General features: G+C 45.6%; 1 protein-coding gene across 1 annotated transcript; it reads left to right on the top strand.

Annotated features, from left to right (window-relative positions):
- The first annotated feature begins 14,569 nt into the window (after window positions 1-14,569).
- LOC137094797 (beta-1,3-N-acetylglucosaminyltransferase lunatic fringe-like) lies at window positions 14,570-64,505 on the top strand. The gene is made up of 8 exons (XM_067460555.1): window positions 14,570-14,993; window positions 50,864-50,912; window positions 53,381-53,480; window positions 55,117-55,270; window positions 57,041-57,126; window positions 59,279-59,444; window positions 59,702-59,787; window positions 62,394-64,505. Exons 1-8 carry the CDS (start codon window positions 14,640-14,642, stop codon window positions 62,458-62,460), a joined length of 1,062 nt encoding a protein of 353 aa, XP_067316656.1. The 5' UTR covers window positions 14,570-14,639; the 3' UTR covers window positions 62,461-64,505.
- Window positions 64,506-72,089: the final 7,584 nt, after the last annotated feature.

Here is a 72,089-nt window from a genome sequence, read left to right as displayed (position 1 = left end):
GGTGGCTAACATGAGGCCAAGCCCAAAGATACAACACAACAAAATAAAATACAGAATGCAACAACAAAAGTTTACATCAGAATAAAATACATACAGTAGCAAAATAAAATAAATAAAGCAGATTAACACAATATAAAATCGAACAAAATTGGTAGGCCAAATGGACGAGGTAAAATGATAAAACCCTGGAAGAGGTAGGAATAGAAAACATGCAATTGAGGGGAGCCCAAAAAGAATAAACAGTGGGGTAGACTTTCTTTCGGTTTAGGATGGGGGGAAGTGCATCATAGGGGCAACACTATAGATGGTTGCCTTTATGGGCACATTGCAGTAATCTATTTGAGATGTAACAAGTATGGACCATTATGGCCAAGTCCGGCTTCTCAAAGTACGGGCGCAACTGGTGCAACAGTTTCATTGTGCAAAGGCTGCCCTGGCCACCGCTGAACCCTGGGTGTCAGGCTTAGGGATGAGTCTAAGATCACTCCCAAGCTGTGAACCTGTGCCTTCAGAGGGAGTGTAACCCCATCCGGCACAGGCTGTAACCCTGTTCCCTGTTCAGCCTTTTGACTGACCAGGAGGACCTCTGTCTTGTCTGGATTCAATTTCAATTTGTTTGCCCTCATCCAGACCGTCACAGCTGCCAAGCACCAATTCAGGACCTGGACAGCCTCCTTAGTAACATGTGGGAAGAAGTGACAGAGTTGGACGTCATCTGCATACAGATGACAATGGACTCAAAAGCTCCGGATGATCTCTCCCAATGGCTTCATGTAAATGTTAAACAACATGGGAGGGGGGGCAATACCGAGCCCTGTGGGACCCCACAAGACAATGGCTGCATGGCCAATCAGGTGTCCTCATTCTGGGAATGATCATCCAGGAAGAACCAGAGCCACTGTAATACAGTACCTCCAAGACCCATTCCCGTAAGGCGTCCCAGAAGGATACTGTGGTCAACAGTATCAAAGGCCACTGTGAGGTCCAGGAGAACCAGCAGGGACATACACCTTTGACCAGTTCTTGGTGTAGATCATCTCCTAAGGCGACTAAGGCTGTTTCGGTTTCTTGTCCTGGTCTTAAACCAGACTGTGCCAGATGCAGATATTCCGTTTCCTCCAAAAACACAGGTTCACAGTTGTGAGGCCACTACACGTTCCAAGACTTTGCCCAAAAAGGGAAGCTTGGAAATGGATCTGGAATAGGACATGACTCTCCATGGAAGCTTGTTAGATGCCCTTGGGAAAGTCATCAGTAAAAGCAAACCTTCTGTGGGCAAATCCAGCCAAGTTAAGCTCTTAGAGTTGCATCGGTCAGAAAGGACTTTAAGGTGCAGAACAACCCAACACATCTCTTGATATTTCTCTTTTCCCATTGTGTTTTTATGGGCAAGCAGAAGCCACTAACAAGAGAAATACACGGGATACTGAATATCAAGAATGGAGAAAGAATGCCCCAGAGCAATTTTGCAGGTCCCAGCCTCCCCAACATTGAGTTCCCCCAATTGAAGAGCTGTTCAGCAGTGAAATATGCTGCCCAAAAGGGGTTGGATTGGATGGAGCTTATGATCTCTTCCAACGCTACAATTCTATAATTCTTGGCAGTCTAGCAGAATTGCATAAAATCTCCACCAATTTGACCTGAAAATATGTTGAGGAAGGATTTCCTAGAATCATAGAATCAAAGAGTTGGAAGAGATCTCATGGGCCATCCAGTCCAACCATTCTGCCAAGAAGCAGGAATAATGCATTCAAATCACCCCTGACAGATGGCCATCCAGCCTCTGCTTAAAAGCTTCCAAAGAAGGAGCCTCCACCACACTCCGGGGCAGAGAGTCCCACTGCTGAACGGCTCTCACAGTCAGAAAGTTCTTCCTCATGTTCAGATGGAATCTCCTTTCTTGTAGTTTGAAGCCATTGTTTCGTGTCCTAGTCTCCAGGGAAGCAGAAAACAAGCTTGCTCCCTCCTCCCTGTGGCTTCCTCTCACATATTTATACATGGCTATCATATCTCCTCTCAGCCTTCTCTTCTTCAGGCTAAACATGCCCAGCTCCTTAAGCCGCTCCTCATAGGACTTGTTCTCCAGACGCTTGATCATTTTAGTCGCCCTCCTCTGGACACATTCCAGCTTGTCAATATCTCTCTTGAATTGTGGTGCCCAGAATTGGACACAATATTCCAGGTGTGGTCTAACCAAAGTGGAATAGAGGGGTAGCATGACTTTCCTAGATCTAGACACTATGCTCCTATTGACGCTATTGATCCACTCTGCTGCCATGCAGGAATGCACAATGCAAGCATTCCCAAATGATGGCCACCCAGACTCAACTTGAAGACCTGCAAAGAAGGAGCCTCCACCATTCTCCAAGGGTGTCCATTAGCTATGTGATGGCATGCCCAAGCCTTTAGAAAAACTATATTGTCTGGCTTTACTCTGGGGCTATCTGTATACCTTCTGTTAAGGTTAAGACCCTTAGCGGACAGAGGCACTTTGAGGCAAGGTGAAAGGATAACCAAATGACTTTACTGAAACAAGATGAATAAAGGGTTAACTCCACCCGGGACTATCCTAAGATAACTTCAAACAATACATTACAAAACGAGATTTTGCTGGTTGCAATAATCTTTCTGGAATCTTTGAAAGTCCTTTGCCTCTGGTATAAAGTAATGAATTATAAGTTGTTCCTTACAAACTGTCTTAATCTTCTCTCCTGTGAAGCTTAGGCAGGACAAAAGCTTCTGTTGTACTTTGGACTTTTGGTATAATAATAGTGCTAAATGCAGGTGCTTATATATTTGTCGTGTCAGGGCAACCAGTCAATTGTATTACATTTCTAACAGAACAAAACAAACAGACAGACAAAATACAAAATTTGCGAGTTTGGTGGTTGATTAAATGTCCTTTGACCAGTATCTGGCTACTTGGAGTGCCTCTGGTGTTGCTGCAAGAACGTCCTCCATTGTGCATGTGGCAGGGCTCAGGGTGCATTGCAGCAGGTGGTCAGTGGTTTGCTCTTCTCCAGACTCGCATGTTGTGGATTCCACTTTGTGGCCCCATTTCTTGAGGTTGGCTCTGCATCTCGTGGTGCCAGAGCGGAGTCTGTTCAGCGCCTTCCAAGTCGCCCAGGGGGGAGTCTCTCATTGGGTATCAGCCATTGGTTGAGGTTCTGGGTTTGAGCCTGCCACTTTTGGACTCTCCCTTGCTGAGGTGTTCCAGCGAGTGTCTCTGTAGATCTTAGAAAACTATTTCTAGATTTAAGTCGTTGATGTGCTGGCCTTGGTCCTTTCACTATTGGCTGCTACTTCCCGGCGGATGTCAGGTGGTGCAATACCGGCTAAGCAGTGTAATTTCTCCAGTGGTGTAGGGCGCAGATACCCTGGGATAATGCGGCATGTCTCATTCAGAGCCACATCCACTGTTTTAGTGTGGTGAGATGTGTTCCACACTGGGCGTGCGTACTCAGCAGCAGAGTAGCATAGCGCAAGGGCAGATGTCTTCACTGTGTCTGGTTGTGATCCCCAGGTTGTGCCAGTCAGCTTTCGTATGATATTGTTTCTAGCACCCACTTTTTGCTTGATGTTCAGGCAGTGCTTCTTGTAGGTCAGAGCACGGTCCAGAGTGACTCCCAGGTATTTGGGTGTGCTGCAATGCAATGCAGGTGCTAAGAATGGCTGTTTGGATTGATTTGGCCTAGGATACCAGACAATCTCTGTAGCTCTGCTGCAGAAAAGAGGAAGGAGTCCAGCAAAGAGCTCAATACAGGGAAAAGGAATAGACCAACTAAGACTGGCCTCTGGGGAGATTTTAAGCTCCACCCAAAAACTAATACAAAGGAAGGTGTCTACACTATTGGGAAGGCCTATAAACAGGAGAAACTAAAGCAGAGGAGAGGAGAAGGCAGAGCCAAGACTTCACAAGCTGGAACCTCTTTTCTTGAATGTAGAATAGTAGAGACACTTTACCTGCTTGGTTTTATATTCATGGAGACATAGTTAACTCATTGTTCCTGAATACAACGGACATGGAAAGTGTAGTTTCTCCGGCTTGTTGGGAGATGCGACCTGATTTCCTGTCCCAAATCTCCTGCTGGGGAGGGGGGATTTCTATATCAATTCATCTGTCCTGGGACACCTAGGGTGGGGAGGGGATGCTGGGCTTGGAGTCCACCTGAGTCTCTCTGGGGAGCTGCCTTATGAAGACACAGGATGAGGAGGAAAGGGCCTCTGCTTTGCATGGCACCCCTTTCTTTGCCTTCCCGCTGTCTTTCAGCCCAAAGCTCTTGCAGTCAATCCCTAGAGGACTTAAAACATTACAATCTCCGGCTGCCTTTCACCCGCGGCCGAATGGAAAAAGTGGGAGGAGGCTGGTGTTAATTGGTTTTTAGTGGGTCCTCGAAGACTGGAGTCTTTGTGAGGGTGACACTCCGCAGGCCTCGGGGATGGCGAGCCGGACAGACGGGGCATTGTTGCCAGCAGTGTGCAAAGAGCAGGTTGGCAAAGCAGAAGCAGCAACAGCTGGCCCAACATCTGTCTGATGCACCGCCAGCCCTCTGGGAAGTATCCAGAGCTGGAGAGGCAACTGGGACAGAGTATGTCCTTGTGTCGACATGTCCTTTGGAAATAGCCTTCGAGTTGCAGATGGGTTTCTATTTTAGTCCTTTGGCCAATCAAGCCCATCACATGGATTTTATCAGAGCTTGAATGTATCACTTTGGAGTTTGGACACGACACATTGGATGTAGTGCGTCGCAATATATAAGCAACTTACTAGAAGTCATGAAGATACCTGTAAATGATTTTCCGGTGAGTTGCTGTGAGTTTTCCCGGCCATTTTTCCAGAAGCATTCTCTCCTGAAAAATCTGGCTACCAGTATTAAAAAACACTAAAATTATAACTGTAAATAAAGAACAACACTCAAACATAGGGGAACTCCAGGCAAGAAATAATTAAGGACAGCTAATCACCTCTCAACAAAGGATTTCCCCATGCAGTAACAAGCCACACCTAAAAACTTTGCGGCCATCAAATGCTAATCAAGTTGGCCAGTTGAAACATTCACAGCGACCTCCATCAGACAAAAGTTCTTTCTCCCACCCTGGACTTTCCATAAATATCTAAACCCCATTTTCCTAGTTTCCAACAGACCTCACAACCTCTGAAGATGCCTGCCATAAATGTAGGTGAAACATCAGGAGAGAATGCTTCTAGAAAATGGCCATACAGCCCAACACCTACAAAAACCCATTCTCTACAGACTTTTTGCCTGCCATAGATGTGGGTGAAATGTCAGGAGAGAATGCTTTTGGAACATGGCCATGCAGCCTGGAAAACTCGCAACCCAGTAATTCCAGCCATTGATGCAGGATTTTGGCCTGCATCAATAGGAGCATAGTGTCTAGGTCCAGGGAAGTAATGCTACCCCTCTATTCCGCTTTGGTTAGACCACACCTGGAATAAATCCCAGTAACTACTATTCCCAATTGTTAAGGTCTATTTTCCCCAAACTCCATGTATGTTCATATTTGTCAACTCCCAAATGACAAAATCAATCTCCGCCTCCCAACCCTACAAGAATTCAAATTTGGGCGTATCAAGTGTTTGTGCCAAATTTGAGCCAGTGAATGAATATACATCCTGCATGTCGGATATTTACAGTACAATTCATAACAGTAGCAAAACTACAGTTATGGAGTAGCAACGAAAATGTTATGGTTGGGGGTCACCACAACATGAGGAACTGTATTAAAGGGAAGGTTGAGAACCACTGCTTTAGAGACTTTGCAAGGCAGCGCTCTCACCCTGAGATTCCTCCCCTTGGCCCTCAGGATCAGAGGAGGAAGACCAGGACCAGAGATCGAGGAATTGGACTCACAACCTCACCTTAAACAAAGAACAAAGCCTCACTTCCTTCCTCCCATTTCAAGAAGACAATGCCTTGCTCATGTGTTTGCAATTCCCGATTCCCGGTTGCCTTTGGCTTCACTTCCCCAGTCCTAACAATAAGGCTTAGCATCCACCTGTTCTTTTTAATCTGGGGGGGGGGGGGGGGGGTGGTCTTTTGAAGTTAAGGTCTGGTGCCATGTAGTAAGGGGAAGGCTTCTTTCTTTGTCTCATAATGTGCTGCGACGGCTTCCTACAAAGAGAATGGAGCAGATAAACAATCAACCGAAATAATAATCAACTTCAAGGAATGTGGGAAGCAGGTGGTCTCCAATGTGACCTTTTTGCCAACACAGAGACACTTAGGACCCTTCCACAAAGCCATATAACCCAGAATATCAAAGCAAACAAAATCCCACTGGTTAGCTGAGTCCACACTGCCATATATTCCAGTTCAAAGCAGGTACTGTGAAATTGTATTAAGCTATGTGGAAGGGGCCCCAGTCTTGGCCACTGGGAGGGGAGGAGGTTGCACATGTCCATGCACAAAACACAGAATTAGATGGGGTGTTATTCCACCCCATGGTCCAAACAACAGCCAGGTCAGTATCAGTAAATTTAAAAAGCCCAGTTTCAGGGAGTTGTAGTTGCTGGGATTTATAGTTCACTTACAACAGTGGTTCTCAACCTTTCTAATGCCACAACCCCTTAATACAGTTCCTTAGCCCCTGGTGGCGCAGTGGGTTAAAGCACTGAGCTGCTGAGCTTGTTGATCGAAAGGTCGCAGTTTCGATTCCGGGGAGCGGCGTGAGCTTCTGCTGTCAGCCCTAGCTTCTGCCAACCTAGCAGTTCGAAAACATGCAAATGTGAGTAGATCAATAGGTACCGCTCAGGTGGGAAGGTAACGGCGCTCCATGCAGTCATGCCGGCCACATGACCTTGGAGGTGTCTACGGACAACGCTGGCTCTTCGGCTTAGAAATGGAGGTGAGCACCACACCCCAGAGTCAGACATGACTGGACTTAATGTCAGGGGACTCCCTTTACCTTTACCTATGTTGTGGTGACCCCCAACCATAACCCTAACATTATGAATCGCCATGTAAATAATGATCTGCAGGATGTATTTTCATTAACTTGAGCAAATTTGGCACAAATACCCGGTGTGCTCAAATTTGAATACTGTTGGGGTTGGTGGGGGGATTGATTTTGTCATTTGGGAGTTGTAGTTGCTGGGATTTACAGTTAACCTGCAAACAAAGAGCATTCTGAACTCTACCAACAATTGAATTGAACCAAACTTGGCACACAGAACTCCCATGACCAACAGAAAATACTGGAAGGCTTTGGTTGGCATTGACCTTGAGTTTGGGAGTTGTAGTAAGTTTATCTATGTCCAGAGAGCACTGTGGGCTCAAACCATGATGGATCTGGACCAAACTTGGCACGGATAATCAATATGCCCAAATGTGAACACTGGTGGAGCTTGAGGAAATAGACTTTGACATTTGGGAGTTCTACTTGCTGGGATGTATAGTTCACCTACAATCAAGGAGTGTTCTGAAACCCAACAATGATAGAATTGGGCCAAACTTCCCACACAGAACCCCCATGACCAACAGAAAATACTGTGTTTTCTGATGGTCTTTGGCAACCCCTCTGATACCCCTTCGTGACCCCCCCCCCCAGGGGTCCCGACCCCCAGGTTGAGCAACACTGACCTACAATCAAAGAATGTTTTGAACCTCACCAATGATAGATTTAGGCCAAGCTTCCCGCACAGAACCCCCATGATCAACAGAAAATACTGTGTTTTCTGATGGTCTTTGGCAACCCCTCTGACACCCCCTCATGACCCCCCCCCAGGGGTCCCGACCCCCAGGTTGAGAAACGCTGCTCTAAGGCTTGGGTGGAAAGGCTCCACCTGAAAACTAGACTAGCTCGAGTCGCAAAGGGAGGTAGTGCAAATGATACCTTTTTGGGAAATATGAAGCTTGTTTATATCCTAAATTTTGGGACTGAATATTGGATCGATTTGCACCATTGACATGCAGGACCTTTTTGGGCAGGATTATAAAACAAACAAAACAATTATAAGGAGTATCATAAAGAAAGACAGTAGTTATGCAATTTGCTGTGAATACAAATGGTAGTTTTTAAAGTTGAATAAATTGCAAAAAGTTGTATGGCTCTATTATTATTATTATTTATTATGTTATTATTTACAGTATTTATAATCCACAATAGTTTTTAAAGTTGAATAAACTAAATTGCAAAAAGTTGTATAGCTCTATTATTATTAATTATTATTTTATTATTTACAGTATTTATATTCCACAATAGTTTTTAAAGTTGAATAACCTAAATTGCAAAAACGTGTATGGCTCTATTATTGTTGTTGTTGTTATTATTATTATTTACAGTATTTATATTCCGTAATCGTTTTTAAAGTTGAATAAACTAAATTGCAAAAATTTGAATGGCTCTATTATTTATTTATTTATTTTATTTTATTTACAGTATTTATATTCTGCAAAAGTTTTTAAAGTTGAATAAACTAAATTGAAAAAAGTTGTATGGCTCTATTATTATTTATTATTTTATTATTTACAGTATTTATATTCTGTAATAGTTTTTAAAGTTGAATAAACTAAATTGGAAAAAGTTGTATGGCTCTATTATTTATTAATCATTATTATTATTATTATTATTATTATTATTATTATTATTTACAGTATTTATATTCCACAATAGTTTTTAAAGTTGAATAAACTAAATTGAAAAAAGTTGTATGGCCCTATTATTATTATTATTATTATTATTATTATTATTATTTTATTATTTACAGTATTTATATTCCGCCCTCTCACCCCATAGGGGACTCAGGGCAGATTACACTGCACATGTATATGGCAAACATTCAATGCCATTAGACAGACAACATATATAGACAGACACAGAGGCAGTCTAACATCCCAGCTTTCCGGCTTCATGAGGGTATGCTCGATTCCGCCCACAGGGGGGAGCTGCTGCTTCTCCGTCCACTTGTGACACCGAGTCCTTGATGGAGTACTTCCTCATTCTTATGCACACTGCTGGAAGGTTTTATGCTGTCGTAAATTAATTCAGTTAGCCTCCCCACATAAAGCGGTACCTAAATTTCCTACTTGACAGATGCAACTATCTTTCGGACTGCATAGGTCGACAGTAAGCTAGACTATTAATGGTCGGGAGCTCACTCCAACCCAGGCTGGCTTCAAACTCATGACCTCATGAATTCATCTCAATCAGTAGTGATTTAATGCAGCTGGCTACTAACCAACTGTGCAACAGCCTGGTCTATATATATATATATCTTTCAGGGTACTGTGTCCTTTCTTACATGTCTTAAAGCAGGACAGGGCAGAACAAAGCATGGAGGAGGGAGCAAGCTTGTTTTCTGCTTCCCTGGAGACTAGGACGCAATGGAACAATGGCTTCAAACTACAAGAGAGGAGATTCCATCTGAACATGAGGAAGAACTTCCTGGCTGTGAGAGCCGTTCAGCAGTGGAACTCTCTGCCCTAGAGTGTGGTGGAGGCTCCTTCTTTGGAAGCTTTTAAGCAGAGGCTGGATGGCCATCTGTCAGGAGTGATTTGAATGCAATATTCCTGCTTCTTGGAAGGGGGTTGGACTGGATGGCCCATGAGGTCTCTTCCAACTCTAGGATTCTATGATTCTATGTTTTTGTAGACTTCAGCCATTCCAAACTCCTTGTGAAACTATAACTCCCAAGATTCCATAGCACCGATCCGGGGCACTTAAAGTGGTGTCAAACTCCATTCGTTCTACAGTGTAGTTGTACTCAAGGAATGCTCAGAGGTCGTTTTCCAGTTCCTTCCATATAATTGAACCTAGAGACAGAAAAACTAGCCTCTGGACCTACTAAAAGTTGCTTTTCCTGTCTTAATGACATCTTGATCCTAGGCAGCCAAACAAGGAAAACGGCTTTTATGTGCTTTGAAGCTAAGGATTTTGGCAAAGCGTTCGGGGTGTTGGAGTGTTATCTCTGAATCTCATCATAACGTGTAGCCAAAAAGCACTCAGCATTTTTTCATTAACGGCGTCCCTGCCCCACCACCACCTCCATTATAATTCCATTAATTGCTTTGGAAGAGTTTGAATTAACTTTGTTTACCTTTGGTGATATTCACCAAATCGGATTGGCTATCTAGTGTTACGACGTCATCATATTCACTCTCTGATCAGATTCCTGATTGGCAAACAACATCCCTGTGAAATGTATTGTCGAAGTATTTCATGACTGGAATCTACGGGTTGTTGTAGGTTTTCTCGGGCTATATGGCCATGTTCTAGAGGCATTCTCTCCTGACGTTTTGCCTGCATCTATGGCAAGCATCCTCAGAGATAGTGAGGTCTGTTGGAACTAGGAAAAGGGGTTTATATTTCTGTGGAATGACCAGGATAGGACAAAGGATTCTTGTCTGCTGGAGCTAGGTGTAAATGTTTCAACTGACCACCTTGATTAGCAGTGCCTGGAAACTAGGCAAGTGAGGTTCATATATCTGTGGAATAATGTCCAGGGTGGGAGAAAGAACTCTTGTCTGTTGGAGGCAAGTGTGAATGTTGCAATTGACCACCTTGATTAGTATTGAATGCCCTTGTAGCTTCAAAACCTGATTGCTTCCTGCCTGGGGGAATCCCAGGGAGGTGTTAGCTGGCCCTGAGTGATTCTTGTCTGGAATTCCCCTGTTTTTTGAGTGTTTTAAATTTTAAATATTGGTAGTCAGATTTTGTTCCTTTTCATGTTGAAATTGTCCTCATGCTTGTGGATTTCAATGTCTTCTCTGTGTATCTAGCATTGCGCTTGTGAGAGTGGTCCAGCATGCGTGCGTTTTCAAATATGTTGTGTCCAGGTTGGGGGATCAGGAGCGCTGCGATGCCTGACTTCTTTAGCAGGAAGCAGCCAGGCTTTGAAGCTGCAAGGCCATTCAATGCTAACCAAGGTGGCCAATTGCAACATTCACACTGGCCTCCAGCAGACAAGAGTTCTTTCTCCCACTCTGGACATTATTTACTGTCCTAGTTTTAGTGTTTTTTAGTACTGGGTTGTTGTAGGTTTTTTCGGGCTATATGGCCATGGTCTAGAGACATTCTCTCCTGACGTTTCGCCTGCATCTATGGCAAGCATCCTCAGAGGTAGTGAGGTCTGTTGGAACTATGAAAAAGGGTTTATATATCTGTGGAATAACCAGGGTGGGACAAAGGTCTCTTGTCTGCTGGAGCTAGGTGTGAATGTTTCAGCTGACCACCTTGATTAGCATATAATGGCTTGACAGTGCCTGGAGCAAACTTTTGTTTGAAAGGTGATTAGATGTCCTTGTTTGTTTCCTTTCTGTTGTTGTGCTGTTGTAATTTTAAAGTTTTTTGATACTGGTAGCCAGATTTTGTTCATTTTCATGGTTTCTTCCTTTCTGTTGAAATTGTCCACATGCTTGTGGATTTCAATGGCTTCTCTGTGTAGTCTGACATGATGGTTGTGAGAGTGGTCCATCATTTCTGTGTTCTCCAATAATATGCTGTGTCCAGGTTGGTTCATCAGGTGCTCTGCTATGGCTGACTTCTCTGGTTGGAGTAGTACTGGTTGCAATTGCCTACCTTGATTAGCACTGAATCACCTTGCAGATTCAAAGCCTGGCTGCTTCCTGCTTGAGGGAATCCTTTGTTGGGATGTGGAACACCTGCAAGGCCATTCAATGCTAATCAAGCTGGCCAATTGAAACAGTCACACTTGCCTCCAACAGACAAGAGTTCTTTCTCCCACCCTGGACATCATTGCTCAGATATATAAACCCCACTTGCCTAGTTTCCAACACACCTGGCACCTCTGAGGATGCCTGCCATAGATGTGGGAGAAATGTCAGGAGAGAATGCTTCTGGAGCATGGCCAGACAGCCCGGAAAACACAGCAATCCAGTGATTCCAACCATGAAAGTTTCGGACAGCACAATCAATATTTCTCTCCAAATGTCTTCAAATGACCTCTAGGGGAGCCCTTTCATCTTGTCTTGGGGCCTGCCTAAAAGCAAAATATAAAGAAACTAGCTGTCACCTGCCAGGTGTTGCTGTGGCCCAGCCTGATGATCTGGAAAATAAAGTAATGGGAAAGTGTTGGTTTCAAATATATTTTATGTCTTTATGCTTGTAGGTAAACGGTATTTCTTGCTGTTTCTTTGTCAGTGTTGATGTGGAGAGTGTCTGGTTTGCCTACTCCGGAACATGCAACATATCATTGTCCTTCTTTAGGGGTCCCACCGGGATTGTGGCGCAGCTGGCTGGGAGTCAGCTTCATTAAGATTAAGAACACCATTTCAGAAGCATACGAGAGCTCGGCCTGTCATTGAACATCGAAAAAACCAAAGTGCTGTTCCAGCAGGCACCAGCCAACCCCTCTCCAATGCCAGAAATACAGCTTAATGGTGTAACATCAGAAAATGTTGACCATTTCCGCTACCTTGGCAGCCACCTCTCTACCAAAGTCAACATTGACACCGAAATACAACACCGCCTGAGCTCTGCGAGTGCAGCATTTTTCCGAATGAAGCACAGTGTGTTTGAGGACCGGGACATCCGTAGGGATACCAAGGTGCTTGTTTGTAAAGCTATTGTCCTCCCAACCCTGATATACACCTGCGAAACGTGGACTGTCTACAGACGACACATGCAACTCCTAAAACAATTCCATCAGTGTTGCCTCCGGAAAATCCTGCAAATCTCTTGGGAAGACAAGCGGACAAACGTCAGCGTGCTGGGAAAAGCAAAGACCACCAGCATTGAAGCGATGGTCCTCCGCCATCAACTCCACTGGACCGGCAACATTGTCCGGATGCCCGACCACCGTCTCCCAAAGCAGTTACTCTACTTCGAGCTCAAGAACAGAAAACAGAATGGTGGTTTGCAGAAAAAGAGTAAAGATGGACTCAAAACCAACATTAAAAACTGAGGAATAGACACTGAGAACTGGGAAGCCCTGGCCCTCGAGTGCTCTAACGGGAGGTCAGCTGTGACTAGCAGTGCTGCAGAATTCGAAGAGGCACAAATGGAGGGTGAAAGAGAGAAATGTGCCAAGAGGAAGGTACATCAAGCCAACCACGACCGAGACTGCCTTCCACCTGGAAACCGATGCCCTCACTGCGGAAGAAGATGCAGAGCAAGAATAGGGCTCCGCAGCCACCTACGGACCCACCAGAACACTGATCCTGGAAGACTATCCTACTCGGACAACGAGGGATTGGCTAAACAAGTAAGTAACATCACTACTGGCTGCCTCTTCTCAGAACTAGAGACCGGGCGCCATACAGTTAGAAGACATCCCTATAAAATGCAAACGATATACAATATATTATATTACAACATAATATTCCAGTTCTATTACATTACAATGTTATCATTTCTATACATTATTATATTGTCATATTATATTATATTGTTTATTAAATTATATATTATTAATATATTATTAATGTATTATATTAATCATAATATAATTGTTATATTATATTATTATATCATTATATTATAATATTTAATAATTATAATTAATATAATAATTAATATAATATAAATCAACATATTATATATTATTATATACATACATGGTGCAAGAATATAATTTTTTTTATCGTGTCAGTGCAACCAGTCAATTATACTACATTTCTAACAGAACAAAGCAAAAAACAAACAAACAAACAAAAAACAGACAAAATACGAAAATTGTGAGTTTGGTAGTTGAATAAATGTACTTTGACCAGTATCTGGCCACTTGGGGTGCTTCTGGTGTTGCTGCAAGAAGGTCCGTTGTGCATGTGGCGGGGCTCAGGGTGCATTGCAGCAGGTGGTCAGTGGTTTGCTCTTCTCCGCACTCGCATGTCGAGGATTCCACTTTGTAGCCCCATTTCTGAAGGTTGGCTCTGCATCTCGTGGTGCCAGAGCGCAGTCTGTTCAGCGCCTTCCAAGTCTCCCAGTCCTCTGTGTGCCCAGGGGGCGCGCCTCTCATTTGGTCTCAGCCATTGGTTAAGGTTCTGGGTTTGAGCCTGCCACTTTTGGACTCTCGCTTGCTGGGGTGTTCCAGCGAGTGTCTCTGTAGATCTTAGAAAACTATTTTTAGATTTAAGTCGTTGACGTGCTGGCTGATACCCAAACAGGGGATGAGCTGGAGATGTCACTGACTTGGTCCTTTCACTATTGGCTGCTACTTCCCGGCGGATGTCAGGTGGTGCGATGCCGGCTAAGCAGTGTCATTTCTCCAGTGGTGTAGGGCGCAGACACCCCGTGATAATGCGGCATGTCTCATTAAGAGCCACATCCACTGTTTTAGTGTGGTGAGATGCTGCATACTCAGCAGCAGAGTAGCACAGCGCAAGGGCAGATGTCTTCACTGTGTCTGGTTGTGATCCCCAGGTTGTGCCAGTCAGCTTTCCTATGATATTGTTTCTAGCACTCACTTTTTGCTTGATGTCTTACCCTCTTTTATTGGCGTGGCCTAGAACAGCCACGCCCCTTTGGCAGGCACAGCGTTCTGACTCCACCCCTTTATCCTCCTTTGTGGGCGTGGCTTAGGAGAGTCACGCCCCTTTCCAAACTCACTTTGCTCTGCTTCTCTGCCAAGGCGGCAAACGGAGAGCGGCTCTGGTCGGAGACGGAAGCCCGTTGGGACTGAGTTCTTAGTTGTGTGTGGAAGGAACGGGAAAGGGACGGGGATGCTGCAAAGCTGCGGGAAGAGGCTGCTGGTGTCTCTGGCGGGCTCGATGCTGACCTGCTTCCTGGTCCTAGTGGCCGAGCAGCAGCAGCAGGCGGTGCCGCCTCCGGAGCCCCAGCACAGCCTGCCCGCCGCCGCCCGGAGCTTCTCGGCGTACTTCTCGCAGCTGAGCCGGAGCAAGAGGGCCGGGGGGGCGGGCCCGGAGGGGACGGAGCCCAAGGCCGAGGCGCCCCGCCCGCCCGTGGAACCCCTCTCGCCCCGGGACGTCTTCGTGGCCGTCAAGACCACCGCCAAGTTCCACCGGAGCCGCCTCGAGCTGCTCCTCGACACCTGGGTCTCCCGCCACAAGGAGATGGTAAGCCCTGGCCAGATGCACATAGGGAGCCCTCTTGGGCAAAAAAAGGCACTCTCGGCATGCTCAGAGGCTTATTTTGCTTCAAAGCACTGTGGAGTAGGCATGATATCTCGCCTTCCCTGCATTTGGGAAAGAATACATAGAAGGAAGGCGGTCTGTCAAAATGAAGAGCATCAAGATGCAAATAGGAGCCCCATTTTGCAGAAATGCACTCTGTGCATGCTCAGAGGCACGCTTGACTTCCCGCCTTCCCTGGAATTGGGACAAAATGCATAGAAGGAAGGCAGTCGTTAAAAATAAAATGCATCAAGCTGCCAATAGGACACCTATTTTGCAAAAATGCACTCTGTGCATGCTCAGAGGCTTATTTTGCTTCAAAGCACTCTGTGCATGCTTCAAATTACTCTGTGCATGCTTAGAAATAGGCATGACTTTTCGCCTTCCCTGCATTTGGGACAGAATATATAGAAGGAAGGCGGTCTGTCAAAATGAAGAGCCTCAAGCTGCAAATAGGAGCCCCTATTTTGCAGAAATGCACTCTGTGCATGCTCAGAGGCACTCGACTTCTGGCCTTCCCTGTATTTGGGAGAGAATACATAGAAGGAAGGTGGTCTGTCAAAATGAAGAGCCTCAAGCTGCAAATAGGAGCCCCGTTTTGCTTCAAAGCACTCTGTGCATGCTTAGAGGCCTGTTTTTTGCTTAAAAGTACTCTGTGCATGCTCAGAGGCAAGCTTGACTCTTAGTACTCCTTACAAATGGGACAGCATACATAGAAGGAAGGCAGTCATTAAAAATAAAATGCATCAAGCCACAAATAAGAGCCCCATTTTGCAGAAATGCACTGTGTGCATGCTCAGAGGTTTATTTGGCTTCAAAGCACTCTGTGCATGCTCAGAGGCATGCTTGACTTCCAGCCTTCCCTGCAGTTGGGACAGAATACATAGAAGGAAGCCAGTCATTAGAAATGAAGCCCCTCAAGCTGCTAATAGGAGACCTATTCTTGCAGAAATGCTCTCTGTGCATGCTCAGAGGTAAGTTTGACTTCTGGTACTCCCTGCAAATGGGACAAAGTGCATAGAAGGAAGGCATTCGTTAAAAATAAAGTGCCTCAATCTGCCGATAGGAGCCCCTATTTTGCAGAAATGCACTCTGTACATGGTCAGAGGTACACTTGACTCCTCGTACTCTCTCCAAATGGGACAGCATGCATAGTAGGAAGGCAGTCATTAAAAATAAAGCACCTCAAGCTGCAAATGGGAGCTCCGTTTTGCAGAAATGCATTCTGTGCATGCTCAGAGGCCTATTTTGCTTCAAAGCACTCTGTGCATGCTCAGAGGAATGCTTGACTTCCCGCCTTCCTTGCAGTTGGGACCGAATGCATAGAAGGAAGTCAGTCTGTCAAAATGAAGTGCACTCTGTTTGCTTTAAAGCACTCTGTGTATGCTCAGAGGCATGCTTGACTCCTGGTACTCCCTGCAAATGGGACAGAGTGCGTAGAAGGAAGGCAGTCATTAAAAATAAATCTCCTCAAGGAGCTAATAGGAGTCCTATTAATAGGGAAGTCACACTGTCTCAGCCTCAGAGGAAGGCAATAGCAATGGCAGCCCACCTCTGAATACATCTGGATAGGTTTGCTTAGTCTCTGGGCACGTCTACACTGTAGATTGGATGCAGATGGTGATGGGATAATGGGAGCTGCAATCATCCAATGGCTTTCGCCTTCTCTGGCCTGGTTCTTCTCCAAACTACAATTCCCAGGATCCCGTCGCATTGAGCCATGAAAGTGGAGTCAGCACTGCATTCATCCTCAAGTGTAGACGCAGCCTTTGTGGTCCTTTTGTGCCTGGGAAGGATATACAAAAGGAATGGGTTTAAAACGGGGAGGTTTTCCCTTCGGTCTGAGTGTCGGGGACTCAACGGATTGTTTAAATCCTCTCCTCCCCCCCCCCCCATTTTCTCCCCTTCCTCCTCCTTTCATTTGATTTTTCCTTGAGACGATCAGAGGGGTGATGGGCATGAAATGCGATTGGTTTTGCTGGGCTGGACTTGTCAGATAGAAAGAAGGGATCAGAAGGAAAGACAGGGCTCTTGGGCTGAAAAGGGAAAGACAATTCTCAGCAAAGCTCTAACCCACTGTTTCTCAACCTGGGGATGTAAGTGAACTACAACTCCAGAAATCAAGGTCAATGCCCACCAAACATTTCCAGTATTTTCTGTTGGCCTTGGGAGCTCTATAAATCCCAGCAACTACAACTCCCAAATATCAATGTTTGCTTCCCCAAACTCCACCAGTGTTCACATTTGGGCCTATTGAGGATTCGTGCCAAGTTTGGTCCAGATCCATCATTGTTTGAGTCCACAGTGCTCTCTGGATGTAGGTGCACTACAACTCCAAAACTCAAGGTCATTGCTCACCAAACCCTTCCAGTATTTACTGTTGGCCATGGGAGTTCTGTGTGCCAAGTTTGGTTCAATTCCATTTTTGCTGGAGTTCAGAATGCTGTTTGATTGTAGGTGAACTATAATTCCCAGCAACTACAACTCCAAGATATCAAAGTCTATTTCCCCCATATTGAGCATCTGTTCCAAGTTTGGTCCAGATGTATCTATCCAAACTGCTCTCTGGATACAGATGAACTACAACTCTAAAACTCAAGGCCAATGCACACCAAACTCTTCCACTATTTTCTGTTGGTTATGGAAGTTCTGTGTGGGAAGTTTGGTTCAGTTCCATCGTTGGTGGAGGTCAGAATGCTCTTTGGTTGTAGGTGAACTATAAATCCCAAAAACTACAACTCCCAAATGTCAAGGTCTATTTTCCCCAAACTCCACCAGTGTTCACATGTTAAGTATTCGTGCCAAGTTTGGTCCAAATCCATCATTGTTTGAGTTCACAGTTCTCTCAATATAGGTGAACTACAACTCCAAAACTCAAGGTCAATGCACACCAAACCCTTCCACTATTTTCCATTGGTTATGGGAGTTCTGTGTGGGAAGTTTGGTTCAGTTCCATCGTTGGTGGAGTTCAGAATGCTCTTTGGTTGTAGGTGAACTATAAATCCCAGCAAGTACAACTCCCAAATGACAAGATCAATCCCCCTCCCCATCCCAGCAGTATTCAAATTTGGGTGTATCAGGTGTTTCTTCCAAATTTGGTCCAGGGAATGAAAATACACCCCATATTTCAGATATTTACATTACGATTCATAACAGTAGCAAAATTACAGCTATGAAGTAGCAACGAAAATAATGTTATGGTTGGGGTCACCACAACATGAGGAACTGTATTAAGGGGTTGCGGCATTGGGAAGGGTGAGAACCACTGCTCTAAGCAGCCCTCCTTTCCCAAATATTCTTCTGTATTTCAAGATCCTGTCAATCAATAGGCAACTGTATTTGACCCTATACGAAAGCATTTCTAGCTGTTTACCTTCATGAGGAGCAGGGCTTTTGTAAGCTCATGGCACTTGACCACTGAAGACCTCCTCTGACCTAATTCTGTGGAATGCAACAGGGATACACCTGTAACAATATATACTTATTTGCATGGAATGGATTCCCCCTCCAGGTATTGCAGATGGAATAGATAAGTCTGGCTTGAAGGGCAGGGGAAATAAAAAAGCCCTTAGGATCTAAGCTTGTTGCACCTGTGAGCAACTCCATTCCCAAACAAGCTTCCTTCTAGGGAAAAGTGAAGAGAGAGAGTTTTTAAAGGAACCACAAAGAGTACAGGGAAAAAGAAGACACATAAAACTATATAGCAAAATTCGAAAAATAAATTCTATTCCTGTTTTGAAAGTGTTATTTCCTATTTAATTGTGCAGTCCTTATTTTGCAAGGTGTTGTTGTACTGCCACAAAACTAGGTTGAATTGTTTGAGACTCTGCGACAGGTTTGGGCAAACTTCAAAGCCCTCCAGGTGTTTTGGACTTCAACTCCCACAATTCCTAACAGCCGGTAGGCTGTTAGGAATTGTGGGAGTTGAAGTCCAAAACACCTGAAGGGCTGAAGTTTGTCCATACCTGCTCTATGAGATACTCTTTGCAAATCTAGAGTAAAATGTGCTGCAGGATATACACCTTTTGCAGTTTAATTAACTTTCCCCATGTTTTTAGGATAGAAGCCATTAGGAAATGACATCTGGAACATATTACACTATGTAACAAAAATCATGTTACATAGTGTAATAATTCAAGGATTTTATTGTGTCATTAGTGACTTGAGAACATATTGCACACATATTGGTGTGAGAGAATTGACTGTCCATAGAGACGTTGCCCAGGGGATGCCCGGATGTGTTACTACCCTTCTGGGAGGCTTCTCTCATGTCCTTGCAAGCTAGAGCTGATGGATGGGGGCTCACCCTGTATCATAAAATTCAAAGCAGCAACCTTCTGGTCAGCAGTCCAGCCGACAAAGGGGTTTAACCCATTGTGCCACCACGGCTCCTAATTCAAGGATGAGAATCATGCTATTGTTGGATTGTATCTCCCAGCAGCCTTTATTATCCCTGTGTTGCCGGAGTTGTCCTGATTGGGCTTCAGCATTAGCCTCCCTGTCTTATACAATGAACACTGTTGTGCCCATTCTTAGTGTGTTCAAGACAACCTGGCAACACATGCAGATGAAGTGTGTATGTATATATACATACACACAGAGACATATGTATATACACATGTGTGCTGTATATGTGTGTGCATATATGTTGTGTGTAAATACATATACCTACACAACATATGCATACATGTGTATATGCGTGCATACACATGTGTGAATGCATATATCTTGTGTGTATATATACAACATATATGCATACACACGTGTGTATGCATATATACACATATGTGTATGCATATATGTTGTGTAGGTATATGTATATATACACATAATACATATACATGCACAAATATTTGTGTACACACACACATATATATGCACACACTATGTAAACAAACATTCATTCCAACATTCTGGACTTAAATGCTGGATTGAGTTGGACTAGATGATCATGAGGCTCCTTCCAACTCTGTTTCATGCAGGAGTGGGAATCACATCTCCCTTCACCTGTTCTCGGACTACAAGTCCCATCATGATGAAGGATGTTGGGAGTTAGATTCCAACAACATCTGGGAGGTTGTGCTTTGCCCAAACCAACTTTTCCCAAATGTCATTGTTTGCGAATTAGCTCTCCCTACCGGCAGCTCCTAAGTTTCCAAGGTTTGTGCAATAGATACAGAGACAAACCTGTCCATCACCTGGAAACAAAAGCTTGGCACGGCAGCACTTGATGCCATCTGCTAGCACCATCTGGGCTGCGACTGTACCAAGTACCTCCTTGAGTTGAGTCTGCAAGAGGGAACAAGCTTCCCTATTCTCAGGCCAGCTTGATAGTGAGGATAGCTGTCCAAATCTACCAATCTCAATTCTCCTTTTGGTTTCAAGTTTCCATGGCAAAAATTCCAAAATGAAGGCTACTCTCCTTTTTCTTTGCAATAGAGTCCAACTTTCAAGGTTGCTGGATGGCTCATGCAGAAGACTTGTGTTTCCAAACTGCCCACTATATAGGCATAGCAAATAACACAATTTTTTGTTCGTGGGTTATAAATGTCGTTTCCAATTCAACATAGTTTGTGGTACCCAAAAAAGCAAAGTTTCTGGAGTAGAACAACTACTTAGAAAGTAAAGATTGCACAATTAAAGAGGAAAGGACACTTTCAGACCAGGAACAGAAAAATTGTCAAATTTGGTTACATAGTGTCCTTGGGCACTATGTCCTCCCTTTAACTTGAAACCATTGGAGCCACTGTCATACATCCAAAGACTCGCTTTTAGGTTTGCGTCCTGCTGCAGAGGTTGTATTTCTGTGCAACCCGGAGGTGGCGAAAGCCTCAACACCTACAGCCAACCCTGGGAAAGGCTGTCGCTTTTTTCTCGTGGCTTGGGTCTTTCTTCTGGCTCCTATTTTTTTGTTCCCGGTCGTTTTGTCCTTTCGGCTTCCCAGTGCCTTGTGGCTCGGCTCTCACGCTGTCTCCCCGGGCCAGCTAACAAAGCCCCTTTTCTCCTGGGGGCTGAGAAAGGCTTTGGAGACGCTTGTGTGCGGGGCTCTTTTCCGTGGGAACAGGAGAAGCCGGGCGGGGAGGAGAAGAAGAGGGAGCTGGAGCCAGCCGTGTCCAGGTCAGGTTGCCTAGAGATGGGGGGCTCCGAGGCGTGGGTTTCGTCCTGGGAGGACATCCGTCTGGTCGGCCACAGGATAACACCTCTCCGCTCAGACTCGAGGAATAAGTGAGGAAAATATACCTGGACGGAGCAAGAGGAGGTCTGGTCAGGTTCAGAGGCCTGCATTGTAGAATTAAGACAGTCTGACCCTGCTTTAAGTGCTGCAGCTCAGTGCTACGAGATGCTGGGATTTGTGGTTTGGTGCAGGCATTTGTGGTTTGGTGCAGACACCAGTACTCTTTGGCATCCTCCTCTGAGGGTGCTTGCCATAGATGCAGGCGAAACCTCAGGAGAGAATACCTCTAGATAATGGCCAAATAGCCCAAAAAACCTTACAACAACCCGGTGGAGAAAGTCTTTGAAAATGTATTGTCAAAGGCTTTCATGGCCAGAATCACTGGGTTGTTGTAGGTTTTTTCGGTCTATATGGCCATGGTCTAGAGGCATTCTCTCCTGACGTTTCTCCTCTAGACCATGGCCATATAGCTTGAAAAAACCTACAACAACCCAGTCTTTGAAAAGTTACAACTCCCATGATTTCGTAGCATTGAGCCATGGCAGTTAAAGTGGAATCAAATTACATTAATTCTACAGTGTAAATCAGTGTTTCTCAACTTGGGGGTTATGAGGAGGGTGTCAGAGGGGTCTCCAAAGACCATCACAAACACATATTTCTGATGGTCTTATGAACCCCTTTGGCAGATAAGCTGAAGATCTCTCCGCCTGTCATTCTCTTCCTTTTTGGAAACAGACAGTGAATCCTCCCTTTATTGTTTGGGTTCACAGTGCTCTCCAGATGTAAGTGAACTACATCTCCCCTAAATCACTGTGAATTCCACCCAGATCCCTCCAATATTTTCTGTTGGTCATGGTGGTTCTGTGTGGGAAGTTTGGCCCAATTCTATCATTGTTGGGGTTCAGAATGCACATTGATTGTAGGTGGACTATAAATCCCATCAACTACAACTCCCAAATGTAAAGATCTATTTTTCCCACCAGTGTTCACATCTAGGCCTATTGAGTATTCGTGCTAAGTTTGGTCCAGATCCATCATTGTTTGAGTCCACAGTACTTTCTGGATATAGGTGAACTAGAACTCCAAAACCCATGGTCAATGCTCACCAAACCCTCCCACTATTTTCTGTTGGACATGGGAGTTCTGTGTGGGAAGTTTGGCCCAATTCTCTCATTGGTGGGGTTCAGAATCCTCTTTGATTGTAGGTGAACTATAAATCCCAGAAACGCCAACTCCCAAATGTCAAGGTCTATTTTCCCCAAACTCCACCAGTGTTCACATTTGGATCTATTGAATATTTGTGCCAAGTTTAGTCCAGATCCATCATTGTTTGAGTAGACAGTGCTCTCTGGATGTAGGTGAACTACAACTCCAAAACTCAAGGACAATGCCCACCAAACCCTTCCAGTATTTTCTGTTGGTCATGGGAGTTCTGTGTGCCAAGTTTGGTTCAATTCCATCATTGGATGTGTTCAGAATGTTGTTTCCTAATGAAGTTTCTGGAATAATACAACTACTTTCGAAGCAAGGAATGCACAATTAAGCAGGAAAGAACACCTTCAAACCAGAAATAGATTATTTTTTCCAAATTTTGTTGCATAGTGTAATTCTTCTCTTGCTCCTATCTTTTTAGCAGCCTCCACTAAAGTGCTAGCTAGGAAGGCCTTTTTGTGTGCTGAGCTAAACTTGATGATTTTGTGATGTTATCGGGAACAGGTTTGCAAAAACACAGCAAGGAGTAGGAAGTGGGTTTAGAGGACATCCAAGCCTACTATTTCTGAGGTCCTTGATTACAAAATGCCTCTTTTCAAAGACCTTGGGGTCCTAACGTTTCCAGTTCAGTGCTGACACTGTGTGGGCAAAGGTCTCTTGCGAATGTCTGTGTTGTAGTGCGTCTTATCATAGAATCCAAGAATCAAAAGAATTGGAAGAGACCTCGTGGGCCATCCAGTCCAACCCCATTCGGCCAAGAAGCAGGAATATTGCATTCGAATCACCCCTGACAGTTGGCCATCCAGCATCTGTCTAAAAGCTTCCAAAGAAGGAGCCTCCACCACACTCCGGGGCAGAGAGTTCCACTGCTGAACGGCTCTCACAGTCAGGAAGTTCTTCCTCATGTTCAGATGGAATCTCTTCTCTTGTAATTTGAAGCCATTGTTCCATTGCATCCTAGTCTCCAAGGAAGCAGAAAACAAGCTTGCTTGCTCCCTCCTCCCTGTGGCTTCCTCTCACATATTTATACATGGCTATCATATCTCCTCTCATCCTTCTCTTCTTCAGGCTAAACATGCCCCGCTCCTTAAGCCGCTCCTCATAAGGCTTGTTTTCCAGACCCTTTATCATTTTAGTCGCCCTCCTCTGGACACGTTCCAGCTTGTCAATATCTCTCTTGAGTTGTGGGGCCCAGAATTGGACACAATATTCCAGGTGTGGTCTAACCAAAGCGGAATAGAGCATGGGGAGCATGACCTCCCTAGATCTAGACACTATGCTCCTCTTGATTCAGGCCAAAATCCCATTGGCTTTTTTTGCCGCCACATCACATTGTTGGCTCCTGTTTGACTTGTTGTCCACGAGGACTCCAAGATCTTTTTCACACGCACTGCTCTCAAGCCAGACATTGTCCCCCATTCTGTATCTTTGCATTTCGTTTAGTCTTCCTGTAAAGTGGATCAGAAAAGAGTCCCGTTTCACAGAATGTCTCTTTTGACTGTGTTAACCTCTTCCTCCGTAATTGCATCTTCTGCTGTTCAGAGGGAAGTTGCTGCAGTTAGTCAAAGTGTGACCGAAAGCGAGTGGGTGCATCTTTTGGTTTGAGTTCAGCCTTCCTCTGTTCCGCACTGGCACGGTTTCTTCCAGCGTGGAAACCTTGTGTGGGTGCATGTTTCTCGAGGTGTTATGGGAACTTCCCCTGGAATTGCCAGGCTGAAATCCCATATGCCAAGTGTTGGGATTCAGCCCCACACTGGCCAAGCCTCAAATCCTCAATGAAGAACAGTTCAGTTAGCTTAATATAGATAAGTGGTTCTCAACCTTCCGAATGCCGCAACCCCTTAATACAGTCCCCCATCTTGAAGTGAACCCCAACCATAACATTATTTTCATTGCTAGTTCATAACTGTAATTTGGCCAGGTGTTATCAGGAACAGGTTTGCAAAAACCCTGTAAGGAGTCTGGAGAACAAGCCCTATGAGGAGCGGCTTAAGGAGCTGGGCATGTTTAGCCTGAAGAAGAGAAGGCTGAGAGGAGATATGATAGCCATGTATAAATATGTGAGAGGAAGCCACAGGGAGGAGGGAGCAAACTTGCTTTCTGCTTCCCTGGAGACTAGGACGCAAAGGAACAATGGCTTCAAACTACAAGAGAGGAGATTCCATCTGAACACGAGGAAGAACTTCCTGACTGTGAGAGCCGTTCAGCAGTGGAACTCTCTGCCCGGGAGTGTGGTGGAGGCTCCTTCTTTGGAAGCTTTTAAACAGAGGCTGGATGGCCATCTGTCAGGGGTGCTTTGAATGCAATATTCCTGCTTCTTGGCAGGGGGATGGACTGGATGGCCCATGAGGTCTCTTCCAATTCTATGATTCTAAGCCGAAGAGCCGGTGTTGTCTGTAGACACCTCCAAGGTCATGTGGCCAACATGACTGCGTGGAGCAGGGGGTTGGACTGGATTGCCCATGAGGTCTCTTCCAACTCTTTGATTCTATGATTCTAGGTGGAATCTCCTTTCTTTCCTGTAGTTTGAAGCCATTGTTCCATTGCGTCCTAGTCTCCAGGGCAGCAAAAAACAAGCTTGCTCCCTCCTCCCTATTACTTCCCTTCACATACTTATACATGGCTATCATGTCTCCTCTCAGCCTTCTCTTCTTCAGGCTAAACATGCCTAACTCTTTAAGCCGCTCCTCATAGGGCTTGTTCTCCAGACCTTTGATGATTTTAGTCATCTTCATACAACTTTCTTCCTTCTGCTTTGTTGCAAGATTTTTTGGCAGCATTGAAACCAACCTTAAGAGGCTGACCTAAAATGTTTCTCGGTCTCTCTTTCCTTGGGTCAGCAAACACTGCTAAAGCAAGCATTCCTCTTTTTCAGTTGCACCCAGAGTGTTGTAAGATCGAGAAAAGCGAACATCCTTCCTTCCTGTGGCCGCTGCGCAATCTGGAGGCAGGCTGGCTCGGCTCTGAGCTCTGCTTCGCCAACCGCAAAGAGGAAGGGAAACCGCATTGGGTTGCATTTCATTTTGTTAATCCAGTTAATGGAGAAGCTGAGGGTCAGAGGGCCTGGAAGACGAAAGCAAGAGGAATGGAGAGGAGTCTGAAGCACATCTTCCCAAACCATGGCATTGAAAGTGGGGTCATAGTGCTACAACTGTGTAGTACGGCAGGGTGCCAGATCAGCCATTAATGTCTTCTTCTGGCCACTTTTAATGCAGAAGAGTCCTAAATCACCATGTTATTGGCCCATGAAAAGTCTCATTTCTCCCTCTCTACCAGCGCTTTATTGTCCTATAGATCGGGAGTGGGCGATCGTGGGAGGTCTGATGGTGGGATCCGTTATTTACCTTTGGACACTCTTCTTGAAGCTGCACAGTCTGCCAAAATTGTCCATACATGGAAGTGGAGTGTTGGTTTTGGTTATAAACAATACTGGGGTGCACGACTTATTTAAGAATCTCCCAGGAGGTGAAATGCAGCACAAAGTCCCAACTGTTCCAATTTAATGTATTGTCGAAGGCTTTCATGGCCGGAACCACTGGGTTGTTGTAGGTTTTTTCGGGCTATATGGCCATGTTCTAGAGGCATTTTCTCCTGACGTTTTGCCTGCATCTATGGCAAGCATCCTCAGAGGTAGTGAGGTCTGTTGGAATTAGGAAAGTGGGTTTATATATCTGAGGAATGACCAGGGTGGGGCAAAGAACTCTTGTCTATTGGAGCTAGGTGTTAATGTTTCAACCGACCACCTTGATTAGCATTTGATGGTCTGGCAGTGCCTGGGGCAATCTTTTGTTGAGAGGTGATTAGATGTGCCTGATTGTTTCCCCTCTGTTGTTTTGCTGTTGTAATTTTAGAGTTTTTTTTAATACTGGTAGCCAGATTTTGTTCATTTTCATGGTTTCCTCCTTTCTGTTGAAATTGTTCCAATTTACCCAAAACAATCCTGTCTAACTTTCTGTCATCCTACTTTTACTTTTTCAGCAGCTTTAAAAACATCCCACTTTCCCACTTTATTTTCAGCTTATTTCCATTGCAGCCAAGTGAGTGCAAAGTACTTTGTTCTTGGTTGACTCAATGATGGAAAGAAGAGAGGACTGTGGACTTTCCCAGTTGGCTCAGGCAAAAGCAGACTGCTGCAGCTTCCCTTAGCTTTGGTTTTATGCCTTCACTGAAAACTTTTACCAACTTTTATCAATGTTCCTTCTTTGTATGTCCCATAGTTTTTCTCTGTGAGATATTGGAAGGTATAAATGACAAGACCGGGGGATCTAGAGCAGCGGTTCCCAACCTGTAGTCCGTGGACCATTAGTGGTCAACAAGAACGAAAATATGATCCGCGGCCTCACCATTACTACACCATTGCCTCAAAATCACACGGCAACAAGAGTGACTGGTCTCAGGAAAGCCACTTATATAGCGCTAAGGCAACAGGGATGTCGAGAGGGGAGATGCTGATTACCTATGAAAGATTACTACTGCTACATAAGCTCTAGATGATTAAATATAGTTTTAGGGGTGAGCGGATGGTGACTAAATGTAAAGTTAAAGGTTTCCCCTTGACCTTTAGTCGTGTATGACTCTGGGGGGTGGTGCTCATCTCCATTTCTAAGCTGAAGAGCCAGCGTTGTCCATAGACACCTCCAGTCATATGGCCAGCATGACTGCATGGAGCACTATTACCTTCACGCTTTGGCCACAAAATGAGAAGACAGGAAAGCTTAGAGAAGACAATTATGCTGGGGAAAATGGAAGGAAAAAGGAAGAGGGGCCGACCACGGGCAAGGTGGATGGATGGCATCCTTGAAGTGACTGGGTTGACCTTGAAGGAGCTGGGGTGGTGACGGCCGACATGGGCTGGTCCATGAGGTCACGAAGAGTCGGAAACAACTGAATGAATGAACAACAACAAGGTTGGCAGAAGTTGTGGCTAACAGCAGGAGCTCACCCCCACTCCCTGGATTTTGGTCTGCAAGTACAGCAGCTCAGCAGTTCAACCTGCTGCACCAACGGGGACTTCCAAATGGTGACTGCTGGATGGTATATGTGTTCTGTATCAGAAACTAGAGCTGATGTGGTCTATCCAATGCAATTTTCTGAATCTGCACCCCAAAGAATTAAACAGAATATAAACTTGAGCGGAAACTGATTTGCAACCGTTTTGGTACTAATGTTGGAGAGTGGTCCCTGGTCAAAAAAAGGTTGGCAACCACTGATCTAGAGGAATGGAAAGCCAAAATAATTATCTTGGAGGGCTGCACTTTGCAATCGTTTCTGCTTTTAGCATTCCCATCCCGGCAGTTGCGTTCCTGCTTTGAATGGGCCAGTCTTGAGGAAAGGCATGCAAATTCCTGCCTTCTACTGGAAGTTATTTCTTACAGTTGTGGTTGATTCAGCCCGTAAATACTTGAGAAGGGGGAGAGGAGGCAGCCAGAGAAGGAGGGAGGCAAGAGCACAGATGCGATGTAATCCAGGCCCACTAAATTCCTGCTGAGTCGGAGGATTTGCCTTAACAGGATCACACAAGAAAAGTGCCTCTCATCTCAGCATGTGCAGCAAAAGAGGAGAGAGAGAGAGAGAGAGAGCCCGCCGCTTGGGTTTAAGGAAAGTGGGTGGTCCGCTGTTCTCTTTTCCTGCTTCTTGCAGGCTGGCCCAGATGGGCATAAGAGCGGGCTTTCTATCCAACAGCGGAAAGGAGTGCTCGGGTGGGCGCTGGCATCAGGATTGGCGGAGCAAAGGAACGCCCGCTGCATCAGCTTTGCAAACTTTGCAGGCGTTTCTTTTGGACCAAGTTCGTAGAATGTTCTTTTTTTCAAGGGATGTGCCAAGAGCTAGGTGTCTGCCCCATCTTTCCTGGAAAGGGATTGCACATCTCAAGAAGGATCTTGAGATGATCCTTCTTGAGATGTGCAATCCTTCTGGATCAGAGGAGAGGCCCATGCACCTCTCAAATTTGGTCAACTGGCCACCACATGCGCCATAGAATCATAGAATCATAGAATCAAAGAGTTGGAAGAGACCTCATGGGCCATCCAGTCCAACCCCATTCTGCCAAGAAGCAGGAATATTGCATTCAAATCACCCCTGACAGATGGCCATCCAGCCCCTGTTTAAAAGCTTCATGGCACTCTACTTCCAAAAGTGAGCAGAAAAATTTCAAGCTTCTCCATTTCTCCATACCATTCTCAGACTTTCATTTCTTTTCCTATTTCTACACGGCCCTCCTGTTATTCACAAAATGGATTGGAAAGGATGACAAGAACCATTGCTAACCTTCTGAAATGCAAGAACGTTGTTTGTTTGTCAATTTATTTATTTATGGTATTTAAATCCCGCCTTTCTCAGCTCAAAGGCAACTCAAGGCGGCTTACAAAGGGCATCACAGACCTGTTATTGCTCAATCTCGGGTGGCTGAACGCCACTTGTCCCTCTAAGAAGTTGGACGCCGACCACTCGGTGGTCACATAACTAGTTAGCATGCCAGAGTCTCGTTCGTTATCGGAATTAACCAGACAAATCGCTCCACCAACTAAGAACGGCCATGCACCAACACCCACAGAATCGAGAAAGAGCTATCGATCTGTCAATCCTTTCCGTGTCCGGGCCAAGTGAGGTTTCCCATGTTGAGGTTTCCCATATAGCAGCCAAGTAGATTCCCACAAGGCAGTGGTTCTCAACCTGGGATCCCCAGATGTTTTTGGCCTTCAACTCCCAGAAATCCTAACAGCTGGTAAACTGGCTGGGATTTCTGGGAGTGGTAGGCCAAAAAACATCTGGGGATCCCACGTTGAGAACCACTGCCATAAGATGAAATTGAGGGACAAGGATCCTCTTGTACTTTATCCCCAAACCTTGGTAATGTGAGATATACTATCCCTGATACTGGTACTGGTATACAACCAGTAGGAATGGTAGCCATTGATTGCTACTTTAGTTTTACCCAACTTGAGGAAGAGTCAAAAGCCCCCTAAAGTGTCATGAGTGTGTGATGGCATTGAGCCCTGGCCTCCTCTGTCTATAGCATAGATTATAGCACTTCTTGAGTGTGCAAGGAACAAGTGATACTGAGTAGAGACTGGGGTAATGCATACATTAAGGAACTCGTGTCACCTTATCTGTTCTTTTGCTACTTAAGGAGCGGACATCACCAGCATTTTTAATTGTGTCAGGAGAGACTTGAACGACTTGAGAAATTGGTGTGAGAGAACTGGCCATCTGCAGAGACGTTGCCCAGGGGATGGACGGATGTGTTACCATCCTGTGGGAGGCTTTTCTCATGTTCCCACATGGAAAGCTGGAACTGACAGGCAGGAGCTCATCCTGTTTCTGGTGTGAGAGAATTGGCCGTCTGCAGAGGGATGGCCGGATGCGTTACCAATCCTGTGGGAGGCTTCTCTCATGTCCCCATGTAGGAAGTTGGAGCTGACATGTGGGAGCTCACTTCTGGTGTGAAAGAATTGGCCATCTGCAGTGATGTTGCCTAGGGGACACCCGGATGTGTTACCATCCTGTGGGAGGCTTTTCTCATGTTCCCCCATGGGAAGCTGGAACTGACAGGCAGGAGCTCACCTTGTTTCTGGTGTGAGAGAATTGGCTGTCTGCAGAGACTTGCCCAGGGGGTGGCCGGATGTGTTACCATCCTGTGGGAGGCTTCTCTCGTGTCCCCCGCATGGGAAGGTGGAGCTGACAGACGGGAGCTCACCCTGCTTCTGGTGTGAAAGAATAGGCCATCTGCAGCGACCTTGCCCAGGGGACACCCGGATGTGTTACCATCCTGTGGGAGGCTTCTCTCATGTCCCCATGTAGGAAGCTGGAGCTGACATGCAGGAGCTCACCCTGCTTCTGCTGTGAGAGAATTGGCTCTCTGCAGAGATGTTGCCCAGGGGATGCCCGGATGTGTTACCATCCTGTGGGACTCTTCTCTTGCGTCCCCGCAAGGGAAGCTGGAGTTGACAGGTGGGAGCTCACCCCGCTCCCTGGATTTGAACCGCCGACCTTCAGGTCAGCAGTTCAGCCAGCACAAGGGTAACCTATTGAGCCACTACGGCTCTATCACCAGCATCGGGGAGGGCTTCTAGATGAACCTGAGTCAGAACTTGTGAAATCATTTATGTGTTTGTGGCTCTCTGAGATTATATAAAATCCTTTTATTGCAAACACCGAACCTTTTAATGCTGTATAACCCCTCTTTGGGGATGGAGCAGTCTCTCGAGATCATGAGATCGAGTGGCTTGAACTTTTGGCAACAGGGACTTTCCATTGCTGGAATATGACCGTACTCATGTGATGAGACATAAACAAGCAAACCCCAAACACAACCGAGCCGTCCCGTGTTCGTATTTTCCAGATTTCTAAATAATTTCGCCTCCCTTCGGCTTTCCTTCTTCCCTTTTTCGTTGTGAGGAATGCTGCCTCCAGGACAGCGCATTCCACTCCCAAATTTTCACCTCGTTTTGGCTGGTGTCCTTGCCTTGAGGGAGGAGAGCCGGCTGGGGTGCATGCCTCCCGCCCTGCGCACGCCCCAGAAATCCCGGTGCACTTCTGTGTACAGATCAAACAGGGCTGTGTTGACTGTTTAGACTCCAAACACAGGTGCGAGGCACCTCCCGGATGGGATGGGAAGGGCATGGGTGGCCTACTATCCAGTCTGGGCCACTTTGTGGCAGTTTCCGTCCAGAGCGCAAAGGGGAGCAGGTGGCATAGAGGCGTGGCTTCGTGGACACATGGAGAAAGGAACCTTTATGAAATCTTGGGCGTGTTTCAGGAAATGGAGAGGTTCTGGACTTCCAGCTAAAAGTCAAGAGCAAACATGTCCTTAAAAGTTAAGAATGTTTCCCTTAAAGGTGGAAATTACTCCAGTGGTTATGGGTGCAGAACAACAATAACAACAACAAATGTGCTGCGACCCCTAAATACGATTCCTCATGTTGTGGTGACCCCCAACCATAACATTATTTTGGTTGCTACTCCATAACTGTGATTTTGATACTGTTATGAACCATAAAGTAAATATCTCATATACAGGGTGTATTTTCATTCACTGGACCAAATTTGTCACAAATACCTGATATTCCCAAATCTGGGGAGGATTGATTTTGTCATTTGGGAGTTTTAGTTCACCTATATCCAGAGAGCACTATGGACTCAAATAATGATGGATCTGGACCAAACCTGGCACGAATACTCAATATGCCCAAATGTGAACACTGGTGGAGTTTGGGGGACAAGAGATCTTGACATTTGGGAGTTGTGGTTGGTGGGATTTATAGTTCACCTACAATCAAAGAGCATTCTGAACTCCACCAACACCAACGATTGAATTGAACCAAATTTGACACAGAGAACTCCCATGACCAACAGAAAATACTGGAAGGGTTTGGTGAGCATTGACCTTGAGTTTTGGAGTTGTAGTTCACCTACATCCAGACAGCACTGTGGACTCAAACAATGATGGATCTGGACCAAACATGGCATGAATGCTCAATAAGCCCAAATGTGAACACTGGTGGAGTTTGAGGGACAAGAGACCTTAACATTTGGGAGTTGTAGTTGCTGGGATTTATAGAGCTCCCATGACCAACAGAAAATATTGGAAGTTTTTAGTGAGCATTGACCTTGAGTTTGAGAGTTGTAGTTCACCTACATTCAGAGAGCACTGTGGACTCAAACAATGATGGACCAAGCTTGGCACAAATATTCAGTAAGCCCAAATGTGATCACTGGTGGAGTTTGGGGGACAAGAGACCTTGACATTTGGGAGTTGTGGTTGCTGGGATTTATAGTTCACCTACAATCAAAGAGCATTCTGAGCTCCACCAACACCAACGATGGAATTGATCACACATAACTCCCATGCCCAACAGAAAATATTGGAAGGGTTTAGTGAGCATTGACCTTGAGTTTGGGAGTTGTAGTTCACCTACATCCACAGAGCACTGTGGACTCAAATAATGATGGATCTAGACCAATCTTGGCACAAATACTCAATATGCCCAAATGTGAACACCGGTGGAGTTTGGGGGAAAAGAGACCTTGACATTTGGGAGTTGTGGTTGCTGGGATTTATAGTTCACCTACAATCAAAGAGCATCCTGAACTCCACTAACGATAGAATTGGGCCAAACTTCCCACACAGAACCCTCATGAGCAACAGAATATGCTGTGTTTTCTGATAGTCTTTGGTGACCCCTCTGACACCTCTCTCGCAACCCCCCCAGGGGTCCCGACCCCCAGTTTGAGAAATGCTGCTCTATGACTATTATTGCACACTGCCTCTTCTATATCTTAGACCAACACTGAGCTCTCCATTCAAGGAAGCACCGTTCAACTTGGGAGGGCAGTGTTGCTGTCTTCGTTGTCCTGAGATAGTGATTAAATATAATCACATGTAACAATTACAGCAAGTCAGATTTCCCCTCCTGTTGCTCAACAGCAGGGAGAATTAGAAGGAAAAGGGTTTCGGGCAGATACCCAGGCCTTTTACAGATGCCTTCAAACCCAAACCGCAGGTTCCTTGTTGAAACAGGATCGAGTTATAACCTTTTGGGCTGGCTGTGGTCGATGTTATTTCCTTCCTCGCATTTACAAAAGATGGACATTTGCATTGCGTTTGTTGTGTACACAAGAGCTGGGTTGTAATGCTGTATTTGTAGTAAACACTACAGCTCTCCTTTGGAAAAAAATCCTCCTGGTTTGACTATCCTTCCTTTTTGGGGAGGGGAGGGTGAATATATGGTAGGCATGGGCAAACTTTGGCCCTGTCAGCTCTAGCTTCTGTCAACCTAGCAGTTCAAAAACATGCAAATGTGAATGGATCTGGCAGGAAGGTAACAGTGCTCCATGCAGTCATGCCGGCCACATGACCTTGGAGGTGTCTATGGACAACGCCAGCTCTTCAGCTTAGAAATTGATATGAGCATCACACCCCAGAGTCAGACATGACTGGACTTAATGTCAGGGGACAACCTTTACATAACCTAGTGTTTCTTAACCTGGGGGGTCAAGACCCCTGAGGGGGTTGCAAGGGGGGTTTCAGAAGGGTCGCCAAAGACCATCAGAAAGCACGGCATTTTCTGTTGGTCATGAGGGTTCTGTGTGGGAAGTTTGGCCCAATTTTATCGTTAGTGGAGTTCAGGATGCTCTTTGATTGTAGGTGAACTATAAATCCCAGCAACTACAACTCCCAAATGTCAAGGTCTATTTTCCCCAAACTCCACCGGTGTTCTCATGCCAAGTTTGGTCCAGATCTATCATTGTTTGAGTCCACAGTTCTCTCTGGATGTAGGTGAACTACAACTCCAAAACTCAAGGTCAATGCCCACCAAACCCTTCCAGTATTTTCTGTTGGTCGTGGGAGTTCTGTGTGCCAAATTTGGTACAATTCCATCGTTGGTGGAGGCCAGAATGCTCTCTGATTGTAGGTGAACTATAAATCCCAGCAGCTACAAATCCCAAATGACAAAATCAATCTCCTCCAACCCCACCGATGTTCCAGTTGAATATTGAATGCATCCGTAAAAGGCATAGGTATCTCCCAAGTTGAATTGCGTATCGCTGAGTCCACAGTGCTCTCTGGATATAGGTGAACTACAACTCTCAAACTCAAGGTCAATGCTCATTAAACCCTTCCAATATTTTCTGTTGGTCATGGGAGTTCTGTGTGCCAAATTTGGTTCAATTCCATCGTTGGTGGAGGTCAGAATGCTCTCTGATTGTAGGTGAACTATAAATCCCAGCAGCTACAAATCCTAAATGACAAAATCAATCCCCACCCCACCAGTATTCCACTTTGGGCATATCAGGTATTTGTGCCAATTTGGTCCAGTGGATGACAATACATCCTGCATATCATGTATTTACATTATGATTCATAACAGGAGCAAATTTAAAGTTATGACATAGCAACAAAAATAATTTTATGGTTGGGGGTCAGCACAACGTGAGGAACTGTATTAAGGGGTCTCGGCATTGGGAAGGTTGAGAAACACTGAGGTAAAGGTTTTCCCCGACATTAAGTCTAGTCATGTCTTGAGTCTGAGAGTTGGTGCTCTTCTCTATTTCTAATCTCTATTTCTAAGCCGCCACAATGTGATGTGGTGGCAAGAAAAGCCAATGGAATTTTGGCCTGCATCAAGAGGGGCCTAGTGTCTAGATCTAGGGAAGTCATGCTCCCCATGCTCTATTCCGCTTTGGTTAGACCACTTTACCTGGAATATTGTGTCCAATTTTGGGCACCACAATTCAAGAGAGATATTGACAAGCTGGAATGTGTCCAGAGGAGGGCGACTAAAATGAACAAGGGTTTGGAGAACAAGCCCTATGAGGAGCGGCTTAAGGAGCTGGGCATGTTTAGCCTGAAGAAGAGAAGGCTGAGAGGAGACATGATAGCCATGTATAAATATGTGAGAGGAAGCCACAGGGAGGAGGGAGCAAGCTTGTTTTCTGCTGCCCTGGAGACTAGGATGCAATGGAGCAATGGCTTCAAACTAGGAGATTCAATCTGAACATGAGGAAGAACTTCCTGACTGTGAGAGCTGTTCATCAGTGGAACTCTCTGCCCCGGAGTGTGGTGGAGGCTTTTAAACAGAGGCTGGATGGCTATCAGTCGGGAGTGCTTTGAAGGCTGAGAGGAGATATGATAGCCATGTATAAGTATGTGAGAGGAAGTCACAGGGAGGAGGGAGCAAGCTTGTTTTCTGCTTCCCTGGAGACTAGGATGCAATGGAACAATGGCTTCAAACTACAAGAGAGGAGATTCCATCTGAACATGACTGTGAGAGCCGTTCAGCAGTGGAACTCTCTGCCACGGAGTGTGGTGGAGGCTCCTTCTTTGGAAGCTTTTAAACAGAGGCTGGGTGGCCATCTGTCAGGGGTGCTTTGAATGCAGTATTCCTGCTTCTTGGCAGAATGGGGTTGGATTGGATGGCCCAACTCTATGATTCTATGATTCTAAGCAGAAGAACTGGTGTTGTCTGTAGCCACCTCCAAGGTCATGTGGCCAACATGACTGCGTGCAGCACCATTACCTTCTTACAGAAGCGGTACCTATCAATCTACTTATATGCACATGTTTTTGAACTGATAGGTTGGTAGAAGCTGGGGCTAACAATGGGAGCTCTCCCTGCTCTGCAGATTTAAACCGCTGACTTTTCAGTCAGCAAGTTCAGCAGGTTTAACCCACTTTCGGCCCCATTTGGGAGTCAAGACAGCAGTCAAAACAGGGACTCTCCAGCTACCTCCTCCCATCCAAGGGGAATTTCAAAAGTGCAGACATTCCCTTTTGATAAAGAGATCAGCTCAGATCAACCCAGGGCTTAGATCTGTATCTGTTTCCCCCTCCGGCGAATACTAAAGGTGTTAGCTTGGAAGCAGAAATATGTGCAAAAAGGAATTTCCTCTCTCCTGCAGGTGCTTTAGCTCTTCTTCAAAGGCAGCATGAATCAGGTGTCTGGAAGGCACATGCACACAAAGACTTGATAGTGGTTTGGGTGTGGAAAGGGCTGGGTTTGAAGCTTCAGTGATAGGTTGCTGTGAGTGTCCATGTTCCAGAAGCATTCTCTCCTGACGTTTCGTCCACATCTATGGCAGACATCCTCAGAGGTTGTGAGGTCTGTTGGAAACTAGGCAAATGAGGTTTATATACCTGTGGAATAATGTCCAGGATGGGAGAAAAAAACTCTTGTCTGCTTGAGGCAAGTGTGAATGTTGCCATTGACCAGCTTGATTATTTATTTTGAATTATTTCCTGCATTTAAAACCCACCCTTCTCACCCCCGAAGGAGGACTCATTTAGCATTTAATGCCCTTATAGCTTCAAATCCTGGTTGCTTCCTGCCTGGGGAATTCTTTCTTGAAAGGTGTTAGCTGTCCCTGATTGTTTCTTGTCTGGAATTCCCATTTTTTGAGTGTTGTTCTTTATTTACTGTCCTGATTTTAGAGTTTTTAAATACTGGTTGCAGTGGGACACCTTGATTAGCATTGAATGGCCTTGCAGCGTCAAAGCCTGGCTGCTTTCTGCCTGGGGGAATTTTTTGTTGGGAGGTGTTAGCTGGCCCTGATTGTTTCTTGTCTGGAATTCCCATTTTTAAGTGTTGCTCTTTATTTACTGACCTGATTTTAGAGTTTTTAAATACTGGTTGCAATTGGATACCTTGATTAGCATTGAATGGCCTTGCAGCTTCAAAGCCTGGCTGCTTCCTGCCTGGGGGAATCCTTTGTTAGGAGGTGTTAGCTGTCCCTGATTTTTTCCTGTCTGGATTTCCCATTTTTTGAGTGTTGTTCTTTATTTACTATCCTGATTTTCGAGATTTTTAAAATACTGGTTACAATTGGACACCGTGATTAGCATTGAGTGGCCTTGCAGCTTCAGATTTATTTGGACATTATTCCATAGGTACATAAACCCCACTTGCCATTTTCCTAGTTTCCAACAGACCTCACTACCTCTGAGGATGCCTGCCATGGATGTGGGTGAAACATCAGGAGAGAATGCTTCCGGAACATGGCCAGACAGCCCAGAAAACTCACAGCAACCCAGTGATTCCAGCCATGAAAGCCTTTGACAATACATTCCCCACTTGCCTAGTTTCCAACAGACCTGACACCTCTGAGGATGCCTGCCATAGATGTGGGTGAAACGTCAGGAGAGAATGCTTCCGGAACATGGCCAGACAGACCAGAAAACTCACAGCAACCCAGTGATTCCAGCCATGAAAGCCTTCGACAATACATTCCCCACTTGCCAGGTTCCCACAGACCTGACACCTCTTGAGGATGCATGCCATAGATGTGGGTGAAATGTCAGGAGAGAATGCTTCCAGAACATGGCGAGACAGCCCAGAAAACTCACAGCAACCCAGTGATTCCAGTCATGAAAGCCTTAGAAAACACAGCTTCGGTGATCTTAGAGGAAGGAAATATACCCTCTTGTGCCAAATCGTCTCCGAATGAGTTTCACCAGGACAAGCCTAGATCTCCGTAAACTGGAAGACACAACAGCAACATAGAATCATAGAATCATAGAATCAAAGAGTTGGAAGAGACCTCCTGGGCCATCCAGTCAAACCCCATTCTGCCAAGAAGCAGGAATATTGCATTCAAATCACCCCTGACAGATGGCCATCCAGCCTCTGTTTAAAAGCTTCCAAAGAAGGAGCCTCCACCACACTCCGGGGCAGAGAGTTCCACTGCTGAACGGCTCTCACAGTCAGGAAGTTCTTCCTCATGTTCAGATGGAATCTCCTCTCTTGTAGTTTGAAGCCATTGTTCCATTGCGTCCTAGTCTCCAGGGAAGCAGAAAACAAGCTTGCTCCCTCCTCCCTGTGGCTTCCTCTCACATATTTATACATGGCTATCATATCCCCTCTCAGCCTTCTCTTCTTCAGGCTAAACATGCCCAGCTCCTTAAGCCGCTCCTCATAGGGCTTGTTCTCCAGACCTTTTATCATTTTAGTTGCTCTCCTCTGGACACATTCCAGCTTGTCAATGTCTCTCTTCAATTGTGGTGCCCAGAATTGGACACAGGTGTGGTCTAACCAAAGCAGAATAGAGTATGGGTAGCATGACTTCCCTGGATCTAGACACTAGGCTCCTATTGATGCAGGCCAAAATCCCATTGGCTTTTTTTGCTGCCACATCGCATTGTTGGCTCATGTTTAACTTGTTGTCCACGAGGACTCCAAGATCTTTTTCACACGTACTGCTCTCAAGCCAGGCATTGTCCCCCATTCTGTATCTTTGCATTTCGTTTTTTTCTGCCTAAGTGGAGTATCTTGCATTTGTCACTGTTGAACTTCATTTTGTTCGTTTCGGCCCATCTCTCTAATCTCCAGATGACTCTCATGTCTCTTCCCATGAATCTCAATGGGTGACCCGGGGCCAGGCAATATTTCTAACCAGCCTTGCAGGATGGTTGTTGGGATAACATCTAGGTGGGGCTGGAAAGAGATGCCAGATGAGCAGGTTTTCGATGTGCGAGAAGATCTCTGGTCTTCCATCCAGAGACAGATCCGAAAGAGAGTCCGAGTCTTGTTATCAGCAGCGTCCCAAGGAATTAGTAGTTCTGCTAAGCCATGTTTATCTTTCCGTCGAGTTCAAGCAACCCATTGATCTTCCTAGTTTGCCGGAATACTGAAGCTTAAGAGATAATATATTATCGCAAAGCCTGCCACGGAAGAGGGCCTTTTCCTCGTAATGTTTAACCGCTCTCTTTAAATATTGACTACCAGGAATAATTGGAGAGCGTCTTCAAATCTACTTGAGCTTCCCCATTCTTTCCCAATCTATTTTCTGCCATCGTTTAATCTTTAACCTTCTTGAGCTCCTTGGAGGAAGGAGGCTGTAATTAGAAGTAAATCACGAAATGTACTGAATCAAATCCCACAGTGCCTCTTAATTAGCGTAACGAGAAGAGCCTGGCTTAAGTGACCAAGGCGAAAGTATTTATTTTGTGTTGTCAAAGGCTTTCATGGCTGGAAACACTGGGTTGTTGTGAGTTTTCCGAGCTGAAGCATTCTCTCCTGACGTTTCACCCACATCTATGGCAGGAATCCTCAGATGTTGTGAGGTCTAGGGTCTTGTGGGTTTTTTTCGGGCTATATGGCCATGTTCTAGAGGCATTTTCTCCTGACGTTTTGCCTGCATCTATGGCAAGCATCCTCAGACCTCACTGCCTCTGAGGATGCTTGCCATAGATGCAGGCGAAACGTCAGGAGAAAATGCCTCTAGAACATGGCCATATAGCCCGGAAAAACCTACAACAACCCAGTGATTCCGGCCATGAAAGCCTTTGGCAATATATGGCCATGGTCTAGAGGCATTCCTTCCTGATGTTTCGCCTGCATCTATGGCAAGCATCCTCACTACCTTGGAGGATGCTTGCCATAGATGCAGGCGAAACGTCAGGAGAAAATGCCTCTAGAACATGGTCATATAGTCCGAAAAAACCGACAAGACCCTAGTGATTCCAGCCATGAAAGCCTTCGACAATACGTTGTGAGGTCTGTTGGAAACTTGGCAAGTAGGGTTTATGGAATGTCCAGGGTGGGAGAATGAACTCTTGCCTGCTGGAAACAGGTGTGAATGTTGCAATTGGCCACCTTGATTAGCATTGTGTGGCCTTTCAGCTTCAAAGCGTAGATGATTCCTGCCTTGCCTCCAACAGACAAGAGTTTTTTCTTGTCTGCCATAAATGCAGGTGAAACGTCAGGAGAGAATGCTTCTAGAACATGGCCATATAGCTCAAAAGAACTACAACCCAGACAAGAGTTCTTTTTCTCACCCTGGACGTTCCACAGAACCAGACCCAATTGCTCCCCATTATATGACATTCTTGCAGTGAGTTTTCCGAGGCTTTATGACTATGTTCAAGAAGCATTCCCTCCTGATGTTTCACCCACATCTGTGGCAGGCATCCTCAGAAGTTGTGAGGTCTGTTAGAAACCAGGCAAGTGGGGTTTATATATCTGTGGAATGATGTCCAGGTTGAGAGAAAGAACTCTTGTCTGTTGGAAACAAAGTGTGAATGTTGCAATTGGCCAGCTTGATTAGCATTGAATGGCCTTGCAGCTTCAGAGCTTGGCTGATTCCTGCCTTGCCTCCAACAGGCAAGAGTTACTTCTCCCACCCTGGACCTTCCACAGAATCAGACCCAATTGCTCCCCATTATATGACATTATTGGGTTGCTGTGAATTTTCCGGGCTGTATGGCCATGTTCTAGAAGCATTCTCTCCTGGCGCTTCACCTACACCTATGGCAGGCATCCTCAGAGGTTGTGAAGTCTGTTGGAAACTAGGCAAGTGTGGTTTATATATCTGTGGAATAATGTCCAGGGTGGGAGAAAAAAAATCTTGTCTGTTGGAGGCAAGTGTGAATGTTGCAATTGGCCAGCTTGATTAGAATCGAACAGACAAGAGTTCTTTCTCCAAACCTTGACATTATTCCACAGGTACATAAACCCCACTTGCCTAGTTTCCAACAGACCTCACAACCTCTGAGGATGCCTGCCATAGATGTGGGCAAAATGTCAGGAGAGAATGCTTCTGGAACATGGCCAGACAGCCTGGAAAACTCACAGCAAACCAAGATTTATTTTGTTTGTAATCTGCCCTTTCATCAAAGAGTTTGATGCAACAACTATGGCATGGAGTTACTTTCCAATCACAACAACCTTATAAGAGCGACAAGGGTAAGAAAGAGTGATTAACTCAAGATTTGGAAAGAAATGTTTATGAATTTCAGCAGAGACATGGCTAGGTTTTTAGGTTAAGAACATCAAATCCTGCACCAGATAATCCAGCGCTGGTGTCCAAAACACAACAAGAAAATAAACAGAATAGTTGACGAAATGTTTCTTTTTCCATAGATATGTTTGCTTTCGCATGCCTTTTTCCAAGCCCGGTGCATATTTGAGGCTTGGAAGAACGGGAAATCTTTCCGCAGCGTCCTGTGAGATCTTAAGGAGAGGTTTTGGGGTAATAGGGACAACCGCAGTCTGTAAGCTGCGGATGCGATCGATCTGCCCCTATTTAAAGACTCCCAAGTTGGCTCTGAATAGAATGCTTAGTCCCCGAGGCAATCGTTGTGTGATTTGAGTTAAATGAAAGTAGGAAAGCTCCTTTGTAGCACTTGGCTGCTTACAACTTCTCTGAATCGCAGCAGCAAAGCCAGCCTCTGCTTTCTAAGTCTCAAACCTTTGAAGGCATCTCAATTACTGTTGCCTTCAAGTCACCTCCAGTTTATGGAGAGCCTCTCCGTGGGCTTTCCTGCCATGATTTATTCTGATGAGTTTTGCCATGGGCTTCCGCTAAGACTGAGAGACTGTGGTTTGTCGAAAGTCGCCCAGAGGGTTTACTTGGCTGAGCAAAGACTTGAATTCTGATCTCTTAGTTATACATAGGTAAAGGTAAAGGTTTCCCCTGACATTAAGTCTAGTTGTGCCCGATCAGGGGAGTGGTGATCATCTCCATTTCTAAGCCAAAGAGCCGGCGTTGTCCGCAGACACTTCCAAGGTCATGTGGCCGGCATGACTGCATGGAGCGCAGTTACCTTCCCGCAGAAGTGATAGGTATTGATCTGTTCACATTTTTGAGTTTTTTAATACTAGCAGCCAGATTTTTTTCACAGCAAAACAACAGAGGGGAAACAAACAGTCACATAAAATCACTCTCAACAAAAGATTCCCCCCAGGCACTTCCAAGCCATTGAATGCTAATCAGGGTGATCAGCTGAAACATTCACACTTAGCCCCAGCAGACAAAAGTCCTTTGTCTCACCCTGGTCATTCCACAGATATATAAACCCATTTTTCCTACTTCCAACAGACCTCACTACCTCTGAGGATGCTTGCCATAGATGCAGGCGAAACGTCAGGAGAAAAATTGCGTCCAGAACATGGCCATATAGCCCGGAAAAACCTACAACAACCCAGTGATTCCGACCATGAAAGCCTTCAACAATATGTATATAGCCATGGTCTAGGGGCATTCTCTCCTGATGTTTCGCCTGCATCTATGGCAAGCATCCTCACTACCTCTGAGGATGCTTGCCATGGATGCAGGCGAAACGTCAGGAGAGAATGCCCCTAGACCATGGCCATATAACCCGAAAAAACCTACAACCCAGACCTGAGGCTGTTAGGAATTATGGGAGTTGAAGTCCAAAACATCTGGAGAACCTAAGTTTGCCCATGGCTGTGTTATGTGCATCCTCAAACCCTTTCAATGTCTTCCTTGCTTGTTTCCAAGCTACACACATCTTTAAGAACTTCTCTGTTGAGAAACACAGGATGCCGCTTTTGCGGGTCCCAAGGGGACTGCGATGGCCATTATTCATTCTCAAGTCCTCGGAGATCAGCTTCATGCCAAATCAAAAGATCTGTGCAATTTCTCTCTTCCAGGGAGAAGGGAATAAGGCAACGGAGCTATGGAAGGTCATGAGGTCAATTGCGCCACATGATTCTGCTCCAGTTCCTTAAGCTGCAATCTCTGTCTGTGCAGCAGAAGTGGGTGGAAGGGGAAGAGGGCTGCGGATGGCAAGCCCCTCCTCTGTCTGGGTTTTCGTGGAGAGATGTCTTGCAGATAACGTTGAAGCTGTGGAGGCTGAGGAGGAGGAAAGGGCAGGCGCCTCCTCCATGGCAGTAGGAGGGAGCGGGCGCCTTTGGCCAGCCAACTCAAGAGACCTTTTTCTCCCCATCATAGTGCCTCCAGTTTGGCCTCCTTTGCTGCCAGGAAGGGGAAATGAGTCACCAAGGAGAAGGGAACTGAGAAAAGGGAAGGCGTCTTGTCATCTGACTTATTACCCTCACCTTAGCAGAACTCAATGGAGAACCTCCAAGAGTTCCTCCATAAATGTCTCCGTTTTCCGATGCCGGTCTCTGGCGAATTACTTTGGTTGTAATTCACCTCTTAAAGGCAGCAATTCCAGGCATCATAGGGCACGTCTTATACATTAGAGCAGGCATGGGCAAACTTCGGCCCTCCAGGCATTTTGGACTTCAACTCCCACAATTCGCGGTTAGGAATTGTGGGAGTTGAAGTCCAAAACACTTGGGAAGTGTCTGACGTGTGATCCAATACAACAACCAGCGTAGTGATCTTGTCCACTGTGTACTAATCTTATTGTGTTTCAGATGATAATGATGATGCCATAATGTATTGTTGAAGGCGTTCATGGCTGGAATCACTGGGTTGCTGTGAGTTTTCTGGGCTGTATGGCAATGTTCCAGAAGCGTTCTGTACCAGTATTTAAAAACTCTTAAAATCAGGGCAGTAAATAAAGAGCAACACTCAAGAACAGGGGAATCAATCAGGGCCAGCTAATCACCTCCCAACAAAATAATTCCCCAGGCAATAAGCAACCAGACCTTGAAGCTGCAAGGCCATTCGGTGCTTTTTTTTTTTTTGGTCGTGTCAGGAGCAACCGCTCCTGTTGTGAGAGAATTGGCCGTCTGCAAGGACGTTGCCCAGGGGACGCCTGGATGATTTTTGATATTTTTACCATCCTTGTGGGAGGCTTCTCTCATGTCCCCGCACGAGGAGCTGGAGCTAATAGAGGGAGCTCATCCACCTCTCTCCGGATTCGAACCTGCGACCTGTCGGTCTTCAGTCCTGCTGGCACAGTGCTTTAACCCACTGCGCCACTGGGGGCTAATTAAGGTGGCTGTGAGTTTCCCAGACTATATGTCAATGTTCCAGAAGCATTCTCTCCTGATGTTTCACCCACATCTATAGCAGGCATACTCAGAGGTTGTGAAGTATATTGGAAACTAAGCAAACGGCAAGGCTTTGCAATACTAATCGAGATGATGAATTGCAACATTTACACCTGCCTTAAACAGAGGCAGGACTGGAGTTCTTTCTCCCACCTTGGATCTTATTCCACAGATATATAAACCCCACTTGCCTAGTTTCCAACAGACCCCACAACCTCTGAGAATGCCTGCCATAGATGCAGGTGAAACGTCAGGAGAGAATGCTTCTGGAACATGACCATACAGCCCAGAAAACTAATATTGTCATATAATGGGGAGCAATTGGGTCTGATTTTTTCCACTTCTCAAAAGTTGCTGCACCATGAGAACAAGCGTTCATCTCAGCAATTTTGTAAGTAGCACAGTTGCCCCCCCTTCCTAAGTTATTTCCCTATATCTATCTATATATCTATATGTGTGTATATATATATATATGCCTGCCTGCCCCATAGGGATGTCCATTCCAAAAAAAGGTAGGGCCGCATTGTCCAGGGCTTTCTCCTGGTGGGTGTCTGCTATTGTTAGCGGAGGCTTTGGGCATCCTGTGTTTCTTTAAATTGCAGCCTTAAGAAACAATGAAGTTTCCTGTGTGTCCCCAGGCCAAAGTCCTCAGACAATGCAGGCCACTGAGTAAGCTGAAGGAGGAAAGGGGTAAAAAAAAACACAACCCGTTCAATCTAAAAGCTTACTTGGCAGGAAGAAAAGAATAGAAGAGAGCTGCAGTTCTCCCTTGAAGGGGACCTCGTCCTGGCAGCAAGGGCACATGCTTTGCATACAAAAACAGTCTTGGAGTCAGTAAGAAAGGAGTGGGAAAGACCCGAATGTATTGCAAACAGTTGGAGAGGCACTACAGTCTGAATGCTGATTTATGGAGAACAGGGTTCAAATTGACATTCAGATACGGAAACTCATTGGGTGACCTTAGGCAAGTCATGCTCTACTCCCAGCCTCCGTCTGAACACATAAAGTCCCATAAAGGTTACCATAAGTCTGAATCTAAGTTGAAGCTAGAAATCCCCTGCTGGTGCAGTGGGTTAAACCGCTGAACTGCTGAACTTGCTGACCAAAGGGTCAGTGGTTTGAATTCAGGGAGTGGGGTGAGCTCTCGCTGTTAGCCCCAGCTTCTGCCAACCTAGCAGTTCAAAAACATGCAAATGATCAAGGGTCTGGAGAACAAGCCCTATGAGGAGCAGCTTAAGGAGCTTGGCATGTTTAGCCTGAAGAAGAGAAGGCTGAGAGGAGATATGATAGCCATGTATAAATATGTGAGAGAAAGTCACAGAGAGGAGGGAGCAAGATTGTTTTCTGCTTCCCTAGAGACTAGGACACAGAACAATGGCTTCAAACCATGAGGAAGAACTTCCTGACTTTGAGAGCCGTTCAGCAGTGGAACTCTCTGCCCCGGAGTGTGGTGGAGGCTCCTTCTTTGGAAGCTTTTAAACAGAGGCTGGATGGCCATCTGTCAGGGATGATTTGAATGCAACATTCCTGCTTCTTGGCAGAATGGGGTTGGACATATTTATACATGGCTATCGTGTCTCCTCTCAGCCTTCTCTTCTTCAGGCTAAACATGCCTAGCTCTTTAAGCTGCTCTTCATAGGACTTGTTGTCCAGACCCTTGATCATTGTAGTCGCCCTTCTCTGGATACAGAGCTTGTCAAAATCTCCCTTCAGTTGGCATCCCCCATTCCATATCTTTGCATTCCAGTTTGTCAATATCTCTCTTGAATTGTGGTGCCCAGAATTGGACACAATATTCCAGGTGTGGTCTAACCAAGGTGGAATAGAGCATGGGGAGCATGACTTCCCTGGATCTACACACTAGATTTATTAAAATATTCCCATACAAACCCAGGTAACGAAGGTGGAAGCATTACTTATCACTCAACCCTCGTATAATCCCATCTTGAGTTAGAAGGAATGATCCCTCAAAAGTAAAAAAAAAATTGAGTTGTATTTAGATTCTGAACTTTTGAGAAGCCTCAAGTTCTAACCTAGATATACATTACCTGCTACTATCTCTTATTCATCTATTCTCTCCATGCTTTTCGAACATTATGGGCATTGTAGTCCAAGTATGCTTTTTATTTTATTTCCCTCTCCTTGGCCTAGAAAAAGAGATTTATTTCTCGTGTCAGGGCAGCTAGTCAATTATATGATTCTATGATTCTATGATTCTATATTACATTTCTATCAGAACAAAGCAAACAAACAGAGAAAATACAAAATGTGTGAGTTTGGTAGTTGATTAAATGTCCTTTGACCAGTATCTGGCCACTTGGAGTGCCTCTGGTGTTGCTGCAAGAAGGTCCTCCCATTAGGTCCTCCCATTGTGCATGTGGCAGGGCTCAGGTTGCATTGCAGCAGGTGGTCAGTGGTTTGCTCTTCTCCACACTCGCATGTCGAGGATTCCACTTTGTGGCCCCATTTCTGAAGGTTGGCTCTGCATCTCATGGTGCCAGAGCGCAGTCTGCTCAGCGCCTTCAAAGTCGCCCAGTCCTCTGTGTGCCCAGGGGGGAGTCTCTCATTTGGTATCAGCCATTGGTTGAGGTTCTGGGTTTGAGCCTGCCACTTTTGGACTCTCGCTTGCTGAGGTGTTCCAGATCTTAGAAAATTATGTCTGGATTTAAGTCGTTGACATGCTGGCTGATACTCAAACAGGATGAGCTGGAGATGTCTCTGCCTTGGTCCTTTCACTATTGGCTACCACTTCCCGGCGGATGTCAGGTGGTGCGATACCGGCTAGACAGTGTAATTTCTCCAGTGGTGTAGGGCGCAGACACCCCGTGATAATGCGAAAAAGAGATGAGCCTAGGCTACCTGTTATGCACACATACATTCCAGCTTGGGTCTGTTTGCTTTCAGGGTTTTCCATCTTCTTCCTGCCTCTGTGTATAAGAACACGGAGTTCCTAAAAGAGGCTTGGCTAGCAAAAGCAAAGCTTCATGGATCAAAGAATGAGTGTCTCTCTGTAAGAGACTGAAGTGGAAGAGAGAGAATGAGAAAAAGAAAGAGGGAGGTTTGAGTTTCCGTTGAGTGTTCTTGGCTACCACCTCCCGGCATTGGCTTCCAAAGCATTGCGGGGTCTCTTCCGGTTGGGAAGGTCTGGAGCGCCTCACCTACTTTCCAAGGAAGCTGCGTGTCTTCTGGGGGTGCAAGTTCAGTGTTGAGGACAAGCCCTTCCGATGCAGCCCAGTCATAAACAAAACAATAAAAATAATCTGCTTTGGTCTATTTATAGCAGCAAAAGGATTAGCTAAGGGGCTATTTCTGGGCACAAGCTCAGGCACAGTTGTTAGAGGCAGCGTCCTGATCTAATTGGGTAAATATTTTTCCATTTTCAAGGGAGAAAAGTACAAAATGCAAGCAGACTCTGTTCCCTCTTATCCGCTGCTTCTATTTCCTTCCCTGGCCCCTCTATGTTGGCACTGCAAGGGGGACAAATCATAGAATCATAGAATCAAAGAGTTGGAAGAGACCTCATGGGCCATCCAGTCCAACCCCATTCTGCCAAGAAGCAGGAATGTTGCATTCAAATCACCCCTGACAGATGGCCATCCAGCCTCTGTTTAAAAGCTTCCAAAGAAGGAGCCTCCACCACACTCCGGGGCAGAGAGTTCCACTACTGAACGGCTCTCACAGTCAGGAAGTTCTTCCTCGTGTTCAGATGGAATCTCCTTTCTTGTAGTTTGAAGCCATTGTTCCACGTCCTAGTCTCCAAGGAAGCAGAAAACAAGCTTGCTCCCTCCTCCCTGTGACTTCCTCTCACATATTTATACATGGCTATCATATCTCCTCTCAGCCTTGTCTTCTTCAGGCTAAACATGCCCAGCTCCTTAAGCCGCTCCTCATAGGGCTTGTTCTCCAGACCCTTGATCATTTTAGTTGCCCTCCTCTGGACACATTCCAGCTTGTCAATATCTCTTTTGAATTGTGGCGCCCAGAATTGGACACAATATTCCAGGTGTGGTCTAACCAAAGCGGAATAGAGCATGGGGAGCATGACTTCCCTCGATCTAGACACTATGCTCCTATTGATTCAGGCCAAAATCCCATTGGCTTTTTTTGCTGCCACATCACATTATTGGCTCATGTTTAACTTGCTGTCCACGAGGACTCCAAGATCTTTTTCACACAAATGCATCCGGCTTCGTTCTCCGTCAGTCACTTCACACATCTCCAAACGCGGTGGCCTTCAAATCTTCAACCTGCTTCATTTGAGAACCAATAATACGCAAGATCATGCAGGAATTTTGTCAGGATAGGTTGTTGTAGGTATTTTCGGGCTATATGGACATGTTCTAGAGGCATTCTCTCCTGACGTTTCACCTTCATCTATGGCAAGCATCCTCAGAGGTAGTGAGACCTCACAACAGACCTTACAACCTCTGAGGATGCCTGCCCTAGATGAGGGCAAAACGTCAGGAGAGAATGCTTCTGGCACATAGCCATACAGTTCAGAAAACTCACAACAACCTACATTTTGAACTTTGTTTGCAGCAACTGAACTGGATAGGAAGTAGTGGGAGGAAAGAGAAATAGGGCCATACAAGCAGCTGAAAATGTGGGGCAACAGAGTGTTCCTTGGGATTGTCCTGCCAAAGAAGGACTGAGCTGTATTGTCGAAGGCTTTCATGGCCAGAATCACTTGGTTGTTGTAGGTTTTTTCGGGCTATATGGCCATGTTCTAGAAGCATTCTCTCCTGACGTTTTGCCTGCATCTATGGCAAGCATTCTCATTACCTCTGAGGATGCTTGCCATAGATGCAGGCGAAATGTCAGGAGAGAATTTCTCTAGAACATGGCCATATAGTCCAAAAAAACCCTACAACAACCCAAGGACTGGGCTCCTTTGCTTTCCCTTGCTGTGCACCCAGGGCCTCTTCCTTGCCCTTCTACTCCAGCGATTAAACCAAGTTGTTTTATGGGTCTTCCCCTCCCTGTTTAGCCCAGTTAACCAGCCCAGCTGTATGCTAATGGAGAGCAAACACCATTTCAGTTGCTCTCCCTCTCCCTCTCTTGCATTAAGTTGGCGGAGGCCGGGATCTATTGTTCGAGCCCTCCTTGCTTGCCTTCTTCCCTGCCCCCTTTTTACCCATTGTACATGTGAAGGGAGCAAAGACATTGCCCAGATTACCAGTTCAAATGGCGCTCGGCTGCAAAACACCCTTTGCTTTTGAAGCAAAGTTTAGGGCAGCTGCCTTTCCAGAGCCCAACCTAACCTTTCCCCCCTTCCAACTTCTGCCTTTGTTTACTGGGTTTTCAGTGTGAGCCCCATCTCACCCTCAGCTGCAATGGAGGAGAAAGAGAGAAAGAATGTATGAAAGGAAGGAAGAGAGGGAGAAAGGGAGACAGGCAGCAGATGCCAGGAATTACCTATGTAAATAAGAAAGTGCAGCCAGGCAGGTGGCAGGGATAGGGAGGTGGGGCCGCGCTTGCTTGCTCTCTTGGCGCAGGTTCAGGCAGCAGTTGGAGGTGAATCACCGACAGGCGGGAGGGTTGTGTTGTTGTTTTTGCTAGAACACGGGCAGCAAGCAGGTTGAAGCAGGCGCCTCGGCTACCTGGGGGACCAGCATGGGGGGTAGGCCTGGCTCGCGCCGGAGCGCAAGCACCTCACGCAGTGGCGAGTGTAGCCACAGCCCATTGCCTTGGGCACAGGGAGGTGCCCGCAGAAAAGTCCTAGCTGCATCATTATGTTTGCAATCTGTACCTGAAACAGTACAAAACTGGGCATCTGTAAGCGATAGTTAAGGTCCCGAAGGCTTCAATTATTATCTATCTATCTATCTATCTATCTATCTATCTATCTATCTATATATATAAATGCTCTGTGCATAATGAGTGTCTGAAAAACAAAAGAACCAATGAACGAAATCACGCCAAATTTGGCAACAAAACATCTCACAACACAAGGAGCGACCATCACTCAAAAATTATGATTTTGTCATTTGGGAGTTGTAGTTGCTGGAATTTATAGTTCACCTACAATCAAAGAGCATTCTGAACTCCATCAATGATGGAATTGAACCAAACTTGGCACACAGAACTCCCTTGGCCAACAGAAAATACTGGAAGGGTTTAGTGGGCAGTTCAAAAACATGCAAATGTGAGTAGAGCAATAGGTACAGCTTCGGTGGGAAGGTAACGGCACTCCATGCAGTCATGCTGGCCACATGAACTTGGAGGTGTCTATGGACAACGCCGACTCTTCGGCTTAGAAATGGAGATGAGCACAACCCTCCAGAGTCGGACATGACTGGACTTTATGTCAGGGGACAACCTTTACCTAATGTAATTGTCAGCAGGAGTTCGGCCTTTTAGGAAAGTATCTAGAATAACAGAAAGCCTTCTTTTTAATCTCTTCTTGGTGGAAAATGACACATTTCATAGAATCATAGAATCAAAGAGTTGGAAGAGACCTCATGAGCCATCCAGTCCAACCCCATTCTGCCAAGAAGCAGGAATATTGCATTCAAATCACCCCTGACAGATGGCCATCCAGCCTCTGTTTAAAAGCTTCCAAAGAAGGAGCCCTCACCACACTCCGGGGCAGAGAGTTCCACTGCTGAACGGCTCTCACAGTCAGGAAGTTCTTCCTAATGTTCAGATGGAATCTCCTTTCTTGTAGTTTGAAGCCATTGTTCCGCATCCTAGTCTCCAGGAAAGCAGAAAACAAGCTCCCTGTGGCTTCCTCTCACATATTTATCCATGGCTATCATATCCCCTCTCAGCCTTCTCTTCTTCAGGCTAAACATGCCCAGCTCCTTAAGCCGCTCCTCATAGGGCTTGTTCTCCAGACCCTTGATCATTTTAGTCGCCCTCCTCTGGACACATTCCAGCTTGTCAATATCTCTCTTGAATTGTGGTGCCCAGAATTGGACACAATATTCCAGGTGTGGTCTAACCAAAGCAGAATAGAGGGGTAGCATTACTTCCCTAGATCTAGACACTGAGATTTACACACTGAGATGTGTAGCGCAGACTATCCGTGAGCTGAATGCATTTGCAGAAGAATTCAAAGAGATTGCCGTTGTGTTAGAAATCTCTTTTTTGCACCTCGTCTCAAAGATGCTGCTCTATCTATGTCTTTGTTTACGTTTTACTCATAGAAGTAGCGAGGGAGTTTTGGAAGCCCTTGTAGTTAACATTCCTCCTGATGTTGTTTTCCTTTCTATGTCTTTCAGACATTTATCTTCACGGACGGAGAGGACGAAGAGCTGAAAAAAAGGACAGGTGAGTGAGCCAAGGGCACCTTCCCATAATTGCCCCTCACTTTGGAGGCGGGTTGGCCTGGTGCTGGAGTTCCCAGGGAATTAACTTTTTTAATGCAGAGGGGATTTACTGAGTTAGTGTTTATTGAGCAGCCCTTCCCTCCATTGAGACTGGGGTGAGATCCCTCTATTCTTCTCATGCTAATGCGCTCTATTCAGGCCCGGCATTGACGCCCCAGAGAGTAACAGGTGGCAGCTGATGGGAAAATGCAGTCTGAACAGGAGGACAAGAGTTTTTCCTAGCTTGCCCCCCTCTGGCCCCCAATAAAGGGTCCAGTTTGCATGCTAACCCATCCCCCCCCCCTTTACTTTTCCTGAGTTAACACTTGCTGGGCTTGGTTTGGAAACAAAGGAGGATCTCTTGCGCCTAACAGCTCACAGTCTGGAGGCGCATGCAGTCTCTCCTTCCAGAGCCTCTTAGGAAAGAGAGGCATTACAAAGATCCACAAATGTGGTTCTGTGGATAACAATCAAAGACTAATTATTGAGTTCTACAGCAAATCAAGCCCTAATCCTCCTGAGAAGCAAAGAGAATGATATATTTCAGACACATCATGAGAAAATATGACATTCTAGATAAGACAATGAAGCTTGGTAAGGTAGAAAACTGTAGGAACAGAGATTGATTACAAAACAGGTGGGTAGACTCAAAGAAAGCCCTGGTTTTGCAATACCTGAGTGACTTGGAGGTCTTCTACATCGGGGCTCCATAAGTAGAAATTGACTTGTCAGCAGTTAACACCAACAAGGGGAAGCCCTCGGTGGCGCAAGGGGTTAAACCCTTGTGCTGGCAGGACTGCTGACCAAAAGGTTGGCAGTTCGAATCTGGGGAGCAGGGTGAGCTCCTGTTTTCAGCTCCAGCTTCCCATGCAGGGACATGACAAAAGCCTCTGACAGGATGGTACCTCATTTGAGCATCCCCTGGGCAATGTCTCTGTAGACAGCCAATTCTCTCACACCAGAAGAGGAACGAGCTCCCACCTGTCAGCTCCAGCTTCCCATGCGATGTTACCATCCTACAGGATGGTAACACATCCAAGCATTTCCTGGGCAATGTCTCTACAGACAGCCAGTTCTCTTACACCAGAAGTGGGGTGAGCTCTCACCTGTCAGCTCAGCTTCAGCTTCCCATGCAGGGAAATGGGAGAAGCCTCTTACAGGATGGTAATACATCTAAGCATCCTCTGGGCAACGTCTCTGCAGACGGCCAATTCTCTCACACCAGAAGCGGGGTGAGCTCTCACCTGTCAGCTCAGCTCCAGCTTCCCATGCAGGGACATGACAGAAGATTCCCACAGATGGAAACACATCCAAGCATCCTCTGGGCAACGTCTCTGCAGATGGCCAATTCTCTCACACCAGAAATGGGATGAGTTCTGTCAGCTCTGGCCTACCACGCGGGGACATGAGAGAAGCCTCCCACAGGATGGTAACACATTTGAGTGTCCCCTGGGCAACTTCTCTGCAGACAGCCAATTGTTTCACCAGGAGCGGGGTGAGCTCCCATCTGTCAGCTCTGGATTCCCGTGCAGGGACATAAGAGAAGCCTCGTACAGGATGGTATCTCATTCAAGCATCCCCTGGGCAATGTCTGCAGACAGCCTGGCAGCTCAGCTCCAGCTTCTCATGCGGGGAAATAAGAGAAACCTCCCACAGGATGGGAACACATCCAAGTGTTCCCTGGGCAATGTCTCTGCAGACAGCCAATTCTCTCACACCAGAAGCGGGGTGAGCTCCCATCTGTCAAGTCCTGCTTCCCATGTGGGGACATGAGAGAAGCCTCCCACAAGAATGGTAACACATCCGGGCGTCCATTGGACGACATCTTTGAAGACGGCCAATTCTCTCACACCAGAAGTGGCTTGCAGTTCCTCAAGTCATTTCTGACACACACAAAAAGCCCAACAAGTCATTCCTTTTCATTCTACTGTTGGTTATGGTTTTGCAGGAATGATGAGAGTATCAGTATTACATCTCCCTGAGAAGATGTTTGTGCAGTGAGCAGAATCAAAAAGTCTGCCTATCTGTGCCACTAAGCTGAGATAGTTGTGGTGGGATGGGAATAAGGTGGTGTTTGAACAGGACTCAGGTTCAGGAAGGGCTACAGCTCTGATATATCACTTGTGGGGTTTCCAATGGTCAGATTCAGTCTGAAAAAGAGATCTGAAAGAATTTGGCAGCAGTTGCAGATTATATGACCTGCCTCAAAGGGTAGAAAATCCCAGCAAGTTTCAAGCCAGGCTTCAAGGGAACTGTCCAAGGTGCTGAAGATTTTCCTTCCGCTAGGCCTAGCACCCTGGATAGCTCAGTGAAAACTACTTAAGAGTGGATTTATTGCCTTATTGTCATGGCTGCCACCGTTTGGCAGACTGTACATTTCGATGATCCCGAATTGAAGGTTAACTCCTATTCCTTCTTTCTCCGCCACAGCAAACGTCATTAACACCAACTGCTCAGCCGCCCACAGCCGCCAAGCCCTGTCGTGCAAGATGGCGGTAGAATACGACAAATTCATCGAGTCTGGAAGAAAGTAAGGCAGGAGAAGGGCTGGGGTGGGAAATTTGAAGATTTTGTTATATTCTATATGTGCCACTCTCCCAGTTTCTTTTTTCCAAACTTGAGTTGAAAATAGCATTAATATAGGACTATAATTTGGTTGGGGTCACCATGTTTAATTGGTTAGCAGTTGACCCACATTAATAGTATATTCAACGGAAATGTTGAGTGTGGTCTTCCAATAATGTGTACAATTCCCCAATATGGAATTGGCTGGGAATCATGGAGACATCATGGATGTTGCTGCATCGCAGCTACTAGCAGTCGTAGCCAGCCTAGTAAATCATGAATGCTGGGAGTTGTGATCCAAGATTTGGTGAGCATCCTTGAAGTGACTGGACTGACCTTGAAGGAGCTGGGGGTGGTGACGGCCGACAGGGAGCTCTGGCATGGGTGGTCCATGAGGTCACGAAGAGTCGGAGACGACTGAACGAATGAACAACAACAAACGAGTCCCATCCCTTGGATAGATGGAGATGAAGAAGAAGGCAATCCTGTATCTAGTTGTGTATCCAAAGCCAGTTGTATTTAAGTGTGTGAGAGAGAACTCTTGGATATGCGGATGCTAGTTTTCCTGATTGACTGAAGGATGATGCCATACCCATATTGGATTGGCTTAAATCCTGCATTTTAAAGATATTGTATTAAATAAGTCCCAAACACAATGCCATTAGTGAATTGGAGTAGTGGAGTCTCCTTCTCTGGAGGCTTTTAAGTAGAGGCTGGATGGCCATCTGTCGGGAGGGCTTTGATTGTGTCTTCCTGCCTGTCAGGAGGTTGGACTGGATGTCCTTTAGGTTCTCTTCCAACTCTAGGATACTATGGATGGGAGTTTGAAATATGACTTTAACTGTACGAGGATTGAATGAAAAGTAATGCCTCCACCTTCGTTACTTGGGTTTGGATGGGAATATTTTAATAAATCAAATGCAGAAATAATCCTTAGAATGTGCTCTTTAACTTGCTTGAAATTTCTCTCTGAGTGATATGATGATTGTCCTGAATCAGTCAACCTTTTGCTTGTGGAACTCCATGTTTGCTGTCACAGGATGACCAACTCTTTGTTTGTCACGCAAGTCAGATGTTCCCACCTCAACATCTTTAAACTTATTAGCCCAACGACGCACAGTACTCGCATCAACACAATCACCATAAACAGCTTGCATTCTCTGAGGAATCTCCTTTGGGGTGACATCTTCTGTCAAGAATTCAGTGACTGTACGTTGCTGAAGTCGCATTGACCAACTGTCTGTGCAGGGTTCCATACTTCGTACTATAACAACACAACCATTCAATGCTAAGGCTTCCCACCCAAATGGAACTGTAGAGGAGAGTCTGCTGAACAAGTCAGTACCTGTTGCATACCAGTAGAGCCATCAGTTGAGAAGTTACGATGGTGGAGGCATTACTTTTCATTCAACCCTCGTATATTTATTACATTTTAACATTATGTTGATATTTAATTGTTGATGTTTTTGGTATTGTTTCAAATTGTTATTAGATTTGTGTTAGTTGCCTGTTAGTTGCCTTGAGTCCCTACGGGGAGAACAGTGGGTTATAGATAGTGATAATAACAACTCAGCTGCTTCTTGTTGCCTTTGCTGCATTAGGTGGTTTTGCCATGTGGACGATGACAACTATGTCAACGTACGGATGCTGATCAAGCTGCTCTCCAGTTATCCCCACACACAGGACATTTATATTGGGAAACCCAGCCTGGACAGGCCCATTCAGGCCACGGAGAGGATCAGCGAGAACAAAGTGGTGAGTCGACAGGCAGAGCTGTAAGCCCCAAAGATAAAAATCAACAGCTGGGATTCATTATTACTGTTACAGAAGCATAACCTAGAGCTACGCACCCATAACTGATTCATTTTCATGGTCCCGATCCCATTTAATGGCGTTCCATGCAGTCATGCCGGCCACATGACCTTGGAGGTGTCTATGGACAAGGCTGGCTCTTCAGCTTAGAAATGGAGATGAGCACCAACCCCCAGAGTCGGACATGACTGAACTTCATGTCAGGGGAAAACTTTATCTTTACCTATCTAGAGCCTTTGGTGGCACAGTGGGTTAAAGCACTGAGCTGCTGAACTTGCTGATCGAAAGGTCGCAGGTTCGAGTCCAGGGAGCAGGGTGAGCTCCCACTGTTAGCCCCAGCTTCTGCCAGCCTAGCTGTTCGAAAACATTCAAATGTGAATAGATAATAGGTATCGCTCCAGCGGGAAGGTGACAGTGCTCCATGCAGTCATGCCAGCCACATGACCTTGGAGGTGTCTATGGACAATGCTGGCTCTTCGGCTTAGAAATGTAAATGAGCACCAACCCCCAGAGTCAGACACGACTGGACATGATGTCAGGGGAAAACCTTTACCTTTTCATAGAATCATAGAATCAAGGAGTTGGAAGAGACCTCTTGGGACATCCAGTCCAACCACCTGCCAAGAAGCAGGAATATTGCATTCAAATCACCCCTGACAGATGGCCAGGATAGATTGAGATGGCGGACTACAGATGGCAGGCTACTATGGCTATTTCTTTTAATGCTGTAGTTTTAGCATTTTGAGACCACCTGAACTGCTCAGGGGTGAGAAAGGGCGGGGTAAAAATGCTGTAAATAAATAAAATTTGGCTTCGTATTATGGAACATCAAACAAGGTCATTCTGCTGGCTTTTGTATTGGATCACACATCAGACACTTCCCAAGTGTCTAGGACTGTGTGATGTATCAGCAAATAATTCGTGGAGATCCCAGTAGGGTGGCCTTTTGCAGCTGACAGATGGGTAATTTGTGTGTTTAAGTGCAGGCCAAGGTCTTGAGGCACTGCACCCAGTGTGTCCACCACTGGGACCACCTTGACTGGCTTGTGCCAGAGTCTTAGCAGTTCGATCTTTACATCCTTGTATTGTGTCACCTTTTCCAGTTGTTTCTCTGGAAACAATTATAATAAATAATAATAATAATAATAATTTGATAAGAGCTTAGCTTGTAACAGGAAAACACTTGGAATTTATTTATTTATTTATTTACAGCTTTTATATTCCGCCCTTCTCTCCCCGCCGGGGACTCAGGGCGAATTACAGTGTACACATATATGGCAAACATTCAATGCCGGTTTTTGACATATACAGACATACACAGAGGCTATTTAACTTTTTTCTGGCCACCAGGGGAGCTGTCGCTTTCATCGTCCATCTGCAACACTGATGAAGCACTTCCGCATTCCCCACATGCTTCCCCGCTGGAATGCTTTGCTGGAGTCTTCTTTATGGCCTCATAAATCAGTTAATTTAGCCTCTCCACACTTTAAGGTGGTACCTTATTTTCCTACTTGACAGATGCAACTGTCTTTCGGGTTGCGAAGGTCGACAACAGGCTACACACAATTGGTTGGAAACCCACTCCAACTCGGGCTGGCTTCGAACTCATGACCTTTTTGGTCAGAGTGATCTTAATGCAGCTGACACTCAGCCAGCTGCGCCACAATCCCGGTGAATTGGCTTTGATTCTTGTTTATTTCACTCTTCCTGCAGCATCCTGTACACTTCTGGTTTGCTACTGGTGGTGCTGGTTTCTGCATCAGCCGTGGACTGGCGTTGAAGATGAGTCCCTGGGCTAGGTAAGGCAACTAATAACACAATGCAATGCGTCCATCTTTATAGAGATTTTAGGACTACATTCCCCTTGCAGCTAAGCACTGATGGGTATTGTAGTCTTGAAGATCCATCTCTGAGCTGACACCTGTCACTTTGCTGGAAAGATGACTTCATAACAACTAGTGTTTCGCTATTAGTAATTGGTCAGATTGCTGTGTGTTTCTGCATCTCCTGGAGCCATGCTTTGAAGTTGGGTTCACTCATTTAACGGTGGTTAAATTCAGCGTACTAGTCATCCTTAACTATGGATACAACTAACATGAGAGGAAGAGTAAGAGATTCGTAGTAGTGAGGGAAAGAAGCATTCTAAACGAAATGCCAATATACAGAATGGGGGACAATGCCTGGCTCGAGAGCAGGACGTGTGAAAAAGATCTTGGAGTCCTCATGGAGAAAAAGTTAAACATGAGCCAGGAATGTGATGTGGCGGCAAAAAAAGCCAATGGGATTTTGGCCTGCATCAATAGGAGCATAGTGTCTAGATCAAGGGAAGTCATGCCTCCCCTCTATTCTGCTTAGACCACACCTGGAATATTGTGTCCAATTCTGGGCACCACAATTCAAGAGAGATATTGACAAGCTGGAATGTGTCCAGAGGAGGGTGACTCAAATGATCAAGTGTCTGGAGAACAAGCCCTATGAGGAGCGGCTTAAGGAGCTGGGCATGTTTTGCCTGAAGAAGATAAGGCTGAGAGGAGATACGATAGCCATGTATAAATATGTGAGAGGAAGCCACAGGGAGGAGGGAGCAAGCTTGTTTTCTGCTTCCTCAGAGACTAGGACGCGGAACAATGGCTTCAAACTACAAGAAAGGAGATTCCATCTGAACATAAGGAAGAACTTCCTGACTGTGAGAGCCGTTCAGCAGTGGAACTCTCTGCCCCGGAGTGTGGTGGAGGCTCCTCCTTTGGAAGCTTTTTAACAGAGGCTGGATGGCCATCTGTCAGGGGTGCTTTGAATGCAATATTCCTGCTTCTTGGCAGGGGGTTGGACTGGATGGCCCATGAGGTTTCTTCCAACTCTTTGATTCTATGATTCTACTAGCTTTACCCGCCACACGTTGCTGTGGCCAACCTTCTCTCCCTCTTTCTCTCCTTCTTTCACTCCTTCCTTCATTTCCTTTTCTTCTTTCCTTTCTTCCTTCTCTACCTGTTTACTTCCTTCCTTCTTTTTATTTCTTTCCTTCCCTCCCTCTTTCTCTCCTTCTTTCTCTTCTTCCTTTGCTCCGTCTTTCCTCCCTTCCCTTTTTTCTTTCCTTCTCTCCTCCTTCCTTCTCTTCCCCTTTCCTTCCTCCTCCCTTTTTATTTTCCTTCCTCTTTCTCTCCTTTCTTCCCTCTCTATCTCTTTCTTTCCTTCCTTCGCTCTTGACTTCCACACTTCTTTTCCTTTCTGAACATGAGGAAGAACTTCCTGACTGTGAGAGTCGTTCAGCAGTGGAACTCTCTGCCCCGGAGTGTGGTGGAGGCTCCTTCTTTGGAAGCTTTTAAACAGAGGCTGGATGGCCATCTGTCAGGGGTGCTTTGGATGCAATATTCCTGCTTCTTGGCAGAATGGGGTTGGACTGGATGGCCCATGAGGTCTCTTCCAACTCTTTGATTCTATGATTCTATGAGGCTGGATGGCCATCTGCCAGGGGTGATTTGAATGCAATATTCCTGCTTCTTGGCAGAATGGGGTTGGACTGGATGGCCCATGAGGTCTCTTCCAACTCTTTGATTCTATGATTCTATGAGGCTGGATGGCCATCTGTCAGGGGTGATTTGAATGCAATATTCCTGCTTCTTGGCAGAATGGGGTTGGACTGGATGGCCCATGAGGTCTCTTCCAACTCTTTGATTCTATGATTCTATGAGGCTGGATGGCCATCTGTCAGGGGTGATTTGAATGCAATATTCCTGCTTCTTGGCAGAATGGGGTTGGACTGGATGGCCCATGAGGTCTCTTCCAACTCTTTGATTCTATGATTCTATGAGAGTATTCTCACGTATATATAGCATGTAAGGCTACAGAAATAAATCAAGCAACTATGAATTGCATGCCTTCTTTAAATGATGCAAATCTAAGATCTCCTTTTGCTTCCTCACCTGAGTAAAACCTTTTGTAATCTTTCCACAGCGGCGGGCATTTCATGAGCACAGCGGAGAAGATCCGGCTCCCCGACGACTGCACCATCGGGTACATCATCGAATCCGTTCTGGGGGTGAAGCTGATCCGAAGCAACCTCTTCCATTCTCACCTAGAGAACCTCCATCAAGTGCCCAAGTCGGAGATTCACAAACAGGTAGCGTCAAGCAACCCTTCCTTCCGCCATCTTCCCATGGATCGTTCATGGTCCTGTGCCTGGTATATAGACATGTCTTCATCACTGTTTTGAGAGGAACGTGGAGGTGTCTAGGTTTGTTGGATGGGAAGCTACGCTGGTGGGAAATTGGTCCATCTCTCATACAGTTGCTGGACTATATGATGCATTATTAATGTGAGGGATTGTGAAGAGGTTGGAGCTTAATCCTCACATCCTAAATTTCCCGCTTCCTGCAGGTGACCCTGAGTTATGGGATGTTTGAAAACAAAAGGAATTCTATCCATATGAAAGGGGCGTTCTCGGTGGAGGAAGATCCGTCCAGGTGAGTGCCTCATTGCTCTGCAGACAAGCAAAGCTACACAAAGTCCTCCTTAAGAAAAGGAACTAGAACTAAAGTTATTCCTGTTCGGGGTCTGGGGTGAGCCACAAACCATCATCTACAAGTCTGTAGTATTAGTCCCTACTACAAGCAAGTTTGTAGTAAGGAATAATAATAATAATCATCATCATCATCATCATCATAGAATCATAGAATCAAAGAGTTGGAAGAGACCTCATGGGCCATCCAGTCCAACCCCATTCTGCCAAGAAGCAGGAATATTGCATTCAAATCACCCCTGACAAATGGCCATCCAGCCTCTGCTTAAAAGCTTCCAAAGAAGGAGCCTCCACCACACTCCGGGGCAGAGGGTTCCACTGCTGAACAGCTCTCACAGTCAGGAAGTTCTTCCTAATGTTCAGATGGAATCTCCTTTCTTGTAGTTTGAAGCCATTGTTCCGCGTCCTAGTCTCCAAGGAAGCAGAAAACAAGCTTGCTCCCTCCTCCCTGTGGCTTCCTCTCACATATTTAAACATGGCTATCATATCTCCTCTCAGCCTTCTCTTCTTCAGGCTAAACATGCCCAGCTCCTTAAGACGCTCCTCATAGGGCTTGTTCTCCAGACCCTTGATCATTTTAGTCACCCTCCTCTGACACATTCCAGCTTGTCAATATCTCTCTTGAATTGTGGTGCCCAGAATTGGACACAATATTCCAGATGTGGTCTAACCAAAGCGGAATAGAGGGGTAGCATGACTTCCCTAGATCTAGACACTAGGCTCCTATTGACGCAGGCCCAAATCCCATTGGCTTTTTTTGCCGCCACATCACATTGTTGGCTCATGTTTAACTTGTTGTCCACGAGGACTCCAAGATCTTTTTCACACGTACTGCTCTCGAGCCAGGCGTCACCCATTCTGTATCTTTGCATTTCATTTTTTTCTGCCAAAGTGGAGTATCTTGCATCATCATATTATCTTGTTGAAGGCTTTCATGGCCAGAATCTCTGGGTTGCTGTGAGTTTTCTGGGCTGTCTGGCCATGTTCCAGAAGTATTCGCTCCTGATGTTTCACCCACATCTATGCAATCATCCTAATAGGTTGTGAGGTTATTAGGAAACTAAGCAAGTGGGGTTTATATATCTGTGGAATAATGTCCAGGATGGGAGAAAGAACACTAGTCTACTGTATACAATGCAACTATAGACAAGTCTACATAGGGACCACCAAGTACAGCATCATCCAAACATGAATAAAAAAACATGAAAGGCACTGCGGACTGATTCAGCCAGAAAAGTCAGCCATGTCCAGGGTGGGAGAAAGAACTCTTGTTGCAATTGGCCACCTTGATTAGCATTGAATGGCTTTGCAGCTTCAAAGCCTGCCTGCTACCTGCCTGGAGGGAATCTATTGTTTGGAGGTGTTAGCTGGCCCTGATTGTTTCCTGTCTGAAATTCCCATTTTTTGAGTATTGTTCCTTATTTATTGTCCTGATTTTAGAGTTTTTTTGTAATACTGGTAGCCAGATTTTGTTCATTTTCATGGTTTCCTCCTTTCTGTTGAAATTATCCACATGCTTCTTGTGGATTTCAATGGCTTCTCTGTGTAGCCTGGCATGGTGGTTGTGAGAGTGGCCCAGCATTTCTGTGTCCTCAACTGATATGCTGTGTCCAGGTTGGTACATCAGGTGCTCTGCTATGCCTGGCTTCTCTGGTTAGGTTAGTCTGCAGTGCCTTTCGTGTTCCTTGATTCGTGTTTGGGCAATGCTGTACTTTGGGATCCCTATGTAGACTTAGAATCATATTGGAAGAGACCTCATGGGCCATCCAGTCCAATCCCGTTCTGCCAAGAAGCAGGAAAATTGCATTCAAAGCACCCCTGACAGATGGCCATCCAGCCTCTACTTAAAAGCCTAAAAGACTTGTCCACAGCTGCATGGTATACAATATACAAGAGTTCTTTCTCTCACCCTGGACATTATTCCACAGATATATAAACCTAATTTTCCCAGTTTCCAACAGACCTCACAACTTCTGAGTGTGCCTGCCATAGATGTGGGTGAAACGTCAGGAGGTAATACTTCTGGAAAACTCACAACAACCCAGGGATTCCAGCCTTGAAATACTTTGACGACACAGTGTTGTTTAGGTTGTTGTTGTTATTGTTGTTGTATTATTCCTTACTACAACCTTGCTGGAGACTGGTAGATGATGGCTTGAAGCTCAGCCTAGTTACCTTTCTTACAGTAGAAGTATTCTAGTCTACACATGTTTATGCTGCAATGCAGTTGCTAGGCCTCTTAGGTGTAGATGACTCTTTGTCCCAGCTGCTCCTCTGGAAAAAAAAAAGTTATAATTGTAAAGCTGCTGCTGATTTAATTTGGTTGCAGATTTTCAGTAAGATAATGATCTGATCATTCAACAACCAGTCATCACGGTCCCAGAAACTCTTGCAATGTTTTGATGCAGTTGTAGAGCTAAGGCTCCACATCACCAGCATTGCAAGAGTTTCTGGGACTGTGATGACTGGTTAACCTCCTCGCGGCCTTGAATCTCAAAGGTGTGGTGCTTCAAGGCCAGTGCTGAATATTCCTCCTTTTTTCGTTTGCAGGTTCCGCTCCATCCACTGCCTGCTGCATCCGGACACTCCTTGGTGCCCTTCGAATGTCGCTTACTAAGAGACAAGGCGTCCCCCTTCGTAACTTCGTCCCGCGTCTCCCCGGTATCCGAAGAGCGCGTGGGACCCATGTATTCGTGTCGTTGTTTCTCCCTTTGCTGTGAAGCGGTTGGCTCTTTAATTACTGTGGTTCATTCACAGTGTGTGCGTTGTATAGGCTGCTGTGCGGCCCGGTCTTCCTTCTTCTGCTCTCTCCACGCAGGCTGAGTGTGTTGAACATGTTTGTGTGTGTGTGTATGTGTGTGTATATATATATGCACACACACCTTTTTATTGGGGCAGGGGATACACAGATAGGATAGAATGAATGCTTTCAAGTCACGGAATCGTAGAATTACAGTAGAGTCTCACTTATCCGACCTTCGCTTATCCGACATTCCGTCATATCCGAGGCTCTTATCCATGTGTGTGTGTATGTATGTATGCATATATATATGTATATGTATGCGCACACACCTTTTTATTGGGGCAGGGGATACACAGATAGGATAGAATGAATGCTCTCAAGTCACGGAATCGTAGAATTACAGTAGAGTCTCGCTTATCCGACCTTCACTTATCCGACATTCTGTCATATCCAAGGCTCCCCTTTTCCTCCAGCATTTCCCCATCAATTAAAGGAATGCTCCCCAACTTTCTCTCCATTCCCAATAAGACAAGAAGGAAGAGGAGGGAGGAAAAGGGGGAAAGAGGATGAACAGGAAGCAGAATTTATTTATTATTTATTTAATAGTTTCGTATACCGGCCTTCTCACCTCTCTTGAGGGACTCAGACCGGTTTCCAACCATAATATCACATACAATCAATAAAACATCGTAATACATATTACAGTAAAACATTAAAACAGCAATTACAATCAACAATTATAATGGTCAGTCGTCACACTAAAATCGTTGCTCATCATCCTCCATCCATATCTCAGGGTGTTGGCTCACTCGTCGAATGCCTGTCTCCATAACCAAGTCTTCACCTGTTTCCTAAATGTCAGGATAGACGAGGCGGTTCTGATCTCCAGTGGGAGAGAGTTCCAGAGTCGAGGGGCCACCACTGAGAAGGCCCTGTCCCTCGTCCCCACCAGATGCGCTTGCGAGGCCGTTGGGACCGAGAGCAGGGCCTCTCCAGACAATCTTAATAATCTTGAAGCATCCTCCCTCCTTCCTTCTGTGATTTCCACACTCCTCTTCCGCATCCAGGCACCTTTCTGGCCAGTCTAGCCCTGGGGCATTGCCTTGCCTTAACTCTTTGAGTCCCTCTTGTTAGTATTCTAGGAGTCTGTGTCAGATGAGTAACAGCAGAAGACTCCATATTATCCGACATTTTTGTTATCCGACGTCCTGCATTTGTGTCGACTAAGCGAGACTCTACTGTACTTACCTTTGGCAACGGAGTAAATACTAACCAGTACTAGGTTAGAAACAGGAACAAAAGGCACAATCTAGCCTAAATTAGGCACTTCTTTTCACACTGCATGCCTTTCACCATAGAAGCCAAGTTTTGTACTGAATTCAGCCACCTTACAGTGGACTTGGGTGGTAAATGAGCAGGTGTTAATCACGTCACCACCCTTCAACAATTGCATACTTTCCAGGTGTGTTGCCCTTCAGCTCCTCCAATCATCCTTTACAAAGCTTTGATGTTGCTGCTGCTTGCAGAGAATGGGACTTGTAGTCCCGAGTCTGGAAGGAAGGAAATGGAGAGGCTGTCCCAGAAACGCATCTATCTCCCTCTTGTCTTCCTTTTCCTTGTCCTGTTATGCTTGTGAGGCTCCGGAAAAGTCTTGAAATGAAGGTTTACATACTATACTTTGTGAGTTTTTGGAAAGTTTTACTTTGTAGTGTTAAGCTATTGTTTCTTCCTTATGTATGTGTATATAGATGAGTTCTGGAGAGCTGCTTTTCATCTGTTTGGCATTCAGAGCTGGACTAATGTATACTCCTGTATACATTAGCACAGGCATGGGCCAACTTTGGCCCTCCAGGAGTTTTGGACTTCAACTCCCACCATTCCTAACAGCCTCAGGCCCCTTCCTTTTCCCCCTCAGCCGCTTAAGCGGCTGAGGGGGAAAAGGAAAGGGCCTGAGGCTGTTAGGAATGATGGGAGTTGAAGTCCAAAATACCTGGAGGGCCAAAGTTGGCCCATGCCTATGTTAGCATCTGCGTGTAGCATCCCTGTACATATGCTCTGGAGCAGTGTTACTCAACCTTCCTAATGCCGCGACCCCTTAACACAGTTCCTCATGTTGTGGTGACCCCCAAAATTATTTTTGTTGCTACTTCATAACACTAATTTTGCTACTGTTATGAATCGTATCTGATATGCAGGGTGTATTTTCGTTCACTGGACCAAATTTGGCACAAATACCCAATACACCCAAATTTGAATACTGGTGGAGTCAGGAGGGGGGATTGATTTTGTCATTTGGGATTTATAGTTACAATCAAAGGGCATTCCGAACTCCACCAGTGATGGAATTGAACCAAACTTGGCACATGTCCAATAGAAAATACTGGAAGGGTTTGGTGGGCATTGACCTTGAGTTTGGGAGTTGTAGCTCACCTACCTCCAGAGAGCATTGTGAATTCAAACAATGATGGATCTGGACCAAATTTGACACAAATCCTCCATATGCAGGATGCATTTCTGATATGCAGGATGCATTTCCATTCACTGGACCAAATTTGGCACAGATACCCAATATGCCCAAATTTGAATACTGTAGGAGTTGGGAGGGGGGGATTGATTTTGTCATTTGGGATTTATAGTTCAACTACAATCAAAGGGCATTCTGAACTCCACCAATGATGGAATTGAACTAAATTTGGCACATAGAACTCCCATGTCCAATGGAAAATACTGGAAGGGTTTGGTGGGCATTGAGCTTGAGTTTGGGAGTTGTAGCTCACCTAAATCCAGAGAGGACTGTGGACGCAAACAACGAGAAATCTGGACCAAACTTGACACAAATCCTCAATGTGCCCAAATGTGAACATTGGTGGAGCTTGGGGAAAATAGACCTTGACATTTTGGAGTTGTAGTTGCTGGGATTTATAGTTCACCTACAATCAAAGAGCATTTTGAACCCAACCACCAATAGAATGAGGCCAAACCTTTCCACAGAGAATCCCCATGGCCAACAGAAAGTACTGTGTTTTCTGATGGTCTTTGGCGACCTCTTGGACACCCTCTGGCGACCCCTCCAGGGGTCCCGACCCCCAAGTTGAGAAACACTGCTCTGGAGCATCCTCTTCAAACTTAACGCATGCCACTCTCCACGTATCCTCCTCCTGAAAGTCTGCCATCCCAATCTCAGCCACCCGAAGAGCTGTACCCTTCCTTCTTCATCCTTTTTCCTTTCCCTAAATCCCAGTGTCGTATTTTGCTTCGTGGAGCCTTGAGCCAAGGCTTCCATTCCAAATGAAAAAGAGAAAGAAATGGCCCATACTGGGTGTTGTTTGTAAATATCTTATTGCTGCAGTATTATTTACTGTGCCTTTTTTTTTGTTGTTAAAGCAGAGGCCTATGTAGCTTTTTCAATGGTTTGACTTAAAAATTAACCTATTTTTTTTTTCTGTGGATCGGAAAAGAAAAACACTCGCTTCTGTAAAATCTGTTCCAAGAACGTAATGGAAGAAGTATTTTGTAATCGCCTGCTTGCCCTTAATTTATACATCCCAGTATCTGGGGTGTTGTTCCCTTCCTTCATCTTCTTCCATCAAAGTAGAAAATGTTTGTGTTCTGTCTTTGCTTAAGAAAAAAAACCATGAAATAGAGATGTTTGGGGTGGAAAAATTAACCTGGATCAATGTTCTCAGGGAATTAAACCTGATTGTTACCATGGAGTCTATGGTAGCCATCTTTGCTTTCAATAAAGCAGCTGGTTGGCTGATCGAAAGGACACGCGACTTGTGTTTTGTTTTGTTTGCACCTTGGGACAAAAACCACAAATCTTGTTCTGTATTGACAACATATCGAAAGGCTTAAAAAGCAACCCAAAGTTGGAGCGTGATGTCCATATTTTGATGTTTGCAAGTCATTCCATGTTGCTGTACACACTGAATACAAATCAGAGGTGAAATAAATGTGCCCCATGTAGTACTAACATATAGGAAACACTGAACGTACACCAAGCACAAAGTAGCTGCACACAATAACATCCTGCGGAAACTTACTAATAGTACATGGGGTGCAGACCCAAAATTAATAAAACTTCAACCCTGGCCTGGTCTCACTCATTTGGTAAGTAATGGATCTGTAATTGGTTAAATGGACAAACCCAGAGGGTGATTCTCACCAATGCTTCCTCTTCATCCTGGAAAGAAGTGACGAGCGGAGTGCTGCAGGGTTCTGTCCTGGGCCCGGTCCTGTTCAACATCTTTATTAATGACTTAGATGAAGGGCTAGAAGGCAGGATCATCAAGTTTGCTGACGACACCAAATTGGGAGGGAGAGCCAAGACTCCAGAGGACAGGAGCAGGATTCAAAGGGATCTTGACAGATTAGAGAGATGATTGGCCAAAACTAACAAAATGAAGTTCAACAGAGACAAATGCAAGACACTCCACTTTGGCAGAAAACAGGAAATGCAAAGAGACAGAATGGGGGACAATGCCTGGCTCGAGAGCAGTACGTGTGAAAAAGATTTTCGAGTCCTAGATCTAGGGAAGTCATGCTCCCCATGCTCTATTCCGCTTTGGTTAGACCACACCTGGAATATTGTGTCCAATTCTGGGCACCACAATTCAAGAGAGATATTGACAAGCTGGAATGTATCCAGAGGAGGGCGACTAAAATGATCAAGGGTCTGGAGAACAAGCCCTATGAGGAGCGGCTTAAGGAGCTGGGCATGTTTAGCCTGAAGAAGAGAAGGCTGAGAGGAGATATGATAGCCATGTATAAATATGTGAGAGGAAGCCACAGGGAGGAGGGAGCAAGCTTGTTTTCTGCTTCCTTGGAGACTAGGACGCAATGGAACAATGGCTTCAAACTAAAAGAGAGGAGATTCCATCTGAACATGAGGAAGAACTTCCTGACTGTGAGAGCTGTTCAGCAGTGGAACTCTCTGCCCCAGAGTGTGGTGGAGGCTCCTTCTTTGGAAGCTTTTAAACATAGGCTGGATGGCCATCTGTCAGGGGTGATTTAAGTGCAATATTCCTGCTTCTAGGCAGGGGCTCATGAGGTCTCTTCCAACTCTATGATTCTGTGATTCTATGTCTGCCTTGTTTAGCTCAAATCTGCCCACACAAAGCAGGTGAATATAGCACTGAATTAGGCATGTAGAACAATGGTTCCCAACCTGTGGTCCGTACTTACTTACTTAGGCAATCCCTCGTTGTCCGAGTAGGATTGTCTTCCAAGATTGGTGTCCTGGTGGTGGGTCTGTAGGTGACTGTGGAGCCCTATTCTTGACCTGCATGTCCTCCTGTAGTGAGGACATCAGTTTCCAAGTGGAAGGTGGTCCTGGTCGGGGTTGGCTTGACATGCCTTCCTCTTGGCACATTTCTCTCTTTTGCCCTCCATTCGTGCCTCTTCAAATTCTACAGCACTGCTGGTCACAGCTGACCTCCAGATGGAGGACTCAAGGGCCAGGGCTTCCCAGAGTTTTTTAAGGTTGGCTTTGTGCCCGTCTTTAAATCTCTTTTCCTGCCCACCAACATTCCATTTTCCGGGTTGCTGTAGGCTTTTTCGGGCTATATGGCCATGGTCTAGAGGCATTCTCTCCTGACATTTCGCCTGCATCTATGGCAAGCATACTCAGATGCAGACGAAACGTCAGGAGAGAATGCCTCTAGACCATGGCCATATAGCCCGAAAAAAACCTACAACAACCCAGTGATTCTGGCCATGAAAGCCTTCGATAATACATTCCATTTTCCATTCTTGAATTTGGAGTAGAGCAACTGCTTTGGGAGATGCTGGTTGGGCATCTGGACAACTCCAGCGGAGTTGATGGAAGAGGAGCATCGCTTCAGTGCTGGTGGTCTTTGCTTCTTCCAGCACACTGACATTTGTCCGCTTGTCTTCCCAAGAGATTTCCAGGATTTTTTGGAGGCAACGCTGATGGAATCATTCCAGGAGTTGCATGTGACTTCTGTAGATAGTCCACGTCTTGCAGGTCTATAGCAGGGTTGGGAGGACAATAGCTTTATAAACAAGCACCTTGGTATCCCTACGGATGACCTGGTCCTCAAACACACTCTGCACCATTTGGAAAAATGCTGCACTCGCAGAGCTCAGGCGGTGTTGTATTTCAGTGTCAATGTTGACTTTGGTGGAGAGGTGGCTGCCAAGGTAGCCAAAAGGAAGCTGATCCCAAGATACGTCTGAAGACTAGCTGCAATGGTGAGGAGGAATCAAAAGTTCAGCTCTTCACTTATCAACTCAAAGATCTGAAACTGCAAACTGGAAGAATTTCTGAATCTCTGGGAAGGCAGGCAGAACAGGCAGCATTGAGCCGGATGATGGAACTGACCAAGTTTCCGCTGAAGGCTTTCTCCTGCAAACGGAGAGGCAGTGAACGCAAATGGAATAATTGGCCTTACAAGGAGGGAAGAGGGAGGCATAGGGTTGGAGAAGAGTTCAAAAGGTGAAGCAGCGGAATCTACTGAAGCTTTCACTGTCATCTCCTGCTCCTTGGCAAGAGGATCGCCTCTAGTCAAACATTTACGCAAGAGCCCCTGTGAGGCGCCATTTGTGTTGAAGTCGTTGGATGCACCTGATTGCAATTGTGTCCATTGCCATCAAAGATGGAAAACAACTTGTGGTTGAACCCATGAGTGCAGCCATAAGTCCCTTAAAGTGGATCTCAAAACATACACACATAAATCCAATGTACCAAATAGGATCTAATTTGAAAAAGGCAGGGTCATATTCCTCTTCAACTAAGCCAACATTGATTGAATCACACTGTTCACATAAGCGGAGACACACAAATGGCCTTATTATTATATTTATATCTGTCTGTGTGAGATAGATAGATAGATAGATAGATAGATAGATAGATAGATAGATAGATAGAAATATATGTAATGTTCGTTTGTGGGATTAACAGAACTCAAAAACCACTGGACTAATTGACACCAAATTTGGACACAAGACACCTAACAACCTAATGTATGTCTTTCACTCAAAAAAAATTATTTTGTCATTTGGGAGTTGTGGTTGCCGTGATTTATAGTTCACCTACTATCAAAGAGCATTCTAAACTCCACCAATGATGGAAATGAACCAGACATGGCACACAGGATGCCCATGACCTACAGAAAACACTAGAAGGGTTTGGTGGGCATTGACCTTGAGTTTTGGAGTTGTAGTTCACCTACATCCAGAGAACCCTGTGGACTCAAACAATCATGTATCTGGACCAAACTTGGCACGAATATTCCATATGCCCAAATGGAGTTTGGGGGAAATAGACCTTGACATTTGGGAGTTGTAGTTGCTGGGATTTATAGTTCACCTACAACCAAAGAGCATTCTGAACTCCACCGATGATGGAATTGGGGCAAACTTCCCACAGAGAACTTCCATGACCAACAGAAAATACTTAAGGCCATCAAATCCAACTCCCTTCACCAGGGCAAGAAAACTGCTTTGAGTAATCAAAGCCCTCCTGACAAAGAGTCATCCAGCCAAAGATATAGATAGATAGATAGATAGGATTCACACACAGAGAGATATAGTATCATAGATTGGAAAGGGACCCTTAAAGAAGGATACGTTGCATGTTCCAGAGTAGGCAAACCAGACAATCTCCACATCAACACTGACAAAGAAACAGCAAGAAATACTGTTTACCCACAAGCATCAAAAAATTACATAGATTAGAAACCAAGATTTCTCATTACTTTATTTTCCAGATCACCAGACTGGGCCACAGCAACGCATGGCAGGGGACAGCATATATCTCTATCTCTCTATCTCTCTATCTCTCTCTCTCTATCTCTATCTCTGTCTGTCTGTCTGTCTATATCTATCTATCTATCTATCTATCTATCTATCTATCTATCTATCTATCTATCTCTTTATCACAAAGGCTCCTACATGGCTTGATGGATGTGGACCAGAGGTTCCCAGCCTATTTTCACCAGGGACCGCTCTCCAACATTAGTATCAAAATGGTTACAAATCAGTTTTTGACTTGATTATTTGGGGTGCTGATTCAGAAAATTGCATTGAATAGACCACATCAGCTCCAATTTCTGATACAGAACAGATGTCATCCATTAGTCGTCATCTGCTCGCCTACAGAAAACCATATTTAATAATCTAGAGCTGATGTTGTAGTAGTAATCTTCTGTGGGTAGTCAGCCTCTCCCCTTCAACATCCCCATTGCCTCGGCACTATAAGAGGGTTGTGCAAGATTGATCACTCTTGTTGTTGCATGGTTTTGAGGCAACAGTGTAGTAATGATGAGACCGTGGCCCATATTTCCGTTCTTGCAGACCACTGGCGGTCCACAGTCCACAGGTTGGGAACCACAACCAAAACATGGCACACATACACCTCATTACACTATGTCACACCATTTTTGTCCCTGGGTTATAAATGTCATTTCCCAATTGCTTCTATCATAAAAACATTGGGAAAACATTTTCCCAGCAGCTTCATGTAAATGTTTAACAGACTGCGCTCTGGCACCACGAGATGCAGAGCCAACCTCAAGAAATGGGGCTACAAAGTGGAATCCACGACATGCGAGTGTGGAGAAGAGCAAACCACTGACCACCTGCTGCAATGCTACCTGAGCCCTGCTACATGCACAATGGAGGACCTTCTTGCAGCAACGCCAGAGGCACTCCAAGTGGCCAGATACTGGTCAAAGGACATTTAATAAACTACCAAGCTTGCAAACTTTGTGTTTTGTCTGTTTGTTTGTTTGTTTGAGTTGTTAAAAATGTAATACAACTGTCTGGTTGCTCCTGACACGATAAATAAATAAATTTCTTTTCCTGCACACTAACATTCCATTTTCCATTCTTGAGTTCGGAGTAGAGCAACTGCTTTGGGAGATGGTGGTCAGGCATCCAGACAACGTAGCCGGTCCAGCGTAGTTGATGGCAGACAGGCATGTAGCCGGGGGGGGGGGGGGGGGGGTTGGGGGGCTTCAGCCCTCCCCCCCCCCAAATTTTCATGGTGGTTCGCGAAAAGGCCTTAATGGTGCATTATTTAAACTGTTATGTTTATTCATATCATGATCTGATCACCATACTCAATATATCCCATATGCATTGGGGTATTGGGGTAATGATACAAAAGGTTTGCTAGGCTAGACCCTCTTTCACTCAGACTCAGCCCCCCCCCCAAACTCAGCCCCCCCAAAACCCCCCCTGAAAAAAAATTCAGCCCCCCCCCCCCCCAAAACAAAATCCTGGCTACGGGCCTGATGGCAGAGGTCCATCATTTCAATGCTGGTGGTCTTTGCTTCTTCCAGCACACTGACATTTGTCCGCTTGTTTTCCCAAGAGATTTGCAGGATTTTTCAGAGGCAGCGCTGATGGAATTGTTCTAGGAGTTGCATGTAACATCTGTAGATAGTTTTGCAGGCGTATAGCAGGGTTGGGAGGACAATAGCTTTATAAACATGCACCTTGGTATCCCTATGGATGTCCCGGTCCACAAACACTCTCTG

This window comes from Anolis sagrei, chromosome X (genome assembly GCF_037176765.1).
Source record: "Anolis sagrei isolate rAnoSag1 chromosome X, rAnoSag1.mat, whole genome shotgun sequence".
Taxonomy (NCBI): Eukaryota; Metazoa; Chordata; class Lepidosauria; order Squamata; family Dactyloidae; genus Anolis; species Anolis sagrei.
This window is presented reverse-complemented; position numbering and strand designations above follow the sequence as displayed.

Excerpts from the sequence above, each read along its gene's own strand:
- LOC137094797 (XM_067460555.1), top strand. The coding sequence starts at position 14,640 with ATGCTGCAAAGCTGCGGGAAGAGGCTGCTGGTGTCTCTGGCGGGCTCG. Across the intron at positions 50,913-53,380 it reads AGAGCTGAAAAAAAGGACAG|CAAACGTCATTAACACCAAC; the intron begins GTGAGTGAGCCA and ends TCTCCGCCACAG. Across the intron at positions 55,271-57,040 it reads GGATCAGCGAGAACAAAGTG|CATCCTGTACACTTCTGGTT; the intron begins GTGAGTCGACAG and ends CTCTTCCTGCAG.